Below are 72,089 nucleotides of genomic sequence, written 5' to 3' on the forward strand. Positions count from 1 at the left end.
CTCAAATGTCACCAACCGCTTTAACCACAATGACTATGGATGAAATACTGAGAACTCTATACTTAAGCATACCCAGATAGGAGTTTAACCAAGACGAGTGACCTCTCGGGAAATGATCACTTAGGCAAACAAAACACAACATATTCGATAAGTACAATGACTCTGTTTATATCCATAAAGCTATCACGATTGACATCATGAGTATAAAAATTATCTTATTTCATCATAAAATTAACTTATCATTGTCTTATCTAATTATCAAACTTCACACTCAAATGACTCCCTATCTAAGTTCTCATTAATGTACTTGTACCTCCGCCAACAAAAGCATAAATTTAACAACACTAAATTATGTAGTCAAAGTAGATAAATAAATGTAATTAGTTAGTAAATTATATAACTTAATTACCGTTAGGAGGAGATAACATAGGAGAAGAAGAACTAGAAGCACCTGAACTAAAAGACACTACACTATGATCAACAATCGAAATACCACCACCACTACCATCACCATCACCTTCACCGCCAAGGCGGCAGTCACCGGATATCCCAACAAGCAAATCAACAAATGCTCCAACAATAAACTCATAATTATCCTTGTCATTCATCTTCAAATACCACCACAACAACTCCTCCAAACACTCCCAATCTTTCAACCCATTAATCTCCACCATCTCTTCCATCGATCTCTTGAAATCGACATAAGGATTCCCCGACTCCATCACCATCGCCACACTTTCTTTATACGGCAAATCTGTATGTAGAATAATGAAAACCTCGTAAGGTAATGTTTTGTAATCAAATACTAAAATTACAAAACCCTAATAATATATTCTCACCAATATTATTATTATTCTCCAACGTGCATGGCCCACCACTGCTTTGAGTTTCAAGTAAAGAACTTGTGGAATCCGGTTCAAAGAACAATCGTTCGGACCGGGCTTCACGGACAATGGTTTCCACAGCAGAGGAGTCTGACTCAGACGAAACACTGGCGGTTTCGGGTGAGTTGGTGAATAAAGAACCAAGTGTAGTGAGCTCCACATCCGGTTCAACCGGTGGTTCCTTGTTAGGGTTTATAAAAACCGGATCTTGGTCAGTGGTGGCTCGGAAAGATAGGGTTTTGGGATGGGTGTTGCAGGAAGGCCATAAGCATAGTTGTTTTTGCTTGTTAAGTAACAACATAGAAGGTATTATATTATTCATGTTAAGTGGTGTATGTGAGTGTGTGTATAAATCTCAGTTGTATGTGTTGAAATCAATACTGTGGTTTGGTATTAATGGTGAGTATAGATGGAGAAGAAGTGAGAGGTGGGAGGGAAAAGAGGCTGGTAGAGACCCTCTTGTGTGTAATTAATGTTGTTGGTATATGTTTTTTAATGCATCATATACTTTCTACCAAACTTTTTACTTAAATTTATTCAAATTATATATATATTTTTATAGAAGTACAATATTTTTTTTTGGTTTTGAAATGCTATACAAGATTTTTTGAAATAACTTCATTATAAAAGTAGGGTTTCTCGGTTAAGTTTATCCGTCACGCGTTTGATTGACAATCGTAGGTTGGAAAACTTGTATTATGAATAGAATTTTTTGGTGCCAATAAAAGATCAAGATATTCAGTTGTTCGGCGAGCTAGTTATTCCTGAGAAAATGACCAAATGGGTCGCTTTATCAAGAAGGACTTTAAGATACCCTCTTGTTTATGTTCATTACATGGTTCATAAGATGGGACCTGAGACAGCCGATCATATACTTGTGTCATGTGAAATTGCCAATATGGTTTGGACTTTGATAAGTCAATGGTGCAAAATTTAACCTTTGTACGGCTTTTTATTACAAAAAGACTTAACCAATATATGTATGCACAACTATGTTTCGGGTTGTAAAAAAAGATGAAAGATTATAGGCGTGATTACAAGGGTGGCGTGTATCCGCATTTGGAAAACTCAGAAAAATAAGGCCTTCAACAATAAAGAAATTAACCCTCAACGCAATCGCCTAGACGATACACAAACATTAAGTTTCTTTTGGGGTGAAAGGTAGAGCAAAAGATATCTCCGTAATCGAAAATTTGATGTAATTTTCAATCTTGTAAGTTCATTGTAACCATGTAAGTGCTTTTGCAGCGTTTTGGTAAACGTCCTCGTTTATGTATGTAAACGTTGCTATTTTATAAAAAGAGAGTTTGTTGTTATTATACTTGCACATAAATTAATGTTGATTTTTTGGAATTTATAAATTAATGATTTATTTCTTCTTAAGAGGATTTTAGGAATTTTGTAAAGAATTATAAAATTATTTTCTTCAACCAAAAGGATTGAATTTAATAGTACAAACAAGACACAATAAATTATTTTCCGTGATGTGGCGTAACAAGCATTATCTTTTTGGATTTTTCCTGTTCACACTTGTCATCGTTACATTTTTTTGAAAAGTTACAACTTTAGTGTAAAAATGTACACACAAGTAAAAAACTTTTCATTTTTCAAAAAATGAGTTTTTGTTATAATATTAGCCCTAACTATAACAAGATTATTAGGGTAATGTGAGAATTTGAAGATAATAAAGAGATCACCACTATCTGTAGCAATATGCAATAAGAGAAGATGGAATATGTTATTCAGTAACTTTTGTTGATAGTCTTCATTATTGTTACATGCGTTAATATTTTTAGTACAAACTTTACTATTTCAAACTACTATTGAGGTGACTATTTGGGGAACAAACGTATATGATTGCTTTGAAGAAATGGTCATCCAAAAACATGGATAAAATCGTATGTTGAAAAAGTGGTCTTCCAAAAAGTGAAAGCGTCAGTGCTTTATAACACTCCCCCTTGGATGACACTTTTTCAAAACTTCGGGTTCTTGAAGTACCGCCTCATTAAAAACCTTGCTAAAGAAAAACCCAATGGGAAAAAGCTTTAGCTAAGGGAAAAAGAGTGCAGTGTATAGCTCCCCCTCAAATTGCAGGTCGTTACATTGTTCGTATATGGCGCATGCCAATATCATGAACATGTTTCCTGAATGTTGCTGTGGGAAGTGCTTTTGTGAAAAGATCAGCTGAGTTGTTGCTGGACTGGACATATCTCATTTCAACCTGATTGTCTTTAATAAGGTCTCGAGTATACTCAAAGTATCTTGGTGGTATGTGCTTTGTTCTGTCACTTTTGATATATCCTTCCTTCATTTGCGAGACACAAGCTGCATTATCTTCATAGATAGGAGTTGGAATTCGATCTTTCTCTAGTCCACAAGAAATCAATATGTGTCGTGACATAGATCTTAACCATACACATTCTCTTGAAGCTTCATGCAATGCAATGACTTCGGCATGATTTGAAGATGTTGCAATGAGTGTTTGTTTCTGAGAACGCCATGAAATCGCAGTTCCTCCATTCTTAAATACATATCCAGTTTGAGATTTTGCTTTATGGGGATCAGATAAATAACCTGCATCTGTATAACCAACTAACCCTTCTTTTGAATCGTTAGGATAAAATAAACCTAAATCAACAGTTCCTTTTAAATACCGAAAAATATGTTTAATGCCATTCCAATGTCTTTTAGTAGGGGATGAACTGAATCTTGCCAATAAATTAACTGCAAAAGAAATGTCAGGTCTTGTACAGTTAGTAAGATACATAAGTGCTCCAATTGCACTGAGGTATGGTACTTCGGGACCAAGAATCTCTTCATTATCTTCGCAAGGACGAAATGGATCATTGTCAACATTGAGTGATCTAACAACCATCGGCGTGCTTAAAGGATTTGCTTTGTCCATATTGAAACGTTTTAAGAGTTTCTCAGTATAAGTTGACTGATGCACAAGTATTCCATTATGCATATGCTCAATTTGTAAACCAAGACAATATTTGGTTTTTCCAAGATCTTTAATTTCAAATTCTTTCTTTAAAAGAGCAATTGCTTCATTAATTTATTTTTGTGTCCCAATTAAATTTAGATCGTCAACATACACAGCTATGATCACATATCCTGATGTTGTCTTCTTGATGAAGACACATGGACAAATAAGATTATTTGTGTATCCTTTGCTTATCAAATAATCACTCAAACGATTGTACCACATCCTTCCAGATTGTTTCAGTCCATACAAGGATCTTTGTAATTTGATGGAATACATTTCCTTAGGCTTTGAGCTTATTGCATCGGGGAGTTTAAATCATTCGGGAATTTTCATATAGATGTCACTATCTAGTGATCCATACAAGTAAGCTGTGACAACATCCATAAGGCGCATCTCTAAATTTTTAGAGACTGCTAAGCTGATTAAATATCTAAACGTAATAGCATCCATGACAGGAGAATACGTTTCTTCATAGTCAATTCCTGGCCTTTGAGAAAAACCTTGAGCTACAAGTCTTGCTTTATATCTTGTAACTTCATTTTTCTCATTTCGTTTTCTCACAAAAACCCATTTATATCCTACAGGTTTCATTGACTTTGGTGTAATGACAATAGGTCCAAAAACCTTTCGATTGTTTAGTGAGTTTAATTCAGCTTGCATAGCATCTTTCCATTTGTTCCAATCTTGTCGATTTTTACAATCATCTACAGATTTTGGTTCAGGGTCATCATTTTCTTCCATGATATCGCTTGCCACAGAATAAGAAAATATATCATCAATATTTTCCATTTCATCTCGATCCCACATTATATGTGATTTACCATAGTTTATTGACAATTCTTTATTGGAATCATTTATTTCTTCCTGAGGAAATGTTATATCATTTATTCTTTCCTGAGGGAAGGTTTTGTCAATCATTCCTTCCTTAGGGTCAGTATCCTTCTCAGAACCCTTTCTTTTTCGAGGATTTTTATCCTTTGAACCGACTGGCCTTCCACGTTTTAAACGTTTTTGAGATTCATGAGGTGTATTATTATGGTTTTGCTTGCTTGGAATCTCAACTCGAGCTGGAGCATTAGCAGCTGGTATATGAGATTTAGTGACCCTGTTTATATCAGTAAATGCATCAGGTAACTGATTTGCAATTTCTTGTAGATGTATTATTTTTTGAACCTCTGTCTCACTTTGTTTTGATCTTGGGTCTAGGTGTAACAATGATGGCACACACCATGATATATCTCTTTCTTGCGTTTTCATTTCTCCCCCTAATGTCGGGAACATTGTCTCGTTAAAATGACAATCAGCAAAACGTGCTGTAAATACATCACCTGTTAAAGGTTCAAGGTATCTTATGATGGAAGATGTTTCATATCCAACATATATTCCCAACCTTCTTTGGGGACCCATTTTTGTGCGTTGTGGTGGTGCAATAGGAACATACACAGTACAACCAAAAATTCTAAGATGAGAGATATTTGGCTCATTTCCAGAAACAAGTTGTGTGGGAGAGTATTTATGATTTGCACTTGGTCTCACGCGGATTAATGATCCAGCATGCATAATTGCATGGCCCCAAATAGAAACAGGGAGTTTTGTCCTCATTATTAATGGTCTAGCTATTAGCTGTAGGCGTTTGATCAACGACTCGGCTAAGCCATTTTGTGTGTGTACATGAGCAACAGGGTGTCCTACAACAATCCCCACAGACATGCAATAATCATCAAAAGCATGTGATGTAAATTCTCCCGCATTATCAAGCCTTACTCTTTTAATGGTATAATCCGGAAAATGTGCACGTAATTTGATAATTTGAGCAAGAAATTTTGCAAAAACAACATTACGAGTCGATAATAAAGAGATATTAGACCATCTGCTGGATGCGTCTATTAAGACCATGAAGTATCTAAATGGTCCACATGGTGGATGAATTGGTCCACATATGTCACCTTGAATTCTTTCAAGAAACATTGGTGTTTCTTTATCGACTTTTAATGGCGAAGGCCTTGTAATTAATTTTCCAAGAGAACAAGATGTACATTGAGGCATTTTATCTATTTTATGGATCTTTTGACCTTTCAGTGGATGCCCATGTGTATTTTCAATGATCCTTTTCATCATTGTGGATCCTGGATGGCCTAATCTGTCATGCCATAAGTTTATGATACCAGAATCGCAACAATTTTCTTTGACTGCCATATGTGCTTGAGGCACATTTATATATGTATAATGTAAACCAGAATGGAGCATTGGCAATTTTTCCAATATTTGATCTTTGCTTATGATATGCAAATATTTTTCATTACTAACAGTCCTTGACTGAGTATCATATCCATTATTGTGACAACTGCCCGATCCGACCCGACCCAGGTACCCGTTTTCGAATCCGATTCTTTTTATGATTTAAAATTTAATTATTTTTCTTTTTACAACTTAACATTTAAAATTTATATTTTTACTTACTAATAATAATATTTTCTCTTTCTTGTCGTCATCTCGCCCTTTTCTCTTTCTTGTCGCCGTCCCGCCTCTTTCTCTTTCTTGTCGCCGTCCCGCCCTTTTCTCTCTTGTCGCCGTCCCGCCCCTCTGCTTAACCCTTGAGCCTTGAACCCCTTTTTCTCTTAACTCTTTGCTTGTCCTTTGGTTCTTCCCGCCTAAGGATGTCTGCGCAGCTCCACGCGCCAGACTCCTTACAAGGAAGCCTGCGCGAAGACCAGCTGTTCCTGCGATACGCGAGGCGAACTGTTCTCGCAGCGCGCTAAGAATTGTAGTTCTTCTCGCAGCGCGCTAAGAACGGTAGTTCTTCCCGCGACGCGCTAAGAATTGTAGTTCTTCTCGCAGCGCGCTAAGAACGGTAGTTCTTCCCGCGACGCGCTAAGGATTTGTAGTTCTTCCCGCGGCGCGCTAAGAATGGTAGTTCTTCCCGCGGCGCGCTAAGGATTTTAGTTCTTCCCGCGGCGCGCTAAGGATTGTCTTCTGTCTGCCTTCGCCCTCGCGCGTGCGCTCGAGTCTTCTCGCGCTAGACCTTAAGTCTTTTCTTCTGTTTAGGTCAGCCTGTATTCTTTTGTGATATCTTATCTTCTGTCTGAATAGTCACTTTCGGCGCAGCATGCGCACCAACCCCATTGGTTGGCAGAAAAAGTGACTGACATAATCTTTTGAAATCTTCTTTTGCATGCCTTGACCAGTACCTTTATCTGACTCCTCCCATGCTTGACCTGTAACCTGTCAGCCTTTTCCCCATCCCCTGCAGCTGCCGGCATATCTTTTGATATCTTTTGCTTTTGGAATCTTTTGCCTTTTGATATCTTTTGCTTGATTTGATAAAATCTTTTCCTCTTTTTAAGGGATTGTGTTCCCTAGGGTTTTCCTATATATAAAACTATTTTCTTGTTATTTAACACTACACACACAAACACTTAAACTCTTCTCTGCTCTCTTCTCCTTGCCCTCTGCCGTTGTTCCTCAGCCGCCTCCTCTCTCTGCCTTCGTCTTTTCCCTTGTCCTGCCCAGATTTCCGGTAATATATAATATATAATAATTTGTTAAAGATACATATTACTATGTTAACATATATTCAAGGCATAAAACAAATCGTTAAACCAATAACCTCTTATTTATAGGTTAACTTGTGCTTGTTTAAAAGTTGGTTCTTGCATTATCTTTCAACACACCTTTTTCAGGTGAGTAATCTCGTACCTAATCCCTTTTTATTTTTAATGTTTTGGGATGTTCATGTGTTCGTACAAACTTGAGTCTTAAACTTGTTTATAAACTTTTGTCGCGCAAAACCCCATGTGTTATGGACGTAGACTTGGCTGTTTATTTGTATGTGTGGATCATTAACCGTCTTGTCGGCCTATTCCGCAATTTTCATGGATCCATTAGATGAACACGGGAGAACTATCGTTTATGATTTCTCTTTTGTTTACACTTGCACAGTTTTCTTGTTTTTGTGCTCAATTGGGAGCACGGATTGAACTATGAGCTATGATCTAAGGCTTGATCACAATCTGATTACACCCTTGTTGAACACCAGTTATACACATGATGCGCGCAGATATTGTTATCTATTTATATCTATTAAACATGATTTCTCACCGACACTGAAGTGTTGACGTTTTATTTTAACACATGTTCAGGTTTGCTGTAGCAGCTTTTGGGAATCTCTTGGACGCGTAGGATGTTTTCTTTTGTATGGACCTAGATTAAAATGTAACAAGACAAATTATCTTATTTGAATATTTTAAGTTATGATATGATTTATGTTACTTTATGTCATGTTCTGCGCGTGCGCAATGAAATGTATTTATTAAATATTGACACCCAAATAGTGTCGCGAGTAATGAAACAATACGTGGCGCCCCGATGTATAATCCGCCATCGGTCGGGGTGTTACAGATTGGTATCAGAGCTCCGTGACTTAGGATAGGTGGTTAGACGTAACGACCTAGAATACCTAAGAGTCCCTTTTCGCGCATGAGAAATATCTCATGTTTGCGCGCTAATTGTTAATTACTCGATATTTATAAAATATGCTTGCGCTTACGCAGCACATGATTTCATGTTTTATTCGCGATCTTTCGATTTTATTGTTAAATTTCAATTTATTCCTTTACTTGCATATTCGTTTGTTGTGGGGATTGAAAATCCGAGAAGTCATGGTGGTACATGAATAGTTGATTTTCAATTACCATTAACTTTATGTTTTAAATTGAAGATTTGAAAAGTCATGGTGATACATGAATTGTCAGTCTCCAATATTCATTTGCTCGATATTTTAAATTGAAGATTTGAAAAGTCATAGTGATACATGAATTGTCAACCTTCAATGCTCGTTTACTCGATATTTTAAATTGAGAACTCGGAAAGTCATGGTGATGCATGAATTGTCGATTTTCAATTCGAATTTATTACCTGTATTAAGTTTGCATTTAATTCATATTTTACTTCAAAATTTGATAGCATTTAACTCCGCGAAACAAGCTTTACGACGATATACCTTGCGCTAAAACGATTTCCCATACCAAGATATTAACAAAAATTAAAACTTTTATAGAATGCCTCCGCTATCAGCTCGTTATCAGAGGAGAGAAGCCGCGCGCAGACGTAGGCAGCAACGTTCCCAGGAAATGGCCGCCGCAATAGCCCAAGCCTTAAACCAAAACAATACCAACCCCTCCGGATACAATATTAAATCCTTTAATGCGGGTAACCCTCCGAAATTCACAGGGCTTGAAGGAGCCACCGTAATGCTCCAATGGCTCGAGAAAATTGAGAACACCTTCCTCCATACCCAATGCCCTCCAGACCGACGAACCTTATACGCCTCAAGTGTCCTAGAATCAAGGGCGCTTACTTGGTGGAACGGAGTAGCTCATGCGCGTGGCGCAGAGGCTGCTTCTAGCATGCTTTGGGAGGAATTCAAGGAAATCTTGACGCGAGAGTTCTGCCCTCCCAACGAAGTAAAGCGCCTGGAGGAAGAGTTTTGGAACCTGAAACAGTATAGTGGCGAAGCGCGCGAGTACGCGACGCGCTTCCATGAATTAAGCTTGCTTGTCCCGCACCTTGTTACCCCTTCCCGCCGAGCCATCGAGAAGTTCCTTGGGGGTCTCCCCATGGAAATCCAAGATTCTGTATGGGCCAGGAACCCACTAACCCTCTCTGACGCCATCGAGTTGGCCGCTGTGCTCAGCGACAACCATGTCAGGGCAGGAACCCTGTTCCTGCGAGGAACCGAAAAGACCAAACCCACCAAGACTGTCCCAGAACCAACAGAAACCAAACCAGAACCCTCAAACCGTAACAACCTCAAGCGCAGGCGCAAAGCCTACGCGCTTACCAACCCGCTCGTTGTCCAGCAACCCGCCTACCAACCTCCAGTACACGCTCTTAACCCACTGTCAACCTACCCAACACCCCCTGTAGTCCATAACTATTCCTTAACCAATCCCGCACTCCCTGCCCCGCCAACTAAGAAACCCTACACAGGAAACCAACCCTTTTGCCCAACCTGTAGACTTCACCACCCACCTCAAGTCCCGTGTCGACAATGTAACCGATGTGGCCGTACTGGCCACACTGCTGAGAACTGTAGAGTCCTTCCCTCCAACCCAATTGCGCAAACACCACCAACCTACCTGCAGAACCCACAACCAACATACCCTAATCCACGACCCAGGTCGTGCTATAATTGCGGTGATCCCAGTCATTTCCGGAACGCATGCCCGAGACTACAAGTTCAGATTACGCAAGCTAATCCGGTTAACCAAATTTCAAACCAAGTGACGCGCGGCCGAGCTTTTAATATAACCGCGCACCAAGCGCAAGCGAATAATGACGTGGTTAATGGTACATTTTTACTTAACGGACAATATGCATCCATACTTTTTGATACTGGCGCCGATAGAAGTTTTATTTCTCGCGCATTTGAGCAAAAACTTGCGCGACCGTGAGTAAACTTAAGCGAAAACTTTTCAGTTGAAATGGCTAATGGTGAAACTATTTTAATAAACTCCGTAATCAAAGATTGCACGCTTAACCTTAACGAAAACGATTTTCTAATCGACCTCATTCCTATGCCGCTTGGAAGCTTTGATGTTATTATCGGCATGGACTGGCTCTCGCAAAATCGCGCCGAAGTTATTTGCGCCAAAAAGATGATTCGCATTCCTCGAGGAAATGGTGATCTGCATATCTACGGCGAAAAACCATCTAACGGTCTTAAACTAATGTCATGCACTGAAGCCCGAAGACTTTTGCGGAAGAAATGTGTCGCTTTCTTAGCCCATGTGGTCAAACCCGATGAAGGAAAGAAGAAACTTTCTGAAATCCCCATCGTGCGTGACTTTCCTGATGTCTTTCCCGATGATCTTTCTGGTTTACCTCCTGCTCGGGAAGTCGAGTTTCGTATTGATCTTGTCCTTGGTGCTTCCCCCGTAGCCAAATCTCCTTATCGACTTGCACCCGCTGAAATGCAAGAATTAGCAAGTCAACTTCAAGAGTTGACCGATAAAGGATTCATTCGCCCTAGCTCTTCGCCCTGGGGTGCTCCGGTGTTGTTCGTTAAAAAGAAAGATGGTACGTTTCGCATGTGTATCGATTACCGCGAGCTAAACAAGCTCACCATTAAGAACCGGTATCCATTACCGCGTATTGACGACCTCTTTGACCAACTCCAAGGTGCCTCTTGTTTCTCCAAGATCGATCTCCGTTCTGGCTATCACCAGTTGCGTGTCCGCGAAGAGGTTATTCCCAAGACTGCTTTTCGAACCCGCTACGGTCATTTTGAATTCTTGGTCATGCCCTTCGGTTTAACCAACGCACCCGCTGTTTTCATGGATCTAATGAACCGGGTGTGTAGGCCTTTCTTGGACCGATTCGTGATCGTGTTTATCGATGACGTCCTGGTTTATTCCAAAACCAAGGCCGAGCATGAGCAACATCTTTGGTTGGTGTTGCAAAAGCTTCGAACCGAACAACTCTATGCCAAACTCTCCAAGTGTGAGTTTTGGTCGGATGAAGTACAGTTTCTTGGTCATGTTGTAAACAAGATGGGTATTCATGTCGACCCATCCAAGATTGAAGCAATCAAGAACTGGATTACACCGTCCACTCCTACCGAAATCCGTTCCTTTTTGGGCTTAGCTGGTTACTACCGGCGATTTATTTCGAACTTCTCAAAGATCGCTTTGCCTTTAACAGCTTTAACGCACAAAGGCAAACCGTATGTTTGGGGCTCTAAGCAAGAAGAAGCCTTTCAGACGCTCAAGCAATTGTTGTGCGAAGCTCCTGTTCTAGCGTTACCTGAGGGTACTGACGACTTTGTTGTTTATTGTGATGCCTCCAACCAAGGTCTCGGTTGTGTACTTATGCAACGAGGCAAGGTTATCGCTTACGCGTCTAGGCAACTTAAAATTCATGAAAAGAATTATACGACTCACGACCTCGAACTTGGTGCCGTCGTATTTGCCTTGAAAATCTGGAGACACTACCTCTATGGGACTAAGTGTATCATTTACACAGACCATAAAAGCCTTCAGCATATTTTTGATCAAAAGGAACTTAACATGAGACAACGCCGATGGAACGAACTCATCAGCGATTACGATTGTGAGATCCGATATCACCCTGGAAAGGCTAATGTGGTAGCCGATGCGCTCAGCCGCAAACCCAGCCAACTCAACTGTATCTTGCCGCGCACGCAGCTTCGCTTCGCGCCGATCCAAAACGATCTTGAATCGCGCATTCGCGACGCGCAGCGCGCATCGATCAGCAAAGGCAACCTACGCGCTGAGTTAGCGTGTGGCGCCGAAGCACATCTAGTCCCTAACCTGAATGGAATTCTCTGTTATCTCAATCGCATCTGGATCCCCAATGATGAGAATCTTCGCTCTGTCATACTGAGTGAAGCGCACAAATCTCGGTATTCCGTTCATCCTGGTGCTGACAAAATGTACAGAGATTTGCGCCTTTCTTATTGGTGGCCTGGTATGAAAAAGGATATTGCTGTGTTCGTAGCTAAATGCCTAACTTGTTCTAAGGTAAAAGCTGAACATCAACGCCCATCTGGTTTGCTCGAACAACCTGAAATTCCTACGTGGAAATGGGAAAGTATAGCAATGGACTTTATCACCAAGTTACCCTTGACCGCAAGCAAACATGATAGCATTTGGGTAATAGTGGATCGATTGACCAAGTCTGCCCACTTTCTGCCCATTCGTGAAACCTACCGTGTTGAACAACTTGCCCATCTTTATGTCAAAGAAATTGTCTGCCGTCATGGTACTCCCTTGAGCATCATATCCGATCGCGATGGCCGTTTTATATCTCGCTTTTGGAAATCTCTCCAATCTGCGTTAGGAACTCGTTTGGACATGAGTACTGCATATCATCCTCAGACTGACGGACAGTCTGAGCGAACCATCCAAACCCTTGAGGATATGCTTCGATCTTGTGTTCTTGATTTTGGAGGTAATTGGGATTCACACCTACCTCTGATCGAGTTCTCTTATAATAACAGCTATCATTCCAGCATCGGTATGGCCCCATTTGAAGCACTTTACGGTCGAAAGTGCCGCTCACCGATTTGTTGGAGCGAAGTGGGTGAAGTTCAAATCACAGGACCCGAACTAGTTCAAGAGACAACCGATAAAATCGCCAAGATCCGTGATCATCTGCTGACTGCCAGAAGCCGACAGAAGAGTTACGCAGATCGCAGGCGGAAGCCTCTCGAATTTCTAGTTGGTGATCTTGTTCTCCTCAAAGTGTCGCCCTGGAAGGGTGTTGTCCGCTTTGGGAAGAAAGGTAAGCTTGCACCTCGTTATGTTGGTCCATTCAAGATTCTTGCGAGGGTGGGAAAAGTTGCCTACAAACTGGACCTGCCGCCCGCGCTCAGCAATGTGCATCCAACTTTCCATGTATCCAATCTCAAGAAATGTTTAGCTGACGAGAACCTCCACATACCACTTGATGAAGTTCAAGTTGATGAGTCTATGCATTTCGTTGAGAAGCCTGTTGAGATTATGGATCGCGAGGTAAAGCAAACCAAGCGCAGTCGCATCCCTATTGTTAAAGTTCGTTGGCAGTCCAAGCGCGGAGCCGAGTTCACTTGGGAAAGGGAAGATCAGATGAAGATCAAGTACCCGCACCTTTTCTCTGCGCAACCTACTTCGAGATAAATTTCGGGACGAAATTTCTTAAAGTAGGGGAGACTGTGACAACTGCCCGATCCGACCCGACCCAGGTACCCGTTTTCGAATCCGATTCTTTTTATGATTTAAAATTTAATTATTTTTCTTTTTACAACTTAACATTTAAAATTTATATTTTTACTTACTAATAATAAAATTTTCTCTTTCTTGTCGTCATCTCGCCCTTTTCTCTTTCTTGTCGCCGTCCCGCCTCTTTCTCTTTCTTGTCGCCGTCCCGCCCTTTTCTCTCTTGTCGCCGTCCCTGTAACGATTCCGGCAAATCCAGGTATACCCTAGCCGGTATATACTATTTACGTGTCATTTAAATATTGATTATATGAGTTATAGTACGTATATACGAGTATATATGATTCATAGTATGAATCATACTCAATTATATAGTGAATCGCATTGGAATTACGATCAACCAATGATCGGTTATTGAAACCCGAACGGATCGGGAATTACATTATAGACGAAGTATATAATGTTTAGTGATATTTACGAAGTATTAATGCTTCGGGATAAGTAAATTATAGCACAGAAAGAGAATTTCGATTTATTAGTACGTCGGTACGATAAACGAAACCTTTAACACCAAACCAAGCAAGAGACGATCGATCAAGCCGAAAAAGATGCGTAATTATTAATAATATGATGTTTTAATGTCATGGGTTAAGTTTTTAAAGTTTTTAAATCAGTTTTATGTAAATTTTATTTTGACCCGAAAAACGACCATTTTAGGCTCGTTTTAAGCCGAATTACGAGTTTAAACGAGAAACGAACTGAACCAGACTATCCACAACATTATCCGGATTGTGTAATCCAAATGTGTGGCCATGGTTTGAGATGTGGGCCCCCCACACACCACCATATGGCCGGCCTTGTTTATACACACACACATTCCATTTTTTTTCTTTTCTTTCACACCAATTTTCTCAAAAGCTCTCAACTCTTTCAACATTCATCCAATATTCTTGAGTTCTAACCAAGATTTGAAGGTATAACATATGTTTTTAAGCTTGAATTTTGTTTTCTAACTTCATGATCTTGAGAAAAGGAGGTTTCAAATGTAAAAATGGGTGAAAACCCGAGTTGAAACTGATTCTCGCATGATCAAGTGATGTATACAAGTTATACAAAGGATCTTGATCCAAGTGATGAGTTAAAAGAGTTTATAACGAATTTTTACGGTTAAAATCTTGTTAAAATGAGTTTCCAAGTGAAAGATGGGTGAAAACCCGAGATGAAACCGACTCTTGCATGATCAAGAGATGTATACATGTTATACAAGGGATCTTGGTCCAAGAAATGAGTAAAAAGAGTCGAGAACGGATTTTTACTGTTAAAACCTTTGTTTTTACTTAAAAACCGACACTTTGAAAGAAATGGTTTGATTGTTGGTATAGTTTGCTTGGTATAGTGTTATTGTGCTTGTAAGTGTTGTATCTAGCGGCTAGCAAAGGCTAGAAACCGAGATCCTTGCGATCTAAAGCTAGAAAACACAAGATAGTTCGGTTTTCGTGTGGTTATGAAATTTGGACAGATTGTAGCACGCTTAGAGTCGGGTCACGAAATTTCACAGAGATGATCTACACATGAAAATATGAGATCTGTGAAATTTTGGTAATTTTTGGATAAAAGATGAATATTTGGTGAATTTAATGCTCGGTTTTGGCCAAAAATAGTGAAAAATAGCTAAACTTGATGACAAATTCTGAAAAATTTAGGATAAGATTTTTATAACATATAAAAGTCACACACAAAATTTGAGCTCAGTTGGAAAAGTCTAAAGGGGCTTTTCGGTAAAACGAGTTCTAGGGCTTTCTAGCTCGGTTTTGGGTGAAAATGGCTTGAAAAATGAGTTTTAAATTCTGGAAAAATTCCAGGGAGTTATGAGGATGGCAAGGATCATCCCAGAAAAATTTGGGATTTTTCTAAAGTGTTTTGGTATTTTTGACATATTTAGTGTATTAAAAAGGTTTAAAAATAGATAAATAAATGTAAATATAGAAAAATAAATCTGGAAAATTTTGTAAAATTTTCTTTCTGTCAAAATAAGTTTTGTGCAAAATTTCAAGACCCGAGACTAAACGGGTAATTATTTGTGCTAAAATGAACATAAAAACAAATATTTAAAGCATTAAAACGTGTAAACCGGCAAAACTCGCATAAGCGAGCTGACTGGTATATAAAAACCTAAAAATGAACCATTTTCATAAAACTAAGTAAAATAAGTAAAAATAAATCATCCAAAAATAATTCGGATGATTTGGGTAATTTTACCCGATTTTACTGTTTCCGGCACCTAAATGACGGAAACGGGCCCCGCGGCCAAACGGGGTGTCAAACCGAGCTCTAATTTCATCACTTTAACTAAAATAACAGTCAAACACCATTTTTGGGTTAAGTGTGAATAAACTCATTTTTGAAACTAAAAACGGACGACCGTGCTAGGCACGCAAATCAAGGAAAACATAAAAATGATAATTTTGACCGTCCGACTCTAAGTAATGGCACAATCTGAGTCCTTAGGAGTGTCACGGGGTTAACATTGTCCCCGGATCGAATACAGTACTGGGTTAACAATGTTCCCAGATGTACCGATTAATACGGATTTAGTTTATGGGAATTATATAGTGACGACTAGATATTATATTACAGATCCAGGCACGTAGCTGTTCATTGTATTACCCACAGACTCACAAAAAGGTGAGTTTTCACGAGCCCCTTTTAATGATCTGTTTTAAATATTTTCCCGGGGCGGAAAGCATGATTGTGTTAAATTATCTAAGTACATACCGATCGTATGGAAACACTTGTATATTTTTTTATATATATATGGTATGATGCATAGAATAGATAATTTGTTTATCGGGTGGAATTGTTCTGGGGTAACTTAGTTCCCAGAGGGTTATTGGATATATTTCTGGGTTAACAGTGTTCCCAGAGGGTATTGGATATATTTCTGGGTTAACAGTGTTCCCAGAGGGTATTGGATATGTTTCTGGGTTAACAGTGTCCCCAGAGGTTACTGGATATGGTTCTGGGTTAACAGTGTCCCCAGAGGTTATTGGATATGGTTCTGGGTTAACAGTGTCCCCAGAGGGTATTTGATATGCGCTGGGTTAACAGTGTCCCCAGGGGTTATTTGATATGTACTGGGTTAACAGTGTCCCCAGGGGTTATTGGATATGTTCTGGGTTAACAGTGTCCCCAGGGGTCATTTAATGTGTTTTTGGGTTAATAGAGTTTTCATTAACGGGCTTAGCATAATTTCATCATTAATATATGATTTTTATACTGATCTATGGTTATTTAAATTAGTGAAACTCACCAACTATTCATAGTTGACCCGTTTTCTTTACATGCTTTCTAGGTATGCCCAGGTTGGAATGATTGATATGTGCTTAACTATCTGTGCTACCTGTTGGAAGCTTGCTGCTCTGTATTTTGTAATGAATATATATTAATGTCTTATTGGTAATATATGTGTGTAACACCTAGACAGTAACGCAACTCGCAACAATGTAATATGTTATAAATTAATGTAGTTGAATTTTCTTTATAAGCAATGCTGTTGATATCAGATGTGTCTGTTGCATCCCGTGTACGTTTCCGCTGCGGTTACGGGGTGTTACAGAACTTGGTATCAGAGCCATTGGTTATAAAGAATTAGGATGTCTGAAAAAGATACCTAAAATATAACAAGTAGCTCAAGTATTATAGGATCTGAATATCAACTAATAATATATTGTGACGAGATCGGGATGAACTTGGATGGACAAGTGGGTTATTATGGTCCGGAACATAATAACAGATTTGTCTGCACGAGGGAATTCAGGGGAAGTCACGGGGGACTTAAATAGGTAAAATTGGCAACATATGTGTAAATATATGATAATATTATTATGTGGTAAAGTTGTATAAATAAGTATGTATTAATTTGATTATGAATTACACTATGAAAAGAACTATATGCTTGTTAACTTGTGTGCAGGTAAAAAAATGTCAAGCCCGCATAGCTTATCTGTAGAGGAGGATCCGGAGGAGGTTAGCCCCGGAAACTCCGGGAGCCTACACGTGTCATCCGACTCCGAGCCTAGCGAGGCGAGTCACAGGAGCTCGAGTCAGTCCTCCCCGGCCCGGATCGTCAGATCCCCTACTCCCCTCGCACCGCAGGCCACCTCTGTCCCTCCGGGATTTGGTCCCCGCCTTACGGCGCGGATCAGCATTCCGCGTGTCCCACCGACCTCTCCCCCACCCCGACCTGCTACTCGTCGGGGAGAGTCCTCATCCCAGCCCGAGCCGATGGCTCTACCTGTCTGGGGCCTTCCCAGACAGGAGCGGGATTCGGTAGCCTGGCTACGAGTGCTCACAGAGCAAGTAAATGAGCACTCAGCCGCCCTGACCGTGGGGGTACAGAGACGGGTGTACCTTGGTGACCGCATACTGGATTGCCAGTATGCAATCGACCGGTTGACCAGGGAGAGCTCGTACTCCCTAATGATGGTTCAGCGGTTAGAGGCGTGGCTCCGGGGGGTGGTGGCAGTAGTGGTGGCGTTGGTGGCAGTGATGATGTGGTGGGCATACCACCGTGTTTAGTAGTTATGTTTGGATGGGGTTAGTCAGGGACCGTTTTCTTTTTGATACTCTGTGTAAGTAGTTAGTGGTGATACTAACACGGAGTGAATCTTGGTTAGTTATGATACAACCACTGGCCCCTAGGGTGGGTCTCTTATAGGGCATATCACTATAGATACTTTTGGGTATCATTCAAGCACTGACCCCTTTACGGGTTATGTCGAGATGATACCGACATAGGGCCCTTGTAATAAAACTAGTTATGTAATGTTGACTGAAAGTATGTAAACTGATGTTTGTGTAATATGAATCAATGTTTACTAATGAATGAAATATGTATTGTGTTTTATGTTTTGAGATGGTATTGATTATATATATTTCTTTGATGATTGTGTAGAATGGCACCGAAACGATCCATGAAAATATCGGAAGTAGATGTGAGCCGTTTGATTGCTCAACAGTTGGAGGCGGCGATACCGGATATAGTATCGCGCATCGCCGCCAGTATTAATAACTCAACCAATCCAACCCCTCCGAGCAATCAAACGCCCATAAATAATGGCGGGGAACATAATGCTAATCCTCCACCTACTGATAACACGATTCCGAGTAATGACGCACCGCCTACGGTGGTCGCTACAGACAGTAATGGCCCTATACCTACCGTAGAGACCAACCGCACTGGACCATCCAGGGGTTGTTCAATCAAGGACTTTATGTTATGCAAGCCTTTAGAGTTTAACGGGTCGGAAGGACCGAATGGGTTAGTGAAATGGATAGAGAAAATAGAATCAGTGGTGAATATCAGCAACTGTCCCGAGGATTGTGTCGTTAAGTACGCCACCTGTACGTTCACAGACCATGCTTTGACATGGTGGAACACCATAGTACAGACTCGAGGTCAGGCGGCGACAAACCGCATGACCTGGGCAGAGCTTAAGGATCTTGTTTTGAAACATTTCTGCCCAAAGAATGAATTGCAGAAACTGGAACATGAGTTGTGGAACCTAGAGATGCAGGGGGCGGACCACTTGGGATATACCAACCGGTTTAATGAACTGTCACGATTAGTGCCGTGGTTGGTCACCCCAGAGTCAAAGAGGGTGGAACGTTATATTTGGGGACTTACTCCAATAGTGAGGAGTATAGTTAACGCGGGAGGACACCAGACGTATGAGGGTGCAGTGACACAGGCTGGTATTGTCACATATGATTTCTTAAGAAGTGGATCGCTAAAGGCGACAGGAGAGTCGGCTGGAGGAAAGCGAGGTACGTATGACAATAGGATCCGGGAGAAGCAACAAGGTAAACGTGCTAGACCCACTGCCCAGAACTACGCCATGACTAGTTCGGGCGGAAGGCAAGAACCGCAGAGGGGAACGTTTCCTAAATGTGGGAAATGTGGTTACCACCATGGTGGCGTGTGCAAAGAGGTGGTGTGCCACCGGTGTGGCAGGATTGGGCACTACGCACCCAGTTGTAGGACAAACTTGAACAACCTGAACCGTCAACCGCAACCTATCTGTGCGCAATCATTTAGGAACCAACCAACCCAACAGCAAAACCCCCAAGGAAACCAATTGGTGACCACCAGCCGTGCTTGCTACGAATGCGGTAGCACAGATCACTTCAAGAAAAACTGTCCGAAGCTGAATCAAGGAAGAAATGGGCGGCAACCCGCGGGTCAGGCATCGTCGTCCAACCCGGCGAGAAGCCGAGCTTTCGTGATAGGGGCGAGCGAAGCACGTCAGGACCCCAGCGTAGTGACATGTACATTCCTTGTTTCTGACCATTACGCTTCTGTATTATTTGATACGGGTGCTGATAGAAGTTTCGTCTCCGTTAAATTCCTGTCATTAGAAAACATGCCGGTTAGTGAATCCATAGAACCCTATACCGTAGAAGTTGCTAACGGTAAGACCATGATAGTCAATCAAATTGTTCGGAATTGTCCTTTTATTCTAAACGAACAATCCTTCCTGATTGACTTGTTACCTGTAGAACTGGGTAGTTTTGATGTGATAGTGGGAATGGATTGGTTAGCACGCAACAAGGTAGAGATAAATTGTGAAAAGAAACTCGTCAAAATCCGGGTGTCGGATGACGAAGAAGTATTAGTGCAGGGTGATAAGTCGGGCAATATGATGCCATTTATATCTCACCTCAAGGCGCTAAAATATATGCGTCAGGGATGTGTGGCGTATCTAGCGAGCCTGACGGCCACTGATTCTGAGGAAAAACGAGTGGACGATATTCCCGTGGTACGCGAATTTCCACAAGTTTTCCCAGAAGAACTTCCTGGATTACCGCCAACCCGACAAGTCGAATTCAGAATCGACTTATTACCTCAAGCCGGCCCTGTTGCTAAGGCCCCTTACAGACTTGCACCGTCCGAGATGCAAGAATTATCCAACCAGTTGCAGGAATTGTTGGATAAGGGATTTATACGTCCCAGCTATTCCCCGTGGGGTGCACCCGTACTATTTGTGAAAAAGAAGGACGGAAGCCTTCGAATGTGCATTGACTACAGGGAATTGAACAAGTTAACCATCAAAAATAGGTATCCTCTTCCCCGAATCGATGATTTGTTCGACCAACTACAAGGTGCGAGCTATTTCTCAAAAATTGATCTTAGATCGGGATACCACCAAGTTAGAATCAAGAGGAGGATATCCCGAAAACCGCGTTTCGGACTCGCTACGGCCACTACGAATTTTTAGTTATGCCTTTTGGGCTAACAAATGCGCCAGCGGTGTTCATGGATCTCATGAACCGAGTCTGTAAACCCTACCTCGACAAATTCGTCATTGTATTTATTAACGATATTTTGATATATTCAAAAAGTAAAGAAGAACATGAGCGACATTTGAGGTTAATTTTGGAGCTTTTGGATCAGGAGAAGTTGTATGCAAAATTCTCCAAGTGTAACTTCTGGTTACAAGAGGTGCAATTCCTCGGTCACGTTATAAACCACCAAGGAATACACGTTGATCCGAGTAAAGTTGAAGCAACTAAGGATTGGCAAGCGCCTAAATCTCCGAAGGAAATCCGCCAATTCTTAGGCTTAGCTGGATACTATCGTCGATTTATAGAGAACTTTTCCAGCATCGCCCAACCTTTAACCCTCCTGACTCAAAAGGATCGGAAATATGAATGGGGTGAAGAGCAGGAAGCGGCGTTTCAAACGCTAAAGCAAAGGTTGTGTCAAGCGCCAATCTTAAGTCTCCCCGACGGAGACGATGGATTTGTTGTATATTGTGACGCATCCCGTAAAGGGTTAGGATGTGTGTTAATGCAAAATAAAAAGGTCATAGCCTATGCGTCTCGACAGTTAAAAGTTCATGAGAAAAACTACACTACTCATGACTTGGAACTGGGAGCAGTCATCTTTGCACTTAAAATCTGGAGACACTATCTCTACGGTACAAAGTGCACCATATTCACTGATCATAAAAGTTTGCAACACATATTCGATCAGAAAGAACTGAATATGAGGCAACGAAGATGGGTTGAGTTGCTGAGTGACTATGACTGTGACATTCGATATCACCCCGGCAAGGCTAACGTCGTAGCCGATGCCTTGAGTAGGAAGGATCGGGTTAAACCATTGCGAGTGCGGGCGTTGGGAATGATAGTCCAGTCAAACCTTTCGGATTTGATTCGAGTCGCTCAACGCGAGGCGTTGAAAGAGGACCAATTGGATAAAGAAGGACTTTACGGGAATGAGAAGAATTTCGAACAGCGTGTGGACGAAATTCTCTATTTCAAAAATCGGATTTGGATCCCGACCCTCCATGACCTTCGTGAATTAATCATGGACGAAGCGCATAAGTCGAAATATTCCATACATCCGGGATCTGATAAAATGTACCAGGATGTGAAAGAATTTTACTGGTGGCCAGGTATGAAAAAGGATATAGCCACATACGTCGGCAAGTGTACGACGTGTGCGAGGGTTAAGGCGGAGCACCAGAAACCTTCGGGAATGTTACAACAACCGGAAATTCCGGAGTGGAAGTGGGAACAGATCACAATGGATTTTGTGACGCATCTCCCCAAGACACCCCGAGGTCATGATGCAATTTGGGTAATCGTGGATCGATTAACCAAATCGGCACATTTTATTCCAATTAGGAATAATTTTAACACTGAGAGACTTGCGCAAATTTATATAAATGAAATAGTGTCTCGTCATGGCATCCCCATCTGGATCATCTCCGATAGGGATAGCCATTTCACCTCCAAACTTTGGCAAGCTGTCCAAGAAGCATTGGGAACACGTATTGACCTAAGCACAGCTTACCACCCTCAGACCGATGGTCAGTCTGAGAGGACCATTCAAACTTTGGAGGATTTGCTTCGTGCCTGCGTACTGGACTTTAAGGGAAATTGGGATCAACATCTCCCACTCGTTGAATTTTCCTATAATAACAGTTACCATAGCAGTATAAAGGCAGCACCTTATGAAGCATTGTATGGGCGGAAGTGCCGATCACCACTTTGCTGGTCTGAAGTGGGAGACCCGCAGGTCATTAGATCGGATCTGGTCCAGGAGACAACCAGCAAGGTTCTTGAAATTAAGAACAACCTAAAAGCCGCGCGGGACCGGCAGAAGAGTTATGCCGATACCCGTCGAAAACCGTTGTCATTTGAGAAGGGTGAAAAGGTATATTTGAAAGTATCACCCTGGAAAGGAGTGGTCAGATTTGGAAAGGCGGGGAAGTTGGCCCCTAGATATATTGGACCATTCATTATTACTGCAAAGATCGGTCCGGTAGCTTACCGACTAGAAATGCCTGAGGAACTAAGTGCAGTTCATAACGTGTTTCATGTGTCAAATTTGAAAAGATGTCTGGCGGATGAGACATCGGTGTTACCCTTAGAGGGTGTTCAAATAAGTGATAGGCTCAACTTCGTAGAGGAGCCCATCGAAATAGTGGACGGTAAAATCAAGCAACTTAGACACAATAAGATCTCGTTGGTCAAAGTTAGATGGAATTCGCAGCGAGGCCCAGAATTTACTTGGGAACGAAAGGATGAATTTCGGAAGAAATACCCCCACCTATTTCCTCAAAAGGAAGTAGTTGACGCGTAAAATTTCGAGGACGAAATTTTTATAACGGGGGGAGAATGTAACGATTCCGGCAAATCCAGGTATACCCTAGCCGGTATATACTATTTACGTGTCATTTAAATATTGATTATATGAGTTATAGTACGTATATACGAGTATATATGATTCATAGTATGAATCATACTCAATTATATAGTGAATCGGATTGGAATTACGATCAACCAATGATCGGTTATTGAAACCCGAACGGATCGGGAATTACATTATAGACGAAGTATATAATGTTTAGTGATATTTACGAAGTATTAATGCTTCGGGATAAGTAAATTATAGCACAGAAAGAGAATTTCGATTTATTAGTACGTCGGTACGATAAACGAAACCTTTAACACCAAACCAAGCAAGAGACGATCGATCAAGCCGAAAAAGATGCGTAATTATTAATAATATGATGTTTTAATGTCATGGGTTAAGTTTTTAAAGTTTTTAAATCAGTTTTATGTAAATTTTATTTTGACCCGAAAAACGACCATTTTAGGCTCGTTTTAAGCCGAATTACGAGTTTAAACGAGAAACGAACTGAACCAGACTATCCACAACATTATCCGGATTGTGTAATCCAAATGTGTGGCCATGGTTTGAGATGTGGGCCCCCCACACACCACCATATGGCCGGCCTTGTTTATACACACACGCATTATATTTTTTTTCTTTTCTTTCACACCAATTTTCTCAAAAGCTCTCAACTCTTTCAACATTCATCCAATATTCTTGAGTTCTAACCAAGATTTGAAGGTATAACATATGTTTTTAAGCTTGAATTTTGTTTTCTAACTTCATGATCTTGAGAAAAGGAGGTTTCAAATGTAAAAATGGGTGAAAACCCGAGTTGAAACCGATTCTCGCATGATCAAGTGATGTATACAAGTTATACAAAGGATCTTGATCCAAGTGATGAGTTAAAAGAGTTTATAACGAATTTTTACGGTTAAAATCTTGTTAAAATGAGTTTCCAAGTGAAAGATGGGTGAAAACCCGAGATGAAACCGACTCTTGCATGATCAAGAGATGTATACATGTTATACAAGGGATCTTGGTCCAAGAAATGAGTAAAAAGAGTCGAGAACGGATTTTTACGGTTAAAACCTTTGTTTTTACTTAAAAACCGACACTTTGAAAGAAATGGTTTGATTGTTGGTATAGTTTGCTTGGTATAGTGTTATTGTGCTTGTAAGTGTTGTATCTAGCGGCTAGCAAAGGCTAGAAACCGAGATCCTTGCGATCTAAAGCTAGAAAACACAAGATAGTTCGGTTTTCGTGTGGTTATGAAATTTGGACAGATTGTAGCACGCTTAGAGTCGGGTCACGAAATTTCACAGAGATGATCTACACATGAAAATATGAGATCTGTGAATTTTTGGTAATTTTTGGATAAAAGATGAATATTTGGTGAATTTAATGCTCGGTTTTGGCCAAAAATAGTGAAAAATAGCTAAACTTGATGAAAAATTCTGAAAAATTTAGGATAAGCTTTTTATAACATATAAAAGTCACACACAAAATTTGAGCTCAGTTGGAAAAGTCTAAAGGGGCTTTTCGGTAAAACGAGTTCTAGGGCTTTCTAGCTCGGTTTTGGGTGAAAATGGCTTGAAAAATGAGTTTTAAATTCTGGAAAAATTCCAGGGAGTTATGAGGATGGCAAGGATCATCCCAGAAAAATTTGGGATTTTTCTAAAGTGTTTTGGTATTTTTGACATATTTAGTGTATTAAAAAGGTTTAAAAATAGATAAATAAATGTAAATATAGGAAAATAAATCTGGAAAATTTTGTAAAATTTTATTTCTGTCAAAATAAGTTTTGTGCAAAATTTCAAGACCCGAGACTAAACGGGTAATTATTTGTGCTAAAATGAACATAAAAACAAATATTTAAAGCATTAAAACGTGTAAACCGGCAAAACTCGCATAAGCGAGCTGACTGGTATATAAAAACCTAAAAATGAACCATTTTCATAAAACTAAGTAAAATAAGTAAAAATAAATCATCCAAAAATAATTCGGATGATTTGGGTAATTTTACCCGATTTTACTGTTTCCGGCACCTAAATGACGGAAACGGGCCCCGGGCCAAACGGGGTGTCAAACCGAGCTCTAATTTCATCACTTTAACTAAAATAACAGTCAAACACCATTTTTGGGTTAAGTGTGAATAAACTCATTTTTGAAACTAAAAACGGACGACCGTGCTAGACACGCAAATCAAGGAAAACATAAAAATGATAATTTTGACCGTCCGACTCTAAGTAATGGCACAATCTGAGTCCTTAGGAGTGTCACGGGGTTAACATTGTCCCCGGATCGAATACAGTACTGGGTTAACAATGTTCCCAGATGTACCGATTAATACAGATTTAGTTTATGGGAATTATATAGTGACGACTAGATATTATATTACAGATCCAGGCACGTAGCTGTTCATTGTATTACCCACAGACTCACAAAAAGGTGAGTTTTCACGAGCCCCTTTTAATGATCTGTTTTAAATATTTTCCCGGGGCGGAAAGCATGATTGTGTTAAATTATCTAAGTACATACCGATCGTATGGAAACACTTGTATATTTTTTTATATATACATATGGTATGATGCATAGAATAGATAATTTGTTTATTGGGTGGAATTGTTCTGGGGTAACTTAGTTCCCAGAGGGTTATTGGATATATTTCTGGGTTAACAGTGTTCCCAGAGGGTATTGGATATATTTCTGGGTTAACAGTGTTCCCAGAGGGTATTGGATATGTTTCTGGGTTAACAGTGTCCCCAGAGGTTACTGGATATGGTTCTGGGTTAACAGTGTCCCCAGAGGTTATTGGATATGGTTCTGGGTTAACAGTGTCCCCAGAGGATATTTGATATGCGCTGGGTTAACAGTGTCCCCAGGGGTTATTTGATATGTACTGGGTTAACAGTGTCCCCAGGGGTTATTGGATATGTTCTGGGTTAACAGTGTCCCAAGGGGTCATTTAATGTGTTTTTGGGTTAATAGAGTTTTCATTAACGGGCTTAGCATAATTTCCTCATTAATATATGATTTTTATACTGATCTATGGTTTATTTAAATTAGTGAAACTCACCAACTATTCATAGTTGACCCGTTTTCTTTACATGCTTTCTAGGTATGCCCAGGTTGGAATGATTGATATGTGCTTAACTATCTGTGCTACCTGTTGGAAGCTTGCTGCTCTGTATTTTGTAATGAATATATATTAATGTCTTATTGGTAATATATGTGTGTAACACCTAGACAGTAACGCAACTCGCAACAATGTAATATGTTATAAATTAATGTAGTGGAATTTTCTTTATAAGCAATGCTGTTGATATCAGATGTGTCTGTTGCATCCCGTGTACGTTTCCGCTGCGGTTACGGGGTGTTACAGTCCCGCCCCTCTGCTTAACCCTTGAGCCTTGAACCCCTTTTTCTCTTAACTCTTTGCTTGTCCTTTGGTTCTTCCCGCCTAAGGATGTCTGCGCAGCTCCACGCGCCAGACTCCTTACAAGGAAGCCTGCGCGAAGACCAGCTGTTCCTGCGATACGCGAGGCGAACTGTTCTCGCAGCGCGCTAAGAATTGTAGTTCTTCTCGCAGCGCGCTAAGAACGGTAGTTCTTCCCGCGACGCGCTAAGAATTGTAGTTCTTCTCGCAGCGCGCTAAGAACGGTAGTTCTTCCCGCGACGCGCTAAGGATTTGTAGTTCTTCCCGCGGCGCGCTAAGAATGGTAGTTCTTCCCGCGGCGCGCTAAGGATTTTAGTTCTTCCCGCGGCGCGCTAAGGATTGTCCTCTGTCTGCCTTCGCCCTCGCGCGTGCGCTCGAGTCTTCTCGCGCTAGACCTTAAGTCTTTTCTTCTGTTTAGGTCAGCCTGTATTCTTTTGTGATATCTTATCTTCTGTCTGAATAGTCACTTTCGGCGCAGCATGCGCACCAACCCCATTGGTTGGCAGAAAAAGTGACTGACATAATCTTTTGAAATCTTCTTTTGCATGCCTTGACCAGTACCTTTATCTGACTCCTCCCATGCTTGACCTGTAACCTGTCAGCCTTTTCCCCATCCCCTGCAGCTGCCGGCATATCTTTTGATATCTTTTGCTTTTGGAATCTTTTGCCTTTTGATATCTTTTGCTTGATTTGATAAAATCTTTTCCTCTTTTTAAGGGATTGTGTTCCCTAGGGTTTTCCTATATATAATACTATTTTCTTGTTATTTAACACTACACACACAAACACTTAAACTCTTATCTGCTCTCTTCTCCTTGCCCTCTGCCGTTGTTCCTCAGCCGCCTCCTCTCTCTGCCTTCGTCTTTTCCCTTGTCATGCCCAGATTTCCGGTAATATATAATATATAATAATTTGTTAAAGATACATATTACTATGTTAACATATATTCAAGGCATAAAACAAATCGTTAAACCAATAACCTCTTATTTATAGGTTAACTTGTGCTTGTTTAAAAGTTGGTTCTTGCATTATCTTTCAACACACCTTTTTCAGGTGAGTAATCTCGTACCTAATCCCTTTTTATTTTTAATGTTTTGGGATGTTCATGTGTTCGTACAAACTTTAGTCTTAAACTTGTTTATAAACTTTTGTCGCGCAAAACCCCATGTGTTATGGACGTAGACTTGGCTGTTTATTTGTATGTGTGGATCATTAACCGTCTTGTCGGCCTATTCCGCAGTTTTCATGGATCCATTAGATGAACACGGGAGAACTATCGTTTATGATTTCTCTTTTGTTTACACTTGCACAGTTTTCTTGTTTTTGTGCTCAATTGGGAGCACGGATTGAACTATAAGCTATGATCTAAGGCTTGATCACAATCTGATTACACCCTTGTTGAACACCAGTTATACACATGATGCGCGCAGATATTGTTATCTATTTATATCTATTAAACTTGATTTCTCACCGACACGCAAGTGTTGACGTTTTATTTTAACACATATTCAGGTTTGCTGTAGCAGCTTTTGGGAATCTCTTGGACGCGTAGGATGTTTTCTTTTGTATGGGCCTAGATTAAAATGTAACAAGACAAATTATGTTATTTGAATATTTTAAGTTATGATATGATTTATGTTACTTTATGTCATGTTCTGCGCGTGCGCAATGAAATGTATTTATTAAATATTGACACCCAAATAGTGTCGCGAGTAATGAAACAATACGTGGCGCCCCGATGTATAATCCGCCATCGGTCGGGGTGTTACAATTATGATATATGTTTCTGAAACTCAACAAATTTCTTGTTGATTTTGGGGAAAATAAAGCATTTTCTATTTTGAGCTTTGTACCATTTGGTAATGCTAAACTAGCTTTTCCCACTCCTTCTATCAAGTTTGTAGGACCTGATATTGTATTGATGATCCCTTTTGTTGGTTTCAGTTTATAAAAATATTTTTTAGATCTAAGTATAGTATGCGTGGCTCCACTATCCGCTATACATATATCTTCTTCATTTGTTTGATCTTGTGCTCCGTTGATTTTCATTTTAAATCTTGAAAAATATTAAGAAAGAAAAAATAAGTGTATAACGAAGACATATGATATTTTAATAAGAACTTTATTTAATTGAAACACAAGTAGTACATGAAAGAGGAACTACATAATTAAAGATAATGAGAACACACTTAATAACTGCATCTAATTATAGTAGTCAAGCAACTTTGTTTCAAAGTTCTACCCCAAAGTCTTCAACGTTCAGCTCAGCATTGATATTATTAAAGTTATCAACATGGTTCACTTCTTTCTCTTTTCCTTTTAGAGAGGCTTGGTACAGTTCACACAGATGTGGAGCTGTGCGACAAGCCTTTGCCCAGTGGTTTGTACTTCCACATCTAAAACATGAAGTGCCATTGTTTTCGGACCTACCAGCTTCATTCCATTTATTTTGGTGGTTGGAAATGGTATTGTGTGGGACATGATAATTATTGGCTCTCTAGTTACGACCACGACCACGGCCACGACCACGACCGTAAGAGTTATTGTTCCATTTGAATGGATGCTTACGATCTTTAAAATGCCTTTTGTCAAAATGACCACGTCCACGGCCTCGTCCTCGACTTTGTTCTCATTTATGATCAGAATTTTTATGAGAACTTTTGTGAGCAACATGTGCTTCTGGTATGGCTAATGAACCCGTGGGACGAGATTGATGATTTTTCATCAATAATTCATTATTTTTCTCTGCTACAAGGAGTAATGCATTTAGATCAGAGTATCTCTTAAAATTCTGCAAACGATAATGTGTTTGCAAGTTTATATTTGATGCATGAAACGTGGAGAAAGTTTTCGCTAACTTTTCTTCCTCTGTTACGGGATACTTACAAAATTCTAGCTTTGAACAAATTCGGTATAAAGCAGAGGTGTAATCATTTACCCTCTTAAAATCTTGGAACCTAAGACTGTTCCATTCATCTCTAGAAGTAGGAAGTAAAACTTCCTTTAGATGACCGAATCTGCTTTTCAAATCTTCCCATATCATATATGGGTTATCATAATTAAAATACTCATGCTGTAGTAATTCATCAATATGTTTATGGATGAAAACATCAGCTCTTGTTTTATCCTGGTCAGAGCAATCATTGTATTCTTGGATTGCATCTAACACATCCATAGATTTTAAATGTCTTTTGACATTTGCTGTCCAAGACATATAATTTTCTCCAGAAATGTTGAGTGCAGGGAATTCGAGTTTTGCTATATTTGACATTTTGTTGCTAAACATAATAGAGCAAATAATAAGATAAATATTAGAATCCATATATATCAATCAACAATGAGATACAATACATTGGTAGAGCTATAAACATATAAAAGAAAAAGAAAATGCCGAAATCTTCAGATGGGAGATTAAAAATTAGAATGAGAAGTAGTATAAGCATTATAGTGACCAACATCAAAACCGGGTGAATCATTTTGAGAATTTTATCTTGGATAAATTTAATAAGAAGAATGTTTGTTGTAAATGAAATGGGGTTAATGATTGGTTATTTATAGTGAAAATTTATAACCCTTTTATAACGGTTATATTACCGTTTATTAGCCCTAACTATAACAAGATTATTAGGGTAATGTGAGAATTTGAAGATAATAAAGAGATCACCACTATCTGTAGCAATATGCAATAAGAGAAGATGGAATATTTTATTCAGTAACTTTTGTTGATAGTCTTCATTATTGTTACATGCGTTAATATTTATAGTACAAACTTTACTATTTCAAACTACTATTGAGGTGACTATTTGGGGAACAAACGTATATGATTGCTTTGAAGAAATGGTCATCCAAAAACATGGATAAAATCGTACGTTGAAAAAGTGGTCTTCCAAAAAGTGAAAGCGTCGGTGCTTTATAACAGTTTTATATTTCTTAACTATTAGATGTAGGGCTGGCCTGGGGTGTGTCAGCCGCATCTTTGGCCGGGACACGCAATTTTCAGGGGCCAAAACTTATATATGTGTATATATTTTTCAGTAGAGGATCCCAAGTCAATCGACATCGTCAATATATCGATTTCTGGTGTTTAAAACTCGTCAGAAAAATACATTCACCGGAAAACCTTAGCCAGAAATCAAGCTTAAAAATACGACGTTAATTTGGAGATGATGACTCAAGTTTCAAGGAGTGATAGAAATAGCCACTGATCTTTATTTTAAAATGAAACTAATTATTTACATAGTTTTGCTTTAGTTATACTTTACTCTTAACTTAATAAGTTTTATTTCAACAACATACCAAACCCTTTAAAAGAGTTCAAAAAATTAATCGTTGTTTATAAAACTTATCTTGTATATTTTGTTATTTATTAAGACTTGCGGACCTTTTTATTTTAGTTCAGCCGAGTTATTAAAAATCTCGGAGACGACCCTGATTAGATGATACTAAAATGTCGAGTCTAGTAAGCGTAAGTTCATTACCGATTGACCCGTTAGAGTATTGACGTGTTTCCTCTCTTTAAAACTTTATAGGTAGCCAACCTCACTTGTTTATTTCTTAAGTATTATACACGGTAATGATCAAAAGTCTGGTCTAGTTAGAGCAAGCTCATTACCAATCAACCTGTTAGGGTATTGACGTATTTCCTCTCTTTAAAACTTTATAGGTAGCCAACCTCATTTGTTTAGAGGCTCTTCTATATTTACCTTCGCCCTTCTAAAGTCGTTTATATATCTTCTAACTTGTTCATGATGTTACAACTAATTTGTTCATGCTCGATAAGACGAGAAACAACACAACTAAACTATTGATATAACTTCAAATAAGAAGAATCTTTCAATCTACTACTTAATTTTCGGCTCTAGCTTCTGCGGGGTTTTTTTGGCAACAAAATCTATAGTACTACCAATCTTTTTCCTATCCCTCACTGAGAGTTGGAAAGTAAAAAAAATGTTAATTCCTATTTGTAGCAATCACTTATGAACTTTCCCTAATTAAGTTGGTAACAATCTTTAAATAATTCTAAATATATATAAACGAAACATTTAAAAGCTATCTGATTGCTTCCTACAGTTTTTCAAGTCACTAGATTGTTTTATTTATAAATGAAGGTTTCTCATACATTTGACCCGAATTCACAGTTATTGGTTTCACCAAACCCAGATAGCCTTAAACAGGTTATAACATCTGAATAAATTAAAAATTAATCTTAGCAAATATTTAATATGAAAATTATATAAAATATGGATATTTTAAAAATTAATATCCGATTCTTTTAAAGATATTATTTATAATTAAGAAACAATTTTATAGTAAAAAAATAAGCGGGTCATTAGTCTCACCAAACCCAAATAGTTTTTAAACCGGGTATAACATCTCATTTCTTTGTAAAACTCTTTCATCATCAAATCTTAAGTATATTATTAATTTTTTTACAATAAATAAAATTAAAATATATATATATATATATATATATATATATATATATATTAGAAACGAATAATATAGAACAATCTCATAATACAGATGATAAAAGATAGTTCTTATATATATATATAGCATCGCTAAACCTCAGGAGTGGGTAATCGGTCGGTCATATGTAAGTATTTTTATCTTTTTATGACATGTGGATTTCTTTTTTATTTTTAGTCGTTTATGTAATCTGATAGCTAGACTGACCAGCAAAATAAACATGTATGATTTATCAAATCATTTTTAAGCTTTAAAATACTATAAATAAAAATTGTTATTGTTCAACCTATCATCATCTTCTCTCAACCACCGTGACATCAACCAGAACCTAAACACACAACGGTCCAACCTTCGTGACATTGACGACCACCCAAAAATGGCACCACAACTTAAACCCCCCTTAAATGGCAAAAAAGACACGTACACACACCCTAAGCCAAAATGTAGCACCAATCTAAAATAAGTTTTTATCGGGAATTATTTAAATCAATTTTGTTCGAAAGAATATTTTGATTCATAAAAAGTTTAAATTTTTTAAAACTATATAATAAAAGTTGTTAATAATAATTTATTTGTTTTTTTTCTATTTGAACGACCAACAAACAGAGAATTGACTAGGTACTCCGTACGAGGTGACCTAATGCAAAAGGTCACCGCCAGCTGGCCCAACCCAACCATACAGAGGCCTTACACATAATTTATTTGTAATTTATGATATTTTATATTTTAAAGAAAATTTCTCGTATATAATAATTTTTTCTCTGAAATTTGGGACTTAAATTAAAAAATATCAAGTAAATGGATTTATTTGTTTTACACTGCGATAATGTATTATGCTTCAATCCGGCTTTAATTAAAATTTTGAATATTAGAAAGGTTTCACTACTAGAAAAGTATTACCGATAGATATATCAATCACATATTGATCATGGATGATAGTGTTCCGACGAACACCAATAGATTTTAATGACTGCTCACAGGCATCAACTTTACCGACGGACTATCGACGCTAATGCTTGATCCCTTACTGACAGATTGTATAACTTCTTCAAAATTTTGTGACTAAATTGCCAAACTTTAAAGTTGAGGGACCTCTTGGTATTTATGAAAAAGTTAAAGTTCAAGATCTAATACGAAAATGTGAAAATTGAATTAGACGGATTGTCTAAAGAGTGACTTAAGTCACAAAGATATTTTATAAGACAGATCGTCTCATCAGCCTACGTTTTACATTTTGAGACTACCCCATGTAATGGTTATTTTAGCCAAGATGTTTCATATGGTATCTAATCCGCCCACATGTTTAATATGGTCAGTCTAATGGCTGAGTCAGCAAAAAAAGTTGACATGCAAGCCTATAATGTGTTTGACACGTGTTGAGGCTATCTGAAAATAAATACAAAATATAGAATTTAAAACTAAATTACAATAATTAAACTTTAGTGACGCGTACAACGTTAGCTATTTATAAAATATTGATAATTACTTTGCTTGCGGTTTTTATATAAACCGATATTAATATTTATAGAGTAGAACAGTGACGGATATTCAGATGAACCTTAGATGGGTTGTTAGACACAAATCAAGAATTATTTTTGGAAATTTGTTGTGTTTATAGAAGATTGTGAACGCTTTTCGATGGACATTCCGCTAGAAACCATTACCTGAAAACTAATCGAGAATCAAACATGTAAAAAACTTGACGTCACAATTATTCAAATAGTTAACATAGATGGACAATAAACTCGTCAAACTATGAATATTTAAAGGGAAAACTCTTAAAATAGGTATTTTTAAAAACAAATTTCAAGTTTTAGGTATCATTTGTAAAGAATTCCAAAAATAGGTATTTTAAACTAGTCGTGACGACTAGATTCTTGGTTTCAACGAGTAGTTTACAAAACTAGTCGTGACGACTATTTTAGGCAAAGAAAAATTCAGGGACGAGCATTTTGATGTCCTAAGCTTGTCCAGACGACTAGTTTAGGTAAAAAATAGCCTGGACGAGTTTTTATGAAATTTTTTTGTACTTTTCTTAATATTATATTATTATATTTAATTTTACTCACAATTAGGTTTACTTTTATAATTTTTAAAATATAAAGTTTTACTAAAATTCAAATTCACCAATGAGACGTGCTTTTCTTATCTTCCATTTTTATAATTTTCTCTTCATAAATAATAAAATGAAATATGTTGGTGGTAACTAAACTCACAACCTTGCTTTTAAATGTTTATGCCTTATAAACTCAACTAGGATGAATTAATGTTAGTTTTTTCTTTTTCTTAATTGGTATAGATTCACAACCTTTCATTTTATTAGTTTTAAAATGTAAATACAAATTATTCTTACTAATATATGTATTTTAGGAAATTATTTATATCTTATTAATCCATAATATACTTTAATATGTATATTATTAAATTTAACTTTTTTATTTTACTTTTTAACCATTCGTATATCACACGGGCTCTATCTTAGTAAAATAATATAATATTAAGAAAAGTAGAAAAAAAAATCATAAAAACTTGTCCAGACTATTTTTTACCTAAACTAGTCGTCCCGACAAGTTTAGGGCATCAAAATGGTCGTTCCTGAAATTTCTTAGCCTAAAATAGTCGTTACGACTAGTGTTGTAAACTATTTGTTGACACCAGGAATCTAGTCGTCACGATTAGTTTAAAATACCTATTTTTGGAATTCTTTATAAATTATACCTAAAACTTGAAACTTGTTTTTAAAAATACCTATTTTAAGAATTTTCCCATATTTAAAAATAGTTTAATTAAAGGCCATTTTAACGGGATCCATTAGTAATAAACTGACGGATATATGTTTCCAACGGTACTTTGCACGGTGAAACCTTGGTTTTCTTGTAATGTTTTTCTGCATTCGGCAATACCATTGGCTTGCTTCATCCCGGTTTCTTCGATCACCACCGTTAATATTGGAAGTTATCCATATTTTGTTGCTTATTTGATGTTGTAAGTAGTTAAGTTGAACGGTCAAAATTTAGGCTCAAATTCATTATTTTCGACCATTGTGAGAACCAAGAAATATTGAAAAAGAAAAAACAGAAACTAAACCATAAAGTGTAAAAAGTATGAGAGGCATTGGTGAAGCTTCTTTAGGGCCATGGGGTGGCCCTGATCCCCTGTTTTGTTGCTTATTTGATGTTGTAAGTAATTAAGTTGAACGGTCAAAATTTAGGTTCAAATTCATTATTTTCGACCATTGTGAGAACCAAGAAAAATTGAAGAAAGAAAAAACAGAAACTAAACCATAAAATGTAAAAGGTACGAGAGGCATTGGCGAAGCTTCTTTAGGGCCATGGGATGACCCTGACCCCCTGTTTTCTTATGCAGAAGTATAAATTTACCTGTTTTCTTTAGGGCCATGGGATAACCAGTTTTGTTTTCTGCGTGATCAAAAGATGAATCTATTCTTGGTTTATAAAAAGCGAGATGTGTTTCCAGGCGTGAGGCGTTGCTCTCAATGGTGGTTACAGTCAGAAAGTAATGAGTTGACCTCTCAAATTTCTTAAAGGAAATACAAGGTAAGGTGGAAAAAGAATAGAAATCGGACACTTGTAACAGCCACTATACCAGTAGGATTTAACTATAGGAAGTCAAATTTTGGCTATCAGTCTTCCATGTAGTATAATCTAATTCAAGTCATATAAAGATAGAATCAGTGAATGAAATGAAAGGGTTATTTGGATGTCTAGTATAGTTATCGCAATTTATTGTGGCGATAAGTTTCTCAAATTTTGTTCTTATGATTGTCCAAAATCTCCATCTATGTGCAACTTCCACTTCATCTTCAGAACCATCATCATTGTTCATCAAACAACATATCCAATCTAAAGCTTTAAAATACAGTTGAACTGAGCAAGAAGTGTTTTTCACCGAGGCATAGAACACAGTTCCTGAGCTAGAAGTGGTCTTCACTGAGGCATAAAATATTAAGCCTTATACAACATCAAGTACCTTGATAAATTTCTCATGCAACTTTTCATCAATCATGCGAGACTCCACCAATTCATGGCACGTCCTTGGACCCACTTAAGCCTTTCCCTGTAATGCCCGTCAATAATGCATGTCATTCCATAGAAGCACACTCTCTGGTTTTTTTTTTTTTCATGTTATATATTTCTCCTACATCTTATCTTTTTTCTAAAAAAAATGTCTTCATAAGACCAATTGACACGCTATAAGAAGTGTAGATCTTTTGATTATATTGGCAGCAACTGTGACTTTAGGTACTAACTTTGGATTTCTTAATTCTTTAGTATGTTCAAATTGATAAGTGCCTTTAAGTTTAAACTACAATAAAATGAACAATATTTATACATGTTTAATATCAATAAGTTTGTGATTTTTTTTAACAAGAGGGGAATGGCCCATGCATGAATAGAGTACATGGCTTATGGCTTCTAAACCACATAGTAACACTACCGCCATCCCATGTGAGTAGGTTGTATGGGTACATATTTAGGCAAACCTTTGACACATAGAAGAGCTTCAATTTTGACCGTTGGAGCATAAAAAATAATTAACAATTCATTAATTGCACATAAATACTACCAATCATTCATCATTTTTATTCACACAAACTATCCACTATTTTCATTCACTTAAACTTTCACCATTTTTATTCACTCAAACTCTTAACGTCCAATTTTCAAACGATGATCTCATGATATTCTTACCATCGAACGATTCCGATTCCGAATGATCTCGTATTTTCTTTTTTTTTGTTTGAATTGTCATATTTTATTTTTCCGGTTTTCAATTATGTAATATTATTAACTTTAATGAAATTTTAAGTTTATTTACATTTAATTGTTTAATTTATTTTAAACTAAAAAAAAAACAAAAAGTTCCAGGATACTTGTTGGTGTGTGCTGCCAGTGATTTTGTGGTTTGTGGGTACTTGATGGTAGAAATAAGATAATAGTGGAGGATTGGTTGGTGCATGGATAGTAACCATGAGTGCCCCTTCCCCTCTAACAAATGAAATTACGATTAGCATAAGTATTTCCTATGGTTAAAAAAACATGTGGCGAAAGTTAAAATTTGATAAAAACATGCTAGCATCTCATTCATTTTTATGATCTTTACGCAACATAATATACGCGTTGGTGTCATGTCTCTCCCGCATGACAAAAAAAAATGTCTTTTTAATGATATTTTCAAAAGACAGTTGATTTAATCAAAAGGATAATTAGTAAAAATATGCAATATTTCTTGTTGCAGTCGAAAATAATAACATGATGTTGACAACCTATACAAAAAGTGTACGATCTATTATTAATAAACCCGAATAACTTATATCTATGGTGAAAGAGTTCAGAGTCTTACATTGGTTTGCTTCATAGTTTGGAGAAAAAAAGGATGATGTTGGTCAAGAAAGTTGGTCACCTTTTAAGATGGCGCACCTACCAACTGTTAAAACACATTAATTTCACATTCATAACTTTCATTATTGAGTAAGAAAATTTGTCTTCATTATTGTCTAGAGAAATTATTGCCAATGTGTTTCTTAAGAGAAAACTAGGTTACTAGGGGGAGCTTAAAAGGTTAGAATGGCTACATGGTGTAATTTTAATTTTGATCGTTTAATTTTTGGATTAATAAAACACCAAAGCAATGTCTCTATGAAACTAACATAGCATCTAGTATCCAACGATGTATCTTAATAAGCATTCAAAGGTTGTCACTAGCAAAGCAACGTAATGAAAGAGAATATAAGGTTTCTAAGATAAAACTACAATAAAAGTAAAGAAAAAACAATAATAAAAGTAAAGAAAAAACAATATAAAGAATGCATATTGAATTGTGTTGAATTATGCAGTTATAAACAACTCTAACAGGAATAAACAAAATCGTGAAGGCTTATTTATGTTCTTGTTTTTCATATGTTAACATAAAAATAGTTTTGGTTATCAAGTGCCAGAATTATTTTACATCCATAAAAGAAAATGAAAATCGATAACATAGATAGTTTACTGAATTCTAATATATAAGAGTTTTACAAAATTCTTTACTTCTTAAACGAAGGATTTGCTAAATTCTTTACTTTCGATACCAATGCCGTACAAAAAATTTGTGGTTTTCGTAATCAAGATTGTCGATGTACCGGTATCTTACCGATCTCATTTCTGCTTACAAAAGGTTGGCGTTATAAAGAAATAAAAATAAAATTGTAGCAAATGAATATGAGAGCAACCTGTCTTCCACAAAAGGCACTTCTTCATATTCACCAACACCAACCCCCATGTGGTCTCAGACCCAGATAGAATCCACTCTAATTCATTATCCACTCCATTTATACTACTTTTATTTCCTCAAACCAACAACACTACTCCCATTTATACCTTCCAATCAAAGTTTCGAATATTATTATCCTCCGCCCATTCTTCAACCCCCAATTTCCATCACTAAAAATGGGCAATTCTTCCAAAACACTCAAGAAAACAAACCCTAACCCTAACACTAACACTAACACTAACACTAACACCTCCGATCAAATCAAACCTTCTCCGGCACCGGCACCGGCACCATTGCCGGTAGTCAGACTGTATGGCTCACTAACAACTCCAGCCACTTCCTACATTCGTTTCGCACTATCATACAAACCAGTAACCCTAATCTTCATCCCATCCGAAACACCAGACTTCGGATTCCAAACTCCGGTCATCCAGTACGGCTCCGACGTCATCTCCGGTCACCATTCTCCGCTACCTGGACGGGAAGTTTCCGGCGCCGGAGCTGCTGACCAACCGGAACTTGACGACGGAGCCGGTGGTGGTGACGGCGGCGGTGTTGCAGCATAGGAGTGTGGTGTGGCATTTGGAGAGGATGGTGCGGTGGGCGGAGGAAAGGCGAATGGGGACCCGGTGATGGGGAGTGCGAGGATGGAGGTGAAGAAGTGTGCAAAAAGTTATTCGGAGTTGTTGGAAGTGATGCTGGAACATGCTCAGATGGAGGAGAGAGTTGTGTTTCCGGTTTTGGAAAGGGAAGATAGAGGTAAGCCTCGGGTTCGGTTTTGGTTTTGCCATTCGAGTTTGAAAATTTTGGGTCGGAATAATAAATTTGGCCGTAAATCATTTTGTTAATTAGATGTTTAGTTATTATACATTTAGGCTTGCTATTTGAGTTGCATATTTATTAAATTCTTGTAGCATACTTAAAATAAAAAAAATAAAAAATGAAATCTATAAATTCGATTTGGAACTTAATCGTAAGCTATATATTAATCATTATATATTTAGGCTAAGATATATTTGAGGTACGTATTTATTAAATTCTTATGAAATACTTAAAATAAAAAAAAATGAAATCTATTAATTCAATTCGGTTTTTATTACATGCAATGAACGGTAAGTTTTCTACAAAAGCATAAAAGTAAACCTTCGGCTGTTGTGTCAGTTTGGTTTTTTTGTTGTTTTATTATTTATTTTGCTTGCGTTTGAGCTTAACATGTTTCGTGTCTTCAATAGGACACCTGGTTAAATTCGTGTTCAAATAGGGTAAACACATGTTACCTGTTAATGACATGTTTAACTTGTTTATATTTCAAATTAAAAAAAAAGATATATATGGCATATTCCTTAGTTACCTTATGCCCATAATCGGATTTTTGTTCAAATATGTTGATTATGTATTAGTTAAGACTTCTTATGAACATTTCACTGCATATGTGATATTTTTTGTGTTTTTAAACAGGCCTTGTTGTGTGATCTGTTTCTAAACATGCTTGTGTTCATGTTTGGAAAAAATGACACCATTAGTTATTGTGTCGTGTTTATGTCTAGCACCACATGTAATCATCTCTTATCGAGAAGTTTTGATAATGTGGTAGCAAATTTTGATCTAGGTTAGATGTCATAAAACAACAATATACTTTATTGTGAGGGGGGTATTTTGGTAATTATAGAGTGATAAATGCAGAAAATAATAACCTTATAATTACCAAAGTAAGCTGTTCGCCTGTTCAAGAAGGTTATAATTACCAAAACGGATCTTGAAAGTTATGATTATCAAAATGGACCACAGATTATATTGCTATTTTACGACATTTGCACTGTAATTGATTATGACAGCTCAATGAACCCATTTGATGCTCAAAAGTTGAACACGGACCCTTTTTTAATCATGGTTGATGTTCTTTAAAGGAACAGTCTTTTGATTGTTTAATCTTAACTTTATCATTAATTTGCTACAATTCTTTGCTTTACACAAAAACATATCAGCACTAGATTCTCTAGCAATTAGCGTCAGTGGTTTCATGATATAACCAAAGATAGTTGCCTTTACTTTAATCAACTTTTAATCTTTTTTATCATAGAGAAAAATAATGCTAGATAATAGTACAAAACCGGGACTTGAATAACGGACCTTGATAAAAAAGTGAAAATTGTTGGAATCATTGATGCAGGTTTATCTAAATCTGTAAATGAAGAACACGCTAGAGATCTACCCCTCATGAATGGTATCAAAGAATATATTAAAACCATCATAGTCCTTGATTCAGGGAGCTCTTCATGCCGAGACGCACTCTATACCTTATCAGCACGCCTTAAATCACTAAAGGTTTTACTTAATAAGTCAACACTGCATTGTATGAATTCTTTTATGGAACTTAAAAAGTTTGTCTGTGCAGGAGAATTGCAAGCAGCACTTTGCGGAGGAAGAGAGGGGGATTCTACCATTGATGGAGGCAGCAGAGTTGACTCGAGGTCAACAAGAGAAGTTACTGGAGCAATGCTTAGATGTTATGCCCAGCACACACTCTCACTTGCTTAAGTTTTTTATGGAAGGCCTTCTCCCTCAGGAAGCCATGCTTTATCTTGACTTGATCACTAGATGTACTGACAAAGATCGAGCGGGCTCCATCTACCGATTCTTAGTCGAGTAAGTTAGCTTTTGGCTAAACCTTTTCTTTTGACCTGTTTGGATAAAATATAACTAATTTAACCCATTTTGACAGGGGCTTCATTAGGGGGTTTAAATGAGCCAAGCCGAGCCTAGCTCGTCTAGGCTCGAGTTCAGTAACTTACGAGAGCTTGAGCTCAAGCTCCGCTCGTTTTGAGTTATATTTCTGAAGCTTGAGTTTGGCTCGTGAGTAGTTTTTTTAAACTTGATTTCGAGCCTTGGCTTGGGCTCGGCTCATATATTATTTTATAACTGTATTTTATAACTATTGTATATACACTTATAATTATTTTATACATATTTTTTAAATATTTTTATTTCTATATCACATAACATATTTATTTAGTTATTTTTATATATATTACTAATATTATATAAATATATATTGAAGCTCAGGCTTGTTTAAGCTCGCCCGAGTAGCTCACGAGCAGCTTGGCTCGTTTACATCTCTAGGCTTCTTAATCACAACTTTAACTAGTATGCTCAAGGATATAAAAAAGATGAACAAAACAAATGGAGATTCGGTCTCCCTTTTGTGGCAATGTGGGCCCTACTTGTTTAAAAGAAATGGGACCCGCAACGGATGAGAAACAAAGAAAGTGCCTTTATTTACTTGTTGAACAAAATGTAATTGCGGGGTTTTGTTTGTGTTCAGGGAACACCATGGGAAACACAATGAGGGTCGACCAACCATGGCCTTATTGTTAAAGGCCAAATCCTAAGCTTCCTGTTTAAAGTGGATGGTTTCGATGGCGACCAAAGAATCAGATAAAGAAAGTGTGTGTTTAGGTGGTTAGCTGTGTATTGGTGGTGGTTTAATGATTGAATTGGTTATATTGTATGTATGTTTCTGTTAGGGTGTTGTGTTTCACCTAATTGCATATTAACAGCAAGAACAATAGAAGATGTTGTATACAGGGATGGAAATCTCAAGACATTCACATATGAGTTGTAGGCTATGCATTTAAACTTTGTACAACGACTCAACGAGTCTGTTAACCTTCAAACAAAACCCTAATTGCCAGTGTGTGTGTTCTGTAACGGCTCCTAATTTACTCATATAATAAAACCATCTATACTTGCGTGCTACAGGATTTGAACTCTCGACCTCTAAGTTAGAGGGGGAGACGCCTTACTATCAAGATATCCCTTGAGGACTGTTACCCGCTTTCTTTAGGGAAAATCACGAAAAGATGTAGTTTCCATTTTGTTGTGTTCTATGCTTACGAAGATGTTAAGATAATCACTGATTGTCTATCAACTTTTGTGTGTGATATAACGATGTAGGGAAAGATACTGGAAGTAATTGCTACATGACTCTGATTTAGTTACCCTCTAAAAAGTAAGTGTGCAAAGTGAAGCACTAACAAAATACTGATACATGTACGCCCACTATGTACGAATTCACCTGCTACACACTTACACCCTCGCAAGGGAGAAATAGTGCAGTGAGGTGGGGCTAGCACAAAACGACGCCCATGATCTCCACTATGGTTGCTATGGCAGTGATTGTCCGGCCTGGCCTTGACATGTGGTCGAATAATAAGCCTCCACCTCCAAACAAACTCAACAATAAAGCAAATGAAATGTTTTTTTAATTGTTTTTAGGATGTAATGTTATTTACAATTATATTTATTAACTTAATTCATCTATGTTTATTTTTATTTATTTGAATTAATTAATAAATTAATTAAGAATGGTTTAATAGGTTTAAAAGAAAAGAGTTACGGAATATTTAGGTGAGGAAAATGGATCCGAATGCCAATCTACCATGTTCTTTTTCCAATTATCCTTTTATTTCCTTCGAGTGGGCTTGGGTATTTTCACATAATGGGCTATTGGGCTACCGTAGGATAAATTGAATTATACTTACAAAAGTTAAGTAGAATTTTTAAAACTCATTTATCTATTTCATTGTTAAACTCGTATTCTTTGTCTTTACTTTAAATAAATAAATAAATAAACAAAACATCTAAACAACTATACAAATGTTAAAGCATATGCGTAATAAAATAATACTCTCATAGTGTACGTAAAATACACCAATCCGTGGTTCATAAGCAAAACATATTACTATGTATTCTGATCGATCTTTAGTGATGATTTTAATCAAATTAACATCAATTTTATTTTCATTAGCCGGTATATCTAAATTCTAACCCATGAGTACAACATCTAATCTAAACCCTCTAATTTTCTTTTTGAAAATGTGATGATTTATGTTATTTTACACTTAATAATAATAATAATAATAATAATAATAATAATAATAATTATTATTATTATTATTATTATTATTATTATTATTATGGGTTAGGTTCAAATAAGAAGTTTGATTTTCCTAAGAAGGCTAGGAAGGAGGGTATTTTAGTCTAACATTTAAATATCAAAACCCACTTAATTTAATTTCAAAAACCCACTTACATAAAACCCAATTACATATTTACTCTCTACAACCACCACCACTCCACCGCCCACCGCCAAAACAACCGTCACCCACCGCCACCACCTCGCCGGAAAAGTCCGGAAAAACACAATGGAAAATACTATGAAAAACACAATGTAAAAAACACAATGGAAAAAAACATAATGAAAAAAAAACACAATAAAAAAAACACAATTGTATGACACAATGTAAAAAAACACAATGGAAAAAACACAATGAAAAAAAAACACAATGAAAAATACTATTGTATTACACAATTTTGTAAAACACAATTTGGTAAAACACAATTTGTAAAAAAACCCACTAATTTTTTTAAATTTTATATTACAATATGGTACTCATATGAAAGATAAAAAGAAACTCGTTATTATGGTGAATTTGTTTTTCAATAAAAACGTCATAAAAAAAAAGTGAATGAAGTTTTAAAATGATGGGGGAATTTGGCATATGCATTGCATGTGGAGAGAGAAAGTCAACAAATGTGTTATTCCTTCTATGCCCTTTACCTTGACCTTGTGTTCACACTTGATTTCCCCCTAAACTAATCTCAACCCTTCGTATTCAAAATCAATGGATAGGATTAGTTCTTATATTTTTTAAAAAACTATCACACCAATAAAGAGTACCCGTTGAAGCAAGGAAACAACCAAAGCTCACACCAACCAACCCTCTACTTCAGTTCAGACTGTATGTATATGTTAGGATGCATGCGTAGCAGCCGGTATTAAATATTAATCAACTCCTTGATTATATCATACTCCTCTTTGATTATTATTTTAATATCAATAAATTCCACATCTATTCTATTAGGATAATCACTACTATTTCTTTATTTAATTAGCCGTAGTCTTTTTTCTTACTTTACTTACCCCCTTGTTCGTTGAGCTAGATTTATATTTAATTTAATGTTGATTGATTTTATGGTGTTCTAGATCTGCTTTCCCCCATGCCCACCAACTGTTTGTAGAAAGTCCTCAATGAAACTTTTCATACAAAACACTCTGCAAATCAAAGGGTTTCAAGATTTTTGCTTAAGGTATGGTTGTATATAACTATATGTATCTGATCTTTCAATTGTTGCTTGTAATTTGGTTTTAATTAACTGTAATCTTTGTTCTCAAGAAGGGTTTTTTTTTTTCAATTTTGTAAATAAAATTTCATGTTTTGTTTGGGAATTTTTTAGGGGTTTTTGAAAGAAATTGATAAAAAAATCCAAATTCACCAAACCCTTTTTTAGATTAGTGATTTTGAACAGCAGAATTTGGGGGTTTTGTAATTTTTACACGGTTTCTTGAAAAAGAAGATGAATATTCAAGATTCACATATATCTTTATTATAAACCCTAGTTGTTTTCTAAATTTATGAAGTTTCTGAACATGATTTATTTTTTTAAGATGGGTTTAAGGGATAAAGATCAAAACTTTGAAATTAGGTTTCTTAGGATTCTCACTGATTAATTCCATAAATTGAGCTAACTTTAGATTGAAAATGGAAAAAGTCAATCTTTGATAAAGGCATGAAATTAGTCTCCTTTAACACCATGTGAACCTGTCTTTTCTGTTTATCACTTTCTTTTTCTCCACCTTTTGTTATCCCACTCACTATACTCTAACTCACAATCTTTTAACATTTGTGCAGCAAGATTCAGATGCCAAATTTCATGTCACATCGTTGAAAACAAAGCATTTCTTGTTCGAAATGTCGTTTCGTAGCATAGTTCGTGACGTGAGGGACGGGTTTGGGAGCTTATCGAGGCGGGGTTTTGATGTGAGGCTTAACGGGCTTCATACCAGAGGCAAATCTCAAGGGTCGGTGAATGATGTAAATTACAGCCTTGCCCCTGTTATAATTCAAAGCAGTCGGTGGGCTAATTTGCCTCCTGAGCTTCTTTGTGATGTGATTAAGCGGTTGGAAAAAAGTGAAAGTGCGTGGCCTGAACGGAAACATGTGGTTGCGTGTGCTGCTGTTTGTAAATCTTGGAGGAGTATGTGTAAAGAAATTGTTAGAAATCCTGAATCGTGCGGGAAGATTACGTTTCCAGTTTCTTTAAAGCAGGTTATTTTGACAATTATTAACTTGTTCTGTTTATACGCATAAGTTTTATAAATTTGATTCTCAACAGTTGTTTATTATGGTTACAGCCCGGTCCCCGTGACGGTACCATTCAGTGTTACATCAAGAGGGATAATTCAAACTTGACTTATCATCTTTTCCTGTGTCATAACCCTGGTGAGCATTTTAATACTGTGTTTCTGCTCTATCTTCGGATTTAAAGTTATATTATTTATTTATGATGGTATCTTAGTAAAGTGGTTAAAGAAGTTTTGTATATTTCAAAATGCTTTGGATGACTTTAGACATGCATTCTTTTTCACTTTTAACTTTTTAGCTTGGCCAATTAGAGTTAAAGCATTATCCAAATTTGGTTAATTTATGAGTGAAAATTAGCTTAACACAAAATTCGCAGGTTTGGGTTTAGTATAAATGGGTCCGCTCAGTTTCGGGTTGGACCCGCGAACACGTTTACCTAAACGGGCCGTGCTCTTGTCAAATTGGTGGGTTCGTGGGTTGACCCGTTTAACCCGTTACTTTTTACAATTTTTGAATAAATGGGTTTTTTTATATCATTAACTAAACTGGTTTGAGTATTTTGTTTAGCTAAAATTTAGAAGCTGAAACATAAATTGACATAAGATTTTATAATTAAAATGTAATTGTTTTATATGCATTTGTATATTCGGTTGTAAATCTGCAATTTTAAAACTATTATTATGCAGAAAAATAAAAAAATTCGGGTTATAATGGTCATTTTTGTGTTAACCAGCAAATATTTGTGTTGTGTTCGGATTCATATGGGTAATTACGTAATGTCAAATTTTCAGGTTTATGTCTGGTTGGACCCGTCAACCCACGAACATGAACACTTACTAATATTTTAAAATTAATAGAAAACATCCTTGTTTTTCTTGAATTCATAACATGTTAGTGTTATTATATTGTGTATATGCATTCAAATTCTTACACTTAAATTTTTAATTTTGCAGCAGCTTTGCTAGTTGAAAATGGGAAGTTCTTGCTTTCTGCTAAACGAACCCGAAGAACCACTTACACCGAGTATGTTATATCCATGGATGCTGACCACATTTCAAGATCAAACAGTGCTTATGTTGGCAAACTTAGGTATGCTGTTTTACCACATTAGATACAATTATATAAAAACAAGTGTCTATATATATAACTGTTACTTTTAACTTTCTTTACTTGTATTCCAGATCTAATTTTCTAGGAACAAAGTTCATAATATATGACACACAGCCTCCACACTCGGGGCCACTTATACCTGACCCGGGCCGATCAAGCCGCAGGTTTTATTCCAAAAAAGTCTCACCAAAGGTACCAAACGGAAGTTATAACATTGCCCACATCACCTATGAGCTTAACGTGCTTGGTACACGGGGACCACGTAAGATGCACTGCATCATGCACTCGATTCCCGCCTCGGCCCTCGAGCCTGGCGGCTTTGTGCCCGATCAACCCGAGCTCCTTCCAGTCAACCCATCATACCTTGAAGACTCGTTTCGCAGCATTTCATTCTCAAAGTCTCTCGACCAGTCCACCGAGTTCAGCAGCTCCCGGTTTTCTGAAATTGTTGGTGCCGCTATTTCAAATGACGTGCCGGAGAGTGAAAAGACGAAAATGCCCTTGGTGTTGAAGAACAAGGCGCCTAGGTGGCATGAACAGCTTCAGTGTTGGTGTTTGAATTTTAAGGGGCGTGTGACGATTGCTTCTGTGAAGAACTTTCAGTTGATTGCCGCCCAACCTCCGCCAGCAGCAGCAGCGGTGACGGCACCGGGAACTTCTCAGCCGCTGGCTCAAGTGGAGCAGGATAAAGTGATCTTGCAGTTTGGGAAAGTGGGCAAAGATATGTTTACAATGGATTACCGGTACCCGTTATCTGCGTTTCAAGCTTTTGCTATCTGTTTAAGCAGCTTTGACACCAAATTAGCTTGTGAATAGAAGGAAATAAATAATATTAAAAATCAAAAAACCAAAAGGTATGTTGCTTTGTTAGCTGAAAAAGGAAATTGTTGTTGCTGTATGTTTTTGAATTAAAAAAACTGGATTATAAACTCTACTTTTTCCGTTGTTTCATCTTTCAAATCACAATCGTCGTGACTCGTCTCACATTGGAACATATCGCATGTCTTTTTTAGTGAATTCATCGCATGTTGGCCAACCTCTTCTCTGTCTTGGTCAACAGGGCCTTCAAGGGTGTCACATTGTAGAATAACTTAACCCTGTAATGGTTTATTTATTCGTAAGCTTATCAACTTTTGTTGAAAATTAGTTTCGTCTTTCTATCAATTTGATATCGCTATGCTTATATTTGTCTCCGCTTGATGGCATTCTTGGGTCTTTACTGCACTCGTAGATTAATTTTCCACATGGGGTATTGGCGTGTATTATTGCCAAACCAGTTTATTGACACATCCGTTGGTACCTGATTCTTAAAAAAGTTGCTATAAACCAGTGTCTCCTTTGGTCTTCTTTTGTTGAACGGAAAAGAATCTCATGTGTAAGGCTATCCTTTCGGGGCTATGTATTATCTGCAGGTCTGCTGTGGGTTGGTTCTTTTTGTGGGTTAGTTGTAATAAATCTTTTGCTTTACATATTAAAAAAAGTATTTATTCTATTAATAATGCCAATATAAAAAATATTTGATCAAATCAATATTCTCAATATATTAGTTAGGCATTTTTACCATAAGCATAATAAAGTTTAAAAAACATTTTGTGTTGTTAGGGTTGTTCATACACCGCTAGAAATCGATCAAGCTGTTCAAACAGAAGTATGACGGTCGGTGTGGCTGGTTTAAGATATCCATGGTTTGATATTGATGGCTTAGGAACTTGGATCTCTGCGACTTCTGTTTAACATTTAGAAATTTAATCGAAGCTATGTTCTTGTAAAAAAGAATTGTTTAAAAACGCTAAACAAACTGTGAACCCGTCAAACTGTAAAAACCGGCAGGTTGTGCCGATTGCCGACCCAACCAAACCGTTGGAATCGATTTGTATTATTTCGAAACTGCAGTTAACGATTTGACATGAGATTGTTCGTATTAAAACAGACATAACCGGACATTGTGTATCCACAGTATTTATTCACGGTAATTATTGTTTCGTTGAATGGGTCGGGTGGTATCCCCTCAGTTAGAGCATTCTTATCCTGTTCTCTAAATTTTTGTGAGAGGAGTTTGTAAATTATAGGGTGAGATTTTGAGTGTAAATTATAGGGTGGAGAGAGAAAATATAGTTATTTTTTGTAAATTTGGGAAAAATGTAGCAATTTTTTGTAAATTATAGGGTGAATAGAGAAAACTGTAATGATTATAATATAAAAAAAATATTATTTACTTAAACATAAGAGAAAAACGTAGTGTTTTTTAGTGTAATTATAAATATAAGAGTAAGAGTACATGATAAGCTATATGAAATAGACCGTCACGTCTTTTATTAAGTAGACCTGCCACGTCTTTTTATTTTAACTACTTTTTTATAAAATTATTATTTTAATTTATGTATGCAAGTAGAGAAGAAAAATATTAAAGGACAAGAATATGCTTACGACCAGAGAAACAAGGGATGAAATCTCTAGAAGACCGTGCTTTTCAATATTTATAAGAGAAACTATTAAATAGGAATATTGATAATTTCATTAATAAACTTCATATTTTCTTATGTGTATTAAAAAGTTCATCAACATGAATGATTTTAATTTGATAGTATTAAACTTGATTTTTTTTTGAACGGCGACTTTCTCAGTTAAGCGGTATCGCGACCGCAATGCGGCCCCACCACCACTCAGGCCAGACTATGTTGACATTGTCGAGGCCCACGCTGGCATCCAAGTGGCTTGGCGTTCCCGGTAAAACCCAGTTGGCTCACCACGCCCGAAGGCACGACAGGTTTTTATGTTCTGGGAAAATCCGGTCGGCATCAAGGATCGAACCCAAGGCACCCGGGTCTCTCATCACTTGCCTGGCCAACTGGGCTAGCCCATTAAAATTGTCTAAAACGCACTTACGCGAACAACTTTTGTTAAATGTAATTACCGTATATGAAACGCTATATCAATATTTCATAGTTTTAAATATAATCTAAAATATCATGTCATATGGTAAAACACATTTTAGCAATGGCAATTGGCAAATGGTCATGGGTTATAATTATATTAATAAAACAAACAAAGATATTCTCCTTGTATTTTTGGGAATTCGTAGTGTATATATTGTCATCTAAACAAGAATAACTAAAATCACAATAAAAACTTATGACTCCATTCATATCGAAGTCCTTTACATGTGCACAACAAAGTCTTGAGCAATCTTCAACGAGTTGAAACCACACATGAGTCATGTTGATTATCTTGTTGAAATCGAACCGGAACTGCGCTCACATCATCTAGCTCGTGTTGACAGCGACTCAAGCATCATCTCCGAGTCATGTCTTCGTGTATGGTTGGTGGTTACCACTCGAAGTCATCTGCCCCCTAGCTACAAGACTGAACAAACTGTGGTTTCCGGTTTTGGTTGAGGGTTTATGTTAAACATAGATCCCTTAAAACAGATTTCAAGCTACCTCCGTGAGCCCATCCGTTTCCTAGGGTACAACAGCCGAAGCAGTATGTACTGCCGGGATTACCCTAGTACCCGAACTGTATTTGCAACGAGATATCGAGATCGAGAGAAAGTTGGAATTGAGAACACCAACTAGTTTTGCGTTGTGTGGCAGGCTCGAGTGTGACATGTGTCGGTGTTTACAGGATATTACTGATCCAGGTATTCGGTGTCTCAAAATCGCCACTCGACCTTTCTATATATAGTAAGTCAGGTGATGAGTCACCATGACAGTTGACACACATCGACACAGGACATGCTCACCTGACATTTGGCACACTCCAGGAGTGCAGATCACCAGAAGCTGGCACCTAGCCTGGCACCTAGCCTTTGACTTATCCCACTCACTTGACACATGTCACGACACTCCTCTAAAGATGACACATGTTGTAATGACTCGTCTTTTAATCTGACACATGTCCCATGACCCGGTCCGACAATCCAAAAATACTAAGGGTGCTCTCATATGTGCGAAGTGCAAAGTGCGTCATCAAAGCACCACAGTGCGCCCAAGCCCGTGCGCTTCGGGTGCTCCGCACCCTTACTGATGCCACCAAACATGTGTAGTCACATAAGAATATAATCTTGTGAGCCCCCTTTTAAGGAGCTCACAAGTTTATCATTCTACCAATGTGGGACAAATCAATTTCCTATTTTACCAAAGATTAAGTTCTCAACTACATACTTTAGAGTATCGATATCGCATTTATCTCTACTCTTTGGACTCGTCAATAATTAGTTTATCACAACACATACTAATAATTATTATTAGTCCAAAATTTTCCAACATCAACTTCGACCCTCGCATTTTACTATGATTTCTTTTAGGGGTATAACCAAGTAGCGCAGTTCTCGAGCTCGACTAGTTTTAATTTTAGAGTGCTCAACTGTGGCTCGTTTAAAATTGTATTTATAAACTCAAGCTCAGTTTATGGGTAGTTTGTCACACTCGAGCTTAGCTCTTTCAATATTTGTGTGTTATTTAATTTGTATATGTGCGTGTATATATAACAGAATAAATATTATTTAATTATTTTTATCATATATATATATATAATTAATAATAGTTATTATAATAAATATGTTAAATAAAAATTATATAGATAAAAAGCCGTTTTAGGCTCGAGAGCCACTCTAGCTCATATGTGAACTGTGAAGCTCGGGCTTGAGCTTGTCTATTGAACGAGCCTTAATAGCAAACTCCTTTAAGATTAGCTTCATTTGAGTTTTTAACAAGCTTATCTCGAGTAGCTCACTACCAGGCTTAGCTCATTTACATCCATAATTTCTTCTATCCGAGTCCACAATATTATATTCTCCCTTAATAGTAACTTGGTCTCATTTGACATCAACTCAGTTATTAGCTCGGTCAGTATGAATTACTTCACTAGCAAGTTCCCACTCCTGACTTCTTTAGCAATAACATTTGCTTTTTTGTACTAAGTTGCATTGTGTTGGTGACAATAAGTCGGTAACTTAGTTATTCATACTCGACTATATCATGATTCTCAAGTATGCTATTACATATTTTATATGATAAATCTATACGGTTTTCCAACCTAACACTATCTTCACTAAAAAGTTTTATCTAAGTTGATAGAGGCAACATTCACAACACTTCTCTTTAATATGCTAGAGATCATCAAGCAATTCTCACTAATAAAGTACTGATCATCTTTTCTCTTCTCATTAGTCAAGATAATGATCACATTACAAAGTCTGTCAAATTTTGTTAGGAATCCTCCCTCAATAAGTGTCAAAACAAAAAGTCTCACAAACATCTCTTCTATTGCTAACTTATGATCTCTATGTTAATATGAAATACGTTTAAGAAGTAAGACATCGTTTTTAAAATAACTTAAAAGTTCATGCTTAAAGTGCACAAGAGGGCGACTCCTTATTGCCCAATGAATGTTATTCAAAATTGTGTAAAAAGAAAGTAGACATGGGCATCCATGGTCCGTGGTCATTCTACGATTCGAGTTGGGAGCCCCTCTTATGTTGAAGATTCTTCCTATTTACATTTTATAAAAGAGGTTATTTTTCATAAAAACCTTAATATGTTCTATAATTCTATAAATAATACTTGTTTTAGTGATCACAACAAATAACAATTTTGGAATTTTACTACATATCCTCGTCAACCCAATTTGTCATAAACCTTAAATTTTTTAAGTACTTTTATGAACATTAAAAAAGCATGATCATTTTTAAGTGATCTTAAATCACACAAACACCCATTGTTACATTGCTAACTTAAAAACTTTGAGCACTGATGTGTCTTTATACAATTGAATGTATTACAATTTTGAATTTTGCCTTAACTAATTTTGTTAGGCACATTATGATCGATCTTTATCACGACCATGGTTCTTATGTTAGGAGCCTGGAATGATATTCGCATACTTGATCACACATAATTCTCGTATAGTGAAATAACAAGAGGAAAGTGGGTTGCTTTCAACTAGATGAGTTTTGACCTTGAAGCAATTATAAACAGTTAAATTAAGAATTAAGTGATTAATTTTTATTTTTTTTAAAGCACAAGTCATGAATCACTCCATGTTTAGCCATCACAAGAAATGATCGTTATTTTATATTACAGATGTATTGGTTTTTATTAATCACAGCTCTTATTTTTTAGTCGCTGCTACGGATGAGCAAATTCGGTATTGGTACCGGTACCGGTCCCGAAATTGGTACCGAATCGGTACCAAAGTTTTGAGTTTCGGGATTGGTACGGTACTGGTACGGTACCGTTATTTCCCGAATTTTTACCTTCAATACCGGTACCGAACCGAATATTTCGGTACCGGTACCAAGAATTTGCGATTTTCGGTACTCGTACCAAGCTCATCCCTAGTCGCTGCCGGACCAAACTAATAAATTGGCTGTTAACGATCCCACATCTTATCAAATTTGTTCCTAACAGTCCGCGACTAACAAAATGCTAACGCCGTTAGTTGCAGGTCACTTGAAAAACGTTTTTGGCCGGAAGCTCACATTTTTTTTCGAAAAACTCAACATTTTCGTCCCAAACATCTTTGTAGTCTTAGATCGGATCCTTAGGAATCTTTTTCTAGTAAAACTCTCAATTATTGAGGTCATTGTAACCCTAGAACCATCGTCAAAATCTGGCTTGGATTACTTAGTGTTGCGCACCTAGGAGCGCAGCGCGCTTTGGGATGCAGAGGAGCTATTATCGCCCAGTTCCCTAACCTAATGCGGCACCGGGTTTAGACCGCATGGAACCGTAGCATGGGGGGCTTAGAATCCTTTTGCCGCCGCAAGGCTGGCTAATCGTACGCAGTAGGCGCGAAGACCCTTGGTTCTGGAAGGCATATGAGTTCGAACGCTATGTTGAATGTGTAACCGACACTAGGTAGGTACCTATGCAGGTGAGGCGTGTGTCAGTCCTAGAAACGGCGGTAGCGGCGTGAGGAGTTAACGACCGAACTCGCTGCAACCTAGGGATCACCAGGCAGCTCTTTTGCTCTACAGGGATCCGGGGGGGGGGGGGGGGGTAACACAATTCTTCTTAGAGGAGGGTTGGTTTGCCCGGGTGATGGATCCTGCCATAATGTACTACCGCCTGTACTTTAGCACCGACACCCGAAGTCGATCATACATATAACGATCTTCATGCATGAATAGTGAGGAGGAAAGAAAGGGCGGTAGACGATACTGAGAAAAGGCGCCGCAACTGGGCGGGCGGGCGGAATGGATGAGCGAAAGGTGTCATGCCATGGAGTGGGTAATATCCCGAGTATCATGTAAGACAACTAAATGCACCTCGAGGTGCTGCCAAGGAATTGAGGGGCCTTCTCGAGCACGAGATAGGCAATAAAGAGATATTTGGTATTGCTCAAGTGGTGGTGTTTGGTTAGTGGTAAGTCAGGTGGTGGTGGTGGTGTTCAGGTTGAGTTTTCTGGCAAAAAATGTGACTTTTACGGTCACAAGCATTTTTCCAACGACCTGCAACTAACGACGTTAGCATTCTGTTAATCGTGGACCGTTGGGAACAAATATGATAAAAGGTGGGATCATTATCAACCAATTCGTTAGTTGAAATCGACAGCAACCAAAAGATGATCGTTGGGATTAATAAAAATCAATACACCTGTATATTATTATATATAATATAATTTAGAACTTTGGTGTCGCCAAGCCCCTCATTGGGCCACTTGGCGGCACCATATTAGTCAAGGCATTTTTTTTCCGTTTAACTTCTGGTACTGTAACGAAAACCGACCGATCGAATATCATTTTTTTTATAGTTCTGGTATTGTAATGAACGTGATGGAAGTCGACCAAATTCACGTAGACTCGCCGCGTTTTGTTTTAATTCTGGTACCGTGACGAATGTAACGAAACCAACCGAATGGAAATTGTATTTTTTTAGTTCCAGGTTCGACAACGCTCGGGTCTAATCAACGCCTGAGTTTTACCGACAATGGCAACCCATTGGTCCACCTCCATTTTCATATACTTTTTGGTTTTATTTTTTGTTTTAGTTCTGGTATCATTACGCATGTAACCGAAACCAATCGAATTCGCGTCAAATTAACGCCTCAACGCTCTGGACTGACAACGCTTGTATTTTATCACTGTGTCGGTTTCACCAACTTGCCCGGCGTTGTTATATATAAGAAACATATTTGATTATCTAAACCATAAGTTGATTATCTAAAACAATCAAGTATACCATAACTTGTGGGTTTGGTGCACAACTTTTGAATTTTGGTTCCAAACAATTTTTAAAACCCAACGAACGTGTAGAAACGTCCTCTACAACAAATTATATTTATCCATAAACTATTTAATAATAACAATAACAAATATTTTCTTAACCCGACAATAAGTTTAAATGTTTTGTAAAAGTTTTCCATATTTGAACCATTTCCAGGTGTTCATAGTCCAAGTAAGCAACACTTCAATTCCCCTTAAAACCCAAATTAGGGTTTCCAATTTCATTCACCTTCTGCTTTGGAAACTGCATCCTCCAAATTAGGTACTCTTGTGCTCTTCAATTCTACTTTTATTCATCTAATTGTGTCTTTAATGCACTTAATTTCATCTCTGTTACTTTTTCCCCAAATTTATTTGACTTGTATGAACAATCTTGAATTGCATGTGGGGTGGGTTTGAATCAGACTGTTTTGGTTCATAATTTTGTGTAAAGTTCAGGTTTTTAGATGGTTTGAGATGTGTTTTAAGTGTTGGTTTGTTTTTGGTACTTAGGGTTTGTGAAATTATCAAATTATGCATTTTGAGACGCTTCGCCGATCGATAATCGGCATCGGGAATGATCGGAACACGAATCAGGTGCATTCAATGGAGATGAATGCGATGAATGCGAATTCTGGTTCCGGTATCCAGTGTGAGCTCGGATCGTTTGAGCATCAGGTTTTTAGGCGGTTTCGAGTGCTTTCGGGTTCGGCCGACGAAGATCTTTTGTCGCTGAATTGGGTTGCTAAGCTCTTGGAAGCGTTTATCGGGTGCCTAGGCGATTTCAAGGTTGTTATGTCGGAAAACGGGCCGAATCTTTCGAAACCGCCGTTATATCGGTTTGTAACGGAGTTGTTTAATGTGATTATTAAAGCACTTGACATTTGCAATGCGGTTTGTGACGGGGTGGAAAAGATTCGTCTTTGGAATAAACATTTGGACATTGTTTCATCTGCTTTTGATTCAAAGTCGAGGAATGTGATGGTTGAAGGACAGTTTAGAAGGGCGAAAAGAGGTTTAGCCGATTTAGCTATGATCATGCTTGATAATAATAATAATAGTAATAGTAATAATAATCAATCGTCATCGGTTTTTGCATACAGAAACCGTTCTTCCGTTGGCCTGAATAAAGGGAAAGATAGTACTAATAATCAAAAGGCAGGACATGCAAAGACTATGTCTTGGATTATACCTAATTCATGGTCTGCAAGTAAACAGCTTCAACTGATAGTTAACGGGCTGGTCCAACCTAGAGGACATGAGATTTCCACCACTAACGGGCTAGCTAACGTTGTTTACACAATGGGTTTTGTCCTTATGTTTGTGTTATGGGCTCTGGTGGCTGCGGTCCCGTGTCAAGACCGAAGCTTTCAAGTTCAGTTTTCTGTACCGAGACAGTTTTCATGGGGTTCACCTTTGAGTTTGCTTCATACCCGGATAGTGGATGAGTCCAAGAAACGTGAACGGAAGAATAATATCGGGCTGCTAAAGGAGATTCAGCAAATGGAAAAGTCAATTCATTTGGTGACGGATTTGGTTGACTCGGTCAACCAGTTTCCGTTGACTGAAGAGCAGAAGGAAGAAGTGAAAATAGGTGTTAAACAAGTGTCTCAAGTTTGTGAAGTGTTTAAGAACGGGTTGGGCCCGTTGGAGCGCCAGTTGAGAGAAGTGTTTCATGTGATCATGTCGTGTAGGACCGATGGGCTTGAAGTTATGGGGCGGACACAATCTTGAGGGTCATATGTTAAGTGTAAGAAGTGTTTTTTTTAAATGTTGGATTGTGTTGTGTTGGGGGAGACAAGGGTTAAGATGAGTGGGGAATAATAATGGATTCTGTGTTAGTGATATGGGTAGTTTGAGAGTAGTTATTTTATACTTATTATATCTTTATTCTTGTTTCTTTTGTTGTTTAAATGTGCCTTATTTGCATAAACTATATGAGAGAGTAGAGGGCTAAGGGCGGTTAAATACATATTAGTTAAGTACAGAACTGACTGAGTGAACTGTGAGAACCATATAAACATCTGCATGTAATGCTTTAACTATGATGCATAAGTAGTTATGTGACTGCATCTTTTTCTCTCTCCCACTTAATCTAGCACATACTAAATAAAGCTATTTAAGTCATAAGTGTAAAGTGTTTATATGGTTATTTAGTTAAAATTGGTTTTGTATTGAACGGTCTTATCTATGGGGAGTGTTATAGATTAAGACATCTTATCAAGTAGTAGTTGATTTTGTATGAAATGAAGTAAATGAATGGAGCCCACTGATAAGTGATAAATGATAATGACTTTTGTACTGTTGGGTCCACTCCATGATGTTCACCCACCCCCCACCAGAAGGGTTGGCTCTGACCCCTGAGACCTGAGTCCAGTCCATCAATAGTTTTAAGAAAGTGCCCAGCCCACACTAACCTAGACTATTGGGTCCAAATTTTACAACCCACAACCTAAACCCATTGTTTAATTTGGGTCATTTCAATATTTGTGCAATAATTATAACCATATGATCCTCCTAGGGAAATAAACGAACCAAACCGGACAAGACCTTGTTCGTGTTTGTCCATTAAGCTTTGGACAAACGCACGGTTCATAAATATTCGTGTCTGTGTCGTTCATTAAGGAATATAGCTTGCTCATGTTCTGATGTGCAAAAAGCGGTCTATGAAAACCAACGAAAACTGTCCTAGACACAGGTAATAAACCTAGAAAACCCTAAACTAGACCACTGACGATAGACAAGTGTACGTATCGAAAGTAATATACCTAAAGAAGTTGGAGATATTGAACCTAGAGACACTATTGAATAACAAAACTAGACTCTAAGAAGTAAATTTGAAAGCTTTGATTAATTTGGGTTTCTTAAAAGATGATTTTAAAATATTAGTTAAACTGAAATTAAAATAAAATAAAAAGCCTAAATTGAAAAGAACTAAATTACCAACTAAAACGAAATGACTACCTAGGCATGCATCCTATTTGTGAATCTTGTTTTTTTATCGACTCTGGAAACTATAATGGAACCGGAATATAAAGATACGACACCCCTAAGCAACCTAGTGGATCCTATTCTCCTGATGTAACCAGTAGGAAACCTTAACTTCCCTAAAGGACATATGATGCCCACCAGCTGGTCGGGTTACCTCTCAATCTGTCTAACAATGATAAAGTACCCTAAAAGACAGACTACATGTCAATCTCACTATCTCAATGAAATTAGGGAATTCTAGGAAACTTCTTGTCAGAGCGTTTAAACCTAAACTCCTAACCTCACAAACAACCTGACTATCTATCACCTATCGGCTATCTAGATATGTAGAATATAAAACCCTAACAAGCTAAAAATTAATGTACATATAGATTACAAGCTCTAGCAAACCATAAAACTAAACACAAACATACAGTAAGTGACCTAAACATGCATCCACAACTGAAAGACATTCAACAAAACACATATGGAACGATAATCAATGACCAATCATAACTAAATACGCATAAACACATCAAATCAATTGCAATTAGGTTGTTTACAATAACTTTAATCCATAAATAATAACCCTAAAACCGATAAAAGATCCAAAACTCAACAAATATTCATCAAAACCTAGGTAACAGGGAAAATTAGCTATTCATATTAAATAACAAAACAAAATAAACCGATTCAAAAGAAAATCAAACCGAATAATAATGTTTCTGTCTAGTTTTCTCTTGGAATTGTATCCTCCAGCCTGAAGAAAAAACTTCCCCTTCGATAATTCTCTTTTGTTGCCGACTCGAAACAATTAAATGCCCTATATTTATTTATTTTTTTCTTTCCAATTTTACCACCGTCCACAGCAATTCATGAGTACTCACTACTCACTAGTAACTTGTTAGTGGGCCGACGACTGTTTATTTAATGGATAGTTTAATTATTTGCTTAGCCCAATAGTTAACTAAGATAATCCATCACATCTAGTCGGATATTTACTTGTTTAAGTTTAGTACAAACAATTCATTTTAGTTTGTGGCCCCTTAAAACTTTTAAAATTCAAATAAGAAACAAATGAAAGTAAATATTAAATAAAAACTAACTCAAAAGCTATTAAAAGTGTAGGAAATATTGTTATAACTTATATATAAATTAGAACACATCATGTTCGTTTGTTTCCGTTCTTTAATATTATAACCATCGGACGTAACTGGACGTTAAATGAATAGACAAGCATAAATGGACCTAACTGGCCCTCCTTTTGAGATTAGATTGTTGATTGGCTTTATGCAACTCCTATAAATACAAGGCTGGGTGCCTGGGTGGCTTGCAAGGGTGCACAGAAATCGAAATAACCGACTTCTGATTGTAATAAGCGACATAACTGAACCGAAGTAACCAAACCCCACTCAAAACCGACGGTTTGGCTTTTGTTTTTTTATATAAACAGAATATAATGTTCAATTTCGGTTTTGCATGTTAAAAAAACCGAACTGGAATTATAATTTTTATAACTCAACTGAAACCGTAAAAAAATCTCCTTGGTTTTTGCATATATAAATTATAATTTTTATCTCTGAATTATAATTTACTGTAATTTTATTAAAAAATCTCAAAAATTTAATGGTGTAGGTAAAAATTTGTGGGCATTGTGTAATAGCCAATTAATCATTAATAATAAAATTTGTCATACAGTGTAGGTACGTCCTCAACAAAGTTTAAACCACTTGAATGCTTCATGATGAAATAACTCAAAAATATTGTTGGAAATTTCTAATAGCGGTCCTAACATCAGTTGTTCATTGAGACGTGTAGTACTCATCTAAAAACTGTCGCAAGTCTTTCCAAGTGAGGATACTTGATGGAATGACATAAACCATTGCTTTACAGCAATATCATTTAACGTGAATGCAAACAGTACTAACTTAACTTCCCGACCTTGGTAAAAACCCTGACTGGAGATGGTTCCACAAATCGATTCATTTTCACTTAGGCACAAATAAGACTATTCAGTTGCTTTCCAGATTGAAATTGAGCAAAACAATCAAAAAAAGTATACATTACCACAAACGCTCCGCCCTGTCTTACTAGAGCAACAATAGGTAACGGGCTGTAGCAAAATTGTGGTTGGAAGCCTAAGAATTCAAAAACTGTAATATCATATAGAATAAGAAAACCCCATTAGGTATTATGTATTATTATTCAACTATATAGAGGAAGATAATGCGATCAAATAACTATCTACAAAGGAAAGCTAATAAGAGTTTTAGTTATGATAATAATACAACCATAAACCCTAATAATATAATCTTATGATAAAGATTATTTAGTATAGTTATTTTGTTAAGGAATGGGTCAACGAAAACAAATTCAAAGTCATGTCTAATTGACAAATAAATCTCATTCACACATTATTTAATAACAAATTATTAATAAAAGTAAACACAAAAACCAAAATAAGATGATGCTATAAGAATTTAAAGTAAGGATTAAAATCCAAAAATGGATATTGATTTTCAAAATACGACTTATATGCAAAAACTGTAGCATTATGTAATTATTATTATATTTCTTTAAAATATTGTACCACTTTTAGGCATTGAGTATCCGCGTCGTGTAGGTTTAAGCAATTAAGAGGAAGTCAAGATTGCTTTCATACGCATATAGATGCAATTTCCTCATACTTTCCTATCACAATCCCAACACCAACATTAATTCATCTCTCTATAAATTATATATACAAGCGTGTACCCTTATAATAAATACCCTTGTAGTGTTTTTGCCTAGCTTATATATAAAGGGTGTTAATGTCGAAGAAAAGGAAGATCCAAGAAACTAATGAATATTGTCGGGCAATGGAATCAACCAAAGAACAAGAAGTATTAGAAGCAGCTGCTGTCCATTTGATTCTACTCAGCAACTCTAATCTTCATCAATTATATAGTTGCAACAAGAAGAAACAGGATAATGGAGTCCAAGGTATTGTGAATAACACTAAGAATAATAATGATGCAAGTTCGTTGACTTCTTCTTGTGCTGAGTCAATAAAGTCTGTGATATCGATGGAGGAAGTGGAAGAAGATGAACAACGAACTGCGGTTGGAAGACAGCGAAGGCATCGGTTTAGGTCCATAGTTGATATTTATAGTGTTACTAGGCCACTTTTGTAACACCCCGGCTTAAGCGGAAACGCCCGAGTGTGACGTACAGATTGCTCAAACACACGTGGCACTATTAAGTGACCATAATAACATTAATTCATTAAATAAGCCAAGTAACACAAGTTCGAAAGTAACAATACAAGTTCAAACCAAAACATAACCATAACAATAGTTCTTTTATTGAAATACCCTAAGTAATCTAAGTGTCTTCAATACTTTAACCTCTAATCACGGTAACTGTAACATATGTATAAAATATGGTCAGCTATAAATATAGCCGGTGAGTTTCCACAGTTTAAATACGTACATAAAAACCATACAATTCATAGACATGTGGTAAACGAGCAAGTAAGTCCTTTCCAGTTGGTACAACCAACGTACTTGGATAATCGCGCAAGTAAGGTCCTTTCCAATTGGTAACAACCAACGTACTTGGATAATGAGGCCCTTTTCCACTCTATACAAATGGACTGGAGTGCAAAGAGGGGCGTATGATCATACTTAATGAGGCTTCCGAATCGTGCAAGTAATATTCGTGCAAGTAATACAAGTAACACACAAGTCCATATACGAATTGTAGTTTTGTAATAGAAGAAATAATACTTGAATCTTTATAAGGATACATATGCTACCCCAAAACATTAAAACATTAAAAATGGGTGATGAAAAAACTCACATTATGAATAAGGTAATAAAAGAAGCTTGGAAGCGTTGAAGAATGTAAGCAACCGAACGCGTCACGAAAGCCGAAACGTGTGATCTAAAATAAGTAAGGACATGACTTAATCGATAATCGTACGGGGTGTTTTTATTGTATAACTTGTAATGAAAACTCTATATTATTTTCTATTATTTGATTATAATATTATTATTTATGTTTTAACGGAAATCGATTATTAATATGATTTAAATATTTTAACGGCGAGAAAACGAAGTTTATATGTTCAAAAAGCTTGAACTATTGATTATAAGTTATAGTTACAATTATTGCGTTGGCAAAACAATTTTTAGGAATTTAAAGTTTACTTTACGTTTATTAAACGATTTTTAACAACGACTTACGAAGACGAGGAACTTGATTTTTAGATGTAAAATGGTGAGATATATTTTATAATTAATTTACATAATTTTTATTTAATTCAAAAAGGTTCTTATAAATTTTATTTTGATTTTTAATTGATTAAAAAGGATAAATTAGTTATTATAATAGACTGAAAAATTAAAATAAAATAAAAAAAAAGTGATTGACCCGGGTTTTGACTGTGAAAGCTAAGTGTTTTAACCAAATGTTCTGGGAAAGTCATCCGTTATGATATGGTTTTCAGTTATATTTACATACTAATTAGTTTAATTAATAATAATAATAATAATAATAATAATAATAATAATATATAACAGTTTATAAAAAGAAAGGGTGCGTGACCCGGGTTTCGAACCCGAGTCTGTCTTGTGTTAACAAAGTAACTAACAAGTTGGGCTATATATCAAATTCATTTTATACTTGAAAACCATTAGATATATATAATAATAAGAATTCATCTTCTTCGTCTTCAAGAACATAAACCCTAATTTATCAATTGGGGTTTCTGTTCCATGTTCGTTATAATTAACTTGGGGTTTCTGTTTATTGGTTCATCGACATTATAATACACATAACAGTTACCTTAATATGTTTTGTTTTGGCCGAAACCCGGTTGCCGGAAAATAAAATAAAGAAGCTCCCAATTACGGAAAATCCGTGTATTAGAGGGGGATTAAGAGGAGTGAACGAGTTGTTTAGGAGCTTAGGCATCTATTTATACTGGGTAGAGGAGCGTATATGTAACATCCCGAAATTTTTATATTGATAAATAAAAGAAAGTTATGTTTAGTAATTTCACGTTTTAGTTATTTAATGTCGAGTAAGGAACGGGTCTTGGGCTTAGTTATTTTATGAACTCGGCCTGTCTCGACCCGTAGGAAGCCAACCCGAGCCTAACCAAACCCGTAGTATATAAACGAAAGTTCTTGACACTTCCACCATTTTTCACCATCTTCCTTCACTTACACCCACACAAACACTCTCATTTCTAGAGAGAGAAGCTAGAGAGAGAAAGTTCTCAAATCACAAATCCGAGTCCACAATCTTGTTCCTAATCGTTTTTGGTAAGTCCCTCTCGAAAATCATCCGTTTTCATAACCATTTTCGACCTCAAATCGAGCAAAAACTCCCATTTTCGTAACTTGAGTTTTCGGGTCAAAAACCGCCTTGTTTTGGTGTCAAAATGCAAGCTTTTGTGTTTAAAAGTACTAGGAATCGATAGCCCTTTCAATCCCGAGCATTTCCATGTCAAAAACTTCGATTTTGGGTCGAAATCTGGAAAATCCGGAAAAACCCGTAGGTTTCTCCGTCGCCCAGCTTGAAGGAGTCGAATCAGTCCATTCGATCGAATGAGTCAATCGAACCAGTCCATTCGATCGAATGAGTCAATCGAACCAGTCCATTCGATCGAATGCGTAGATCGAACAAGTCCAGTCGACCGAATAGGGAAGCAACCGAATAGTCTCCAACTCATTCGATCGAATGAGTTTTGTATTCGATCGAATGAGTGTTGTATTCGATCGAACGTGTTCCTATTCGATCGAACGTGTTCCTGTTTGATCGAACGTGTTCCTATTCGATCGAACGTGTTCCTATTCGATCGAACGTGTTCCTATTCGATCGAATCAAGCCAGAACCAAGCTGTTTCCGAGTTCGCCTAAGGTTTAACTTCGCCTGAAGCGAAGTTCGTTTATAAAATGAATTAAAAACCTAATGGAAAATGTGTTAAGGCAGTTATCGAAAACGAGTAGTAGTAGTTAATTGATATGTGTAAATATTATACAGTTAGCCGAGCCCAGTTAAAGAAAGGAATTACAATCAACGGAGAACGTAACCGTATTCAGGTGAGTTTCTAGCCCCATTTCCTTGTTATGTTTTCGGGGCTGTGTGCATACTCGATGTGAAGTGTGAATCCACTTACTTTAAGTGGTAAGTGTATGCTATAGATGTTATATGAGGTATATATTTATAATGCTTGTCGGTACGTGAACGATCTTCGGATATTGCACGTATCGCCAAGGATAGCGATTGCCAAGTGGTTGATAGTGTGTATGAATGATGTGATGTGACTTGTTCACTACGTAAATACTAAACTAATATGAGTGTGACCAAGGCAGGTTGAGGTAGAGTGTGTTAGAGGTAGCAGGAGTCTAGTAAGGGTGTTAGTGGTATAGCGTGAGTGCGTGATAGGGAAAGCCTATACGTGCCTTCGTTATTAAGTGGCATAGCGTGAGTGCGTGATAGGGAAAGCCTATACGTGCCTTCGTTATTAAGTGGCATAGCGTGAGTGCGTGATAGGGAAAGCCTATACGTGCCTTCGTTATTAAGTGGCATAGCGTGAGTGCGTGATAGGGAAAGCCTATACGTGCCTTCGTTATTAAGTGGCATAGCGTGAGTGCGTGATAGGGAAAGCCTATACGTGCCTTCGTTATTAAGTGGCATAGCGTGAGTGCGTGATAGGGAAAGCCTATACGTGCCTTTGTAATTAAGTGGCTAAGCTGTAGGGGTAATTAAGTGGTTAAACAGTGGCATGTTAGACAGTGGACTATGTGTCTTCGGATACGTATATATATATTGTATGAAGTGGTTGCATGATAAGTTGCTTGATTAACTAGAACTCACTCAGCGTAGCTGACTTTTAGTATGCACGCAGGTGAGTTGATTATAGAGTTAGCATGAGGATGACACACGGCATGGATTGAACGGCTGGCATCTGAAGAAAGAAGTAAAGATGTTTTAAATATAAAGTTTTGTGTTATGGTATCAAAGAAAAGATTGAATGATTTGTAACAAATGATTGATGTTTTATATTCCTCGAAAAGTTTTAATAAACTCTGATTTGAAGAACTGTGTTTATGAGTAAATCCGACGCGAAAGTAGGGCTTCCGGTAACGGGGCCTTACAAGTTGGTATCAGAGCATAAGTTCGAGAGATTTAAGCATCCTATATGCTTAGACTCGAACAGAAAATGGGATTTAAGTAAGAAAGGAAAGAAGATGCCAGTTCAAGAATGCCATGTGTCGCTCAAGCAAGATCAGTAAAGGTAAGGTGTATGATTAAATGATATATGTTAATGAGAAAAGAAAGATATGTGAACGTTAGGGATAGGAATAATTGATTGTTTGATTTGACAAACTGCTTATGTAGAACCAGCACAAATGGACTCATAAAGGGAAGTGTATAGGACACGGAAAGTAACGTGATCAGCTAATCACAACTGGCCACTGTTATTACCTGTTAGCCTTACTATCCTTGTACTAGATAGATCCTTGAGTGATGATGTTTGTGCTTTCCCTTTTAGATTACGATGGCTGGAGCTGGAGAATTTGTTGAAACTGGGGGTCGCACTGGGCGTCGTGGCAGGCCTCGTCTTGTCCGGCAACCCTCGGTGGAAGAAGCTTCCCACACCGAAGATGAAGGAAGCGCAGCTGGAGGAGACCAGAACAACAACGAAGAAGTTCAACTTAGCCCTGCAGTTCAAGCAGCCATTGTTCAAGCTGTAGTTGCTGCTGTGAAGAACCTGAATCCCGAAGGGTCTGCTGGAAGCCGTGAACGAACCGTTGAAGGGGCAGGTGGTAATAATAGAAAGAATGACGAGAGGGAAAGGGATAACTCGAGTGAGGTAAAGTCTGTGAAAGATGATGAAAGGAAGAGGGGCCGAGGCGGTTGCAACTATAAGTCCTTCAAAGGTTGTGACCCGCCTAAGTTGACTGGTTTGGGAGACGCAATCGCTACTCTTCAGTGGATAACCGCCATGGATAAGGTTATCCGCATTAGCGAGTGTCGTCCTGACCAAGCAGTGGGTTATGCCACTCAGTCATTTGAAGATGAGGCCATGCACTGGTGGGAAACGGTCGAACAAAGGAAGACCCGAGAGGAGATTAAGGCCATGAGGTGGGATGACCTTAAGGAGTTAGTGATGAAAAGGTTCTGTGCTGATGCTGAGGTTGAGAGGGCCGAGATGAAGTTTCTGAATCTAAAGGCGGACAAGATGACACATCGTGAGTACACCACTGAATTCAACCGCATGTCTAGGTTGGTACCTGACATGGTGAACACTGAGGCGAAACGGATCAAGTGCTACGTTAGAGGACTTCCCCAGAAGGTCCGCATGTTGGTCAGGGCCAACAAACCTGTTACCTTTGAGTCTGCGGTCGAGTTGGCGGAGATAGTCTATGATGATCTGGCGGCGGATGATGTGGGAGTGGAAGATGAGGGAAAAGGGAAAGGAACTAAAAGAGCTGGGGATATCGTGGAACATGCAGGGAGAAGGACACAGAAGATGGCAGGGAGTGGAGCATGTAAGGTGTGTGGAAAGATGCACTTGGGGGAATGCAAGGCTGGTCCAAACCAGTGCTACCGATGTGGGAGGGAGGGGCACCTCTCCCGTGAATGCACCGAGGACCAGAAGTGTTATAGGTGTGGTAAGTCAGGTCACATAGCTAGGGAGTGTAGAGAAGCCGTGGCAGTGAGGGAAGGAAGAGGAAACGCGTGAAGGGATGGTCTATTAGCTGCTGAGGAGGTTGCAGGAGAATAAGTGGCATGTCACAGTTGTTTTATGTTTAGTAGTTAAAGAGTGTTTTATGTTACAGTTGAACCTATGTTGTTTAGCAAGCTTGAATGATTTCCTTTTATGTTATGAAGTACTTGTGACTTCTTGTGCTTTAGTATGAACGATCTATGAATTTAACTTGAAGGCATGTTGGTTATAATAAATAGTTGTGTGATGGTAAAGCGTGTAAATATAAGAAGTTTTCCGTTTATAGGGAATAAGTTAGGTTTCGGGGACGAAACCTCTTTAAGGAGGGAAGACTTGTAACATCCCGAAATTTTTATATTGATAAATAAAAGAAAGTTATGTTTAGTAATTTCACGTTTTAGTTATTTAATGTCGAGTAAGGAACGGGTCTTGGGCTTAGTTATTTTATGAACTCGGCCTGTCTCGACCCGTAGGAAGCCAACCCGAGCCTAACCAAACCCGTAGTATATAAACGAAAGTTCTTGACACTTCCACCATTTTTCACCATCTTCCTTCACTTACACCCACACAAACACTCTCATTTCTAGAGAGAGAAGCTAGAGAGAGAAAGTTCTCAAATCACAAATCCGAGTCCACAATCTTGTTCCTAATCGTTTTTGGTAAGTCCCTCTCGAAAATCATCCGTTTTCATAACCATTTTCGACCTCAAATCGAGCAAAAACTCCCATTTTCGTAACTTGAGTTTTCGGGTCAAAAACCGCCTTGTTTTGGTGTCAAAATGCAAGCTTTTGTGTTTAAAAGTACTAGGAATCGATAGCCCTTTCAATCCCGAGCATTTCCATGTCAAAAACTTCGATTTTGGGTCGAAATCTGGAAAATCCGGAAAAACCCGTAGGTTTCTCCGTCGCCCAGCTTGAAGGAGTCGAATCAGTCCATTCGATCGAATGAGTCAATCGAACCAGTCCATTCGATCGAATGAGTCAATCGAACCAGTCCATTCGATCGAATGCGTAGATCGAACAAGTCCAGTCGACCGAATAGGGAAGCAACCGAATAGTCTCCAACTCATTCGATCGAATGAGTTTTGTATTCGATCGAATGAGTGTTGTATTCGATCGAACGTGTTCCTATTCGATCGAACGTGTTCCTGTTTGATCGAACGTGTTCCTATTCGATCGAACGTGTTCCTATTCGATCGAACGTGTTCCTATTCGATCGAATCAAGCCAGAACCAAGCTGTTTCCGAGTTCGCCTAAGGTTTAACTTCGCCTGAAGCGAAGTTCGTTTATAAAATGAATTAAAAACCTAATGGAAAATGTGTTAAGGCAGTTATCGAAAACGAGTAGTAGTAGTTAATTGATATGTGTAAATATTATACAGTTAGCCGAGCCCAGTTAAAGAAAGGAATTACAATCAACGGAGAACGTAACCGTATTCAGGTGAGTTTCTAGCCCCATTTCCTTGTTATGTTTTCGGGGCTGTGTGCATACTCGATGTGAAGTGTGAATCCACTTACTTTAAGTGGTAAGTGTATGCTATAGATGTTATATGAGGTATATATTTATAATGCTTGTCGGTACGTGAACGATCTTCGGATATTGCACGTATCGCCAAGGATAGCGATTGCCAAGTGGTTGATAGTGTGTATGAATGATGTGATGTGACTTGTTCACTACGTAAATACTAAACTAATATGAGTGTGACCAAGGCAGGTTGAGGTAGAGTGTGTTAGAGGTAGCAGGAGTCTAGTAAGGGTGTTAGTGGTATAGCGTGAGTGCGTGATAGGGAAAGCCTATACGTGCCTTCGTTATTAAGTGGCATAGCGTGAGTGCGTGATAGGGAAAGCCTATACGTGCCTTCGTTATTAAGTGGCATAGCGTGAGTGCGTGATAGGGAAAGCCTATACGTGCCTTCGTTATTAAGTGGCATAGCGTGAGTGCGTGATAGGGAAAGCCTATACGTGCCTTCGTTATTAAGTGGCATAGCGTGAGTGCGTGATAGGGAAAGCCTATACGTGCCTTCGTTATTAAGTGGCATAGCGTGAGTGCGTGATAGGGAAAGCCTATACGTGCCTTTGTAATTAAGTGGCTAAGCTGTAGGGGTAATTAAGTGGTTAAACAGTGGCATGTTAGACAGTGGACTATGTGTCTTCGGATACGTATATATATATTGTATGAAGTGGTTGCATGATAAGTTGCTTGATTAACTAGAACTCACTCAGCGTAGCTGACTTTTAGTATGCACGCAGGTGAGTTGATTATAGAGTTAGCATGAGGATGACACACGGCATGGATTGAACGGCTGGCATCTGAAGAAAGAAGTAAAGATGTTTTAAATATAAAGTTTTGTGTTATGGTATCAAAGAAAAGATTGAATGATTTGTAACAAATGATTGATGTTTTATATTCCTCGAAAAGTTTTAATAAACTCTGATTTGAAGAACTGTGTTTATGAGTAAATCCGACGCGAAAGTAGGGCTTCCGGTAACGGGGCCTTACAGTATACGCGTTTATGTAATTAATTTGATTATCCGGAAATTCCGGCGAGTATCACAGGTGATTCGCGGTGTTAATGCGCAATTAATTAGTTTGTTTGGATGTTATATTGACGATTATCGAGTTTTATATAATTTATTCGGTTACAAAATGTGTTTTAAGGGGGTGGCGGCCACCTCCGGCGCCGGATTCCGGTGGCCGGAGGCCCGCCGGAAAAGCGTGGACGGGGGAAGGGGTGGGGGGCTGGGTAAGGTTAATTAATATATTTATTATATTTTAAAATTCATATTTACACTTTAAGCCCCTTAAATTTCATAATCTTTTAAGTTGAAAATTATTAATTAAATTTTCATTTATAACCTTGGACTTTTATAAATGAATTACATAATTTTTTTTTTGGTTTTGGATAATTTATGCATTTAACCCGTACGGCTCGATTACTTTAAGGTTTGGAAATTTATAAACATTTGAATAACAACGAAAGTTGAACGATAAATACCGGGAACACTTTTATTAATAATAATTGATACATCGAAATGACCCAACAGGTCGGGTTTACAAATAAAAATCCGAATCGAAAATTGACGAATGTCACAACTTTGATCTAGATCAATAAGTTTGCAAGTATTATCATCAATTCATCAAATAGTTTTCTTGTTAGTGGTTTTAAATTTTATGGTTAGGCCACTAAGGGCCCGCGCTAACCTAACGAAGCCGGTGAAGATCCAACCACCAGGGGTCAAATCATGGTAGACCAAAGGAACCTGCTGGCAGTTATAAACCAGTGGTGGTGTTACCGCTACCCCCTCTCTCTCTTGCATGCACATACAAGCGCTCTTTCTCTCCTCTTCTTTCATCAGCAAAAAGAACCCGCCAAGCCTACACATGCGACCCTGCCGCCCTAAATCTTGGAGTATATTTTATTTTTTGAATTCCATTGGAAATCAATGTAAAAATAGGACCAAATGGCATATATTAGTAATGTTTTCATAACTGGATCGGATAGGCTGTCGGTTTACCGATCAGATCGGTCGAACAACTTTCTTCTCAAAAATGACGGTTAAGGCTGAAAAAAATGTTAATTAAATTAAAAAATATATATTTTTTTCCATAGTGCACCAACAAAGATTAAAATATTGAAAATGAAAATAAATCATTACCTAGGAAAAACACCAAGACAACTACTAAAACAATAAAACCCAAAGCTACCTATGGAAACACCAAAAATAGCACATCATCTTTAAGAACCCAATCGAAACAAACTAATAGAAAACATCTAAAGCACCTTTGGGCTCAGAAATATCGTGACCTTTATGTATTATGAGAACCATTAAAATCCTATATCTTATGAATGGTGACATCGTGACAATCACATTTCTAACATCCTAAACTGTTGATCATTTGTATCGTCAAAGTGAAGCGAATAAATTGAAACAGAAAATATTAGTAACAGTGACTAATTCCAAATTAGGGTATTACAAGAAAGCGGATATATACATTGTCATATTTACAAATTTATTGTACTATTGACTAATATTACAACTCAATTTTATAATCCCCTGCAAGCTAAGGATAGGGAGCGACGTGTACCTTGAAACGAACAAGCATTATTCTTTGAGTCGGCAACGGTTTTGTGAAGATTTCCACAATCTAAACCCTGTAGATATAAATTGTACCTAAACCTTTCTTTGTGTAACTTTCTCTTTGACAAAATGAAAATCAACTTCAACATGTGTTGTTCTATCATGGAATACTGAATTAGTTACAAGACATGTTGCGCAAAGGTAATCACGCCAAAGAGTATGAGCAAAGACTGTATTTATCCCATTTTCTTGAAGAAGAATTTCTAACAAAGTCAGTTAGGCAATTGTATCAGCGAGGGATATTCCGATTCAGTATATGATGGAGAAAATGCTTTTTTTTTTCTTTGTTGCAATCCACGTTATAAGATTGGTGGACTGACGGTCATCTAGCAGCCAGCCCAATCATAATCGAAGAAGGCACAAATCAAAGTTTAGACCTGGGAATAAGAACTCCATGACCGATAGTGCCCTTCAAGTACCTGAGAATGCATTTGACAACAACCTAGTCGTATTTGGATGGAGGATGCATGCACTGACACACTTTGTTGATTGTAAATGTGAAATCTGGTCAGGACAGCATAACATATTGAAGGGTGCCGTCAATGTTAAAATGATAAGATTATATATGTATTAATTTTACGTTTCTAATTCCTTTTTTTGTTCCTTTTTTATTATGTTGATCGAGTATTATATAAAGAAAGTATATAGCTGGCTTTGCAACCAAAAAGGAAATAATGGGCCGTTGCTAATTTCTTGGGCTATTGAAGGCTGGATGCTAGGTGCCTGCTAGGTTTCTCACAAGGATAAGAAGGGCTGGCTTGCTACTCATTAAAAATACACAGAACAAGAAAATCCTTCATCACAATTACCTTCTTCCAAGCATTCGACTCGATTAGCAGAATCACTGTGTTACACCTCTTTTTGTTCAATCTGTAATAGCTACATCATTAGCTAATTTGATTGTGTTTCTGGTTGTAACCCCTTATTTGATTCTGTAAGCTTAAATCTTATGTTCTTGGCTATTTGAAGCAATAAATCAAGGTTATTTTACAGACAAGCTGGCCGTATTTGACAAACTCTGAAAATAGGAGACTGCCCCCTAGAGATAAGACCTGTGAGGTGCTCATTAGGGAAGACACTGGTTTGTAATTGGAGAGACCAACCCGTTAAAGAACGTCGAAGATGTATTCTGCTGGGATAAAATACTATTGCATCCCTAAGAAACAATTTTCAATACTTAGAAAGTAATCAAGATTGCCAATATCCTAAAGGGTGAAATGCTCACCAAGTTTCTATAAAACTTGTCAACTATCAATAGGATTGTCGTAATCTTGTAAGTA

The 72,089-nt window shown here is 37.5% G+C and overlaps 3 protein-coding genes and 1 pseudogene across 4 annotated transcripts; 3 read left to right on the forward strand and 1 right to left on the reverse strand.

Annotated features, from left to right (window-relative positions):
• Nucleotides 1–401: 401 nt before the first annotated feature.
• Nucleotides 402–1,206, reverse strand: LOC143635986 (transcription repressor OFP13-like). Its single transcript, XM_077103713.1, has 2 exons — nucleotides 840–1,206; nucleotides 402–754 (listed from the first exon to the last, which is right to left on the reverse strand). Exons 1-2 carry the CDS (start codon nucleotides 1,204–1,206, stop codon nucleotides 402–404), a joined length of 720 nt encoding a protein of 239 aa, XP_076959828.1.
• Nucleotides 1,207–38,711: 37,505 nt separating this feature from the next.
• Nucleotides 38,712–42,098, forward strand: LOC143551955 (uncharacterized). The gene is made up of 4 exons (XM_077042309.1): nucleotides 38,712–39,214; nucleotides 40,626–40,780; nucleotides 40,851–41,101; nucleotides 41,778–42,098. The coding sequence occupies exons 1-4, from the start codon at nucleotides 39,088–39,090 to the stop codon at nucleotides 41,842–41,844; spliced, it is 600 nt and encodes a 199-aa protein (XP_076898424.1). The 5' UTR covers nucleotides 38,712–39,087; the 3' UTR covers nucleotides 41,845–42,098.
• Nucleotides 42,099–45,267: 3,169 nt separating this feature from the next.
• LOC143551789 (tubby-like F-box protein 10) lies at nucleotides 45,268–47,657 on the forward strand. Of its 2 annotated transcripts, none has more exons than XM_077042168.1 (4): nucleotides 45,268–45,624; nucleotides 45,711–45,798; nucleotides 46,614–46,749; nucleotides 46,842–47,657. In XM_077042168.1, the coding sequence occupies exons 1-4, from the start codon at nucleotides 45,268–45,270 to the stop codon at nucleotides 47,584–47,586; spliced, it is 1,326 nt and encodes a 441-aa protein (XP_076898283.1). In that variant the 3' UTR covers nucleotides 47,587–47,657. The 2 variants fall into 2 exon arrangements, with proteins under 2 accessions (XP_076898283.1, XP_076898345.1); XM_077042230.1 differs by having other exon boundaries at nucleotides 46,617–46,749.
• A 7,853-nt stretch (nucleotides 47,658–55,510) lies between these two features.
• On the forward strand, nucleotides 55,511–56,809 carry LOC143624848 (protein ROH1D pseudogene; annotated as a pseudogene).
• The last annotated feature ends 15,280 nt before the right edge of the window (nucleotides 56,810–72,089 follow it).

The sequence above is a fragment of the Bidens hawaiensis genome, unplaced genomic scaffold, assembly GCF_021521415.1.
Source record: "Bidens hawaiensis isolate Kalapana, Puna unplaced genomic scaffold, B.hawaiensis_p1.1 tig00000055_1, whole genome shotgun sequence".
Classification (NCBI taxonomy): domain Eukaryota; kingdom Viridiplantae; phylum Streptophyta; class Magnoliopsida; order Asterales; family Asteraceae; genus Bidens; species Bidens hawaiensis.

Excerpts from the sequence above, each read along its gene's own strand:
- LOC143635986 (XM_077103713.1), bottom strand. The coding sequence starts at position 1,206 with ATGAATAATATAATACCTTCTATGTTGTTACTTAACAAGCAAAAACAA. Across the intron at positions 755-839 it reads GGAGAATAATAATAATATTG|ATTTGCCGTATAAAGAAAGT; the intron begins GTGAGAATATAT and ends TTCTACATACAG.
- LOC143551955 (XM_077042309.1), top strand. The coding sequence starts at position 39,088 with ATGGGGAGTGCGAGGATGGAGGTGAAGAAGTGTGCAAAAAGTTATTCG. Across the intron at positions 40,781-40,850 it reads CACGCCTTAAATCACTAAAG|GAGAATTGCAAGCAGCACTT; the intron begins GTTTTACTTAAT and ends TTGTCTGTGCAG. Across the intron at positions 41,102-41,777 it reads ATCTACCGATTCTTAGTCGA|GGAACACCATGGGAAACACA; the intron begins GTAAGTTAGCTT and ends GTTTGTGTTCAG.
- LOC143551789 (XM_077042168.1), top strand. The coding sequence starts at position 45,268 with ATGTCGTTTCGTAGCATAGTTCGTGACGTGAGGGACGGGTTTGGGAGC. Across the intron at positions 45,625-45,710 it reads TTCCAGTTTCTTTAAAGCAG|CCCGGTCCCCGTGACGGTAC; the intron begins GTTATTTTGACA and ends TTATGGTTACAG. Across the intron at positions 46,750-46,841 it reads GCTTATGTTGGCAAACTTAG|ATCTAATTTTCTAGGAACAA; the intron begins GTATGCTGTTTT and ends CTTGTATTCCAG.